Source organism: Hibiscus syriacus, unplaced genomic scaffold, assembly GCF_006381635.1.
Source record: "Hibiscus syriacus cultivar Baekdansim isolate YM2019G1 unplaced genomic scaffold, ASM638163v2 tig00111007_pilon, whole genome shotgun sequence".
Classification (NCBI taxonomy): domain Eukaryota; kingdom Viridiplantae; phylum Streptophyta; class Magnoliopsida; order Malvales; family Malvaceae; genus Hibiscus; species Hibiscus syriacus.
The window spans coordinates 42,684-114,772 of record NW_024062950.1 but is presented as its reverse complement, the minus strand read 5'-3'; the positions used below and the strand labels follow the sequence as shown (position 1 = coordinate 114,772).

At 33.9% G+C, this 72,089-nt stretch overlaps 5 protein-coding genes, 1 long non-coding RNA gene and 4 pseudogenes across 7 annotated transcripts; 6 read left to right on the top strand and 4 right to left on the bottom strand.

Annotated features, from left to right (window-relative positions):
* Positions 1-18,583: 18,583 nt before the first annotated feature.
* On the bottom strand, positions 18,584-19,126 carry LOC120149555 (cysteine-rich repeat secretory protein 38-like). Its single transcript, XM_039162296.1, has one exon. The coding sequence runs from the start codon at positions 19,124-19,126 to the stop codon at positions 18,584-18,586; it is 543 nt and encodes a 180-aa protein (XP_039018227.1).
* A 3,652-nt stretch (positions 19,127-22,778) lies between these two features.
* Positions 22,779-22,897, bottom strand: LOC120149557 (annotated as a pseudogene).
* A 250-nt stretch (positions 22,898-23,147) lies between these two features.
* LOC120149549 (metalloendoproteinase 2-MMP-like) lies at positions 23,148-24,398 on the bottom strand. The gene has a single exon (XM_039162293.1). It carries the CDS (start codon positions 24,381-24,383, stop codon positions 23,265-23,267), a length of 1,119 nt encoding a protein of 372 aa, XP_039018224.1. The 5' UTR covers positions 24,384-24,398; the 3' UTR covers positions 23,148-23,264.
* Positions 24,399-27,145: 2,747 nt separating this feature from the next.
* Positions 27,146-29,491, top strand: LOC120149550 (annotated as a pseudogene).
* Positions 29,479-30,436, top strand: LOC120149554 (DEAD-box ATP-dependent RNA helicase 20-like). Its single transcript, XM_039162295.1, has 3 exons — positions 29,479-29,532; positions 29,667-29,910; positions 30,229-30,436. Exons 1-3 carry the CDS (start codon positions 29,479-29,481, stop codon positions 30,243-30,245), a joined length of 315 nt encoding a protein of 104 aa, XP_039018226.1. The 3' UTR covers positions 30,246-30,436.
* Positions 30,437-31,002: 566 nt separating this feature from the next.
* LOC120149551 lies at positions 31,003-32,859 on the top strand. The gene is made up of 3 exons (XM_039162294.1): positions 31,003-31,101; positions 31,202-31,387; positions 32,519-32,859. The coding sequence occupies exons 2-3, from the start codon at positions 31,282-31,284 to the stop codon at positions 32,824-32,826; spliced, it is 414 nt and encodes a 137-aa protein (XP_039018225.1). The 5' UTR covers positions 31,003-31,101; positions 31,202-31,281; the 3' UTR covers positions 32,827-32,859.
* A 1,355-nt stretch (positions 32,860-34,214) lies between these two features.
* Positions 34,215-41,069, top strand: LOC120149546 (protein FLX-like 3). Of its 2 annotated transcripts, XR_005518478.1 has the most exons (7): positions 34,215-34,337; positions 34,480-34,540; positions 35,145-35,685; positions 35,836-35,981; positions 36,745-36,821; positions 36,918-37,105; positions 40,936-41,069. XR_005518478.1 is itself a non-coding variant. In XM_039162292.1 (6 exons), exons 3-6 carry the CDS (start codon positions 35,156-35,158, stop codon positions 36,990-36,992), a joined length of 828 nt encoding a protein of 275 aa, XP_039018223.1. In that variant the 5' UTR covers positions 34,215-34,337; positions 34,480-34,540; positions 35,145-35,155; the 3' UTR covers positions 36,993-37,238. The 2 variants fall into 2 exon arrangements, 1 of the variants encoding a protein (XP_039018223.1); XM_039162292.1 differs by lacking the exon at positions 40,936-41,069 and having other exon boundaries at positions 36,918-37,238.
* Positions 41,070-42,478: 1,409 nt separating this feature from the next.
* LOC120149553 lies at positions 42,479-43,234 on the top strand (annotated as a pseudogene).
* Positions 43,235-44,241: 1,007 nt separating this feature from the next.
* Positions 44,242-44,496, top strand: LOC120149552. The gene is made up of 2 exons (XR_005518479.1): positions 44,242-44,346; positions 44,437-44,496. It is a non-coding gene; the product is annotated as an uncharacterized LOC120149552 (long non-coding RNA).
* A 777-nt stretch (positions 44,497-45,273) lies between these two features.
* Positions 45,274-50,017, bottom strand: LOC120149556 (annotated as a pseudogene).
* Positions 50,018-72,089: the final 22,072 nt, after the last annotated feature.

Below are 72,089 nucleotides of genomic sequence, written 5' to 3'. Positions count from 1 at the left end.
AGGTGGTTTGCAGCTGCATTTAAACAGTGAAGAACCTGGGGGATTGAAAATGAAATGTGGGGGACCCTTTCTGATTGGCCTTTTGGCGCGGGGAGCTTCAGTTTCAATCCATTGAAGCTAAAGGCAATGTGCCATACATATCTAATGATTTCTCACCCTCCGTCCATATTCTTTGAAATTTTATTATTTAAAATATATGTGATAAATAAAGCTTTTTTGTTCGGCTCTACGTGTAAATGTTTATCGTTTTCTTTCTTCGCCATTTCTGTATTTTCTTTTTTCCTAAGATTCTGTACATAATCACACTGAGAGTCGGTTCCTAATCGATGAACTATGAAAGCTTATATTTTTCTTCTTTAACCTCATTTCCACTCGCTGTCATAAAAAAATATACGTTATTAAAAAATAAATTACCTAATATATCTACTTTGTTTTTCTTAATTGCCCTTTACTAATAAATACACTCAAAACAAATTCTAAAATAATAAAATCTTTTAATTAAAATGCTAATATATGAATATAAAATATTGTAAAGATGTAATAAAATATATAAATTATGATATAAATATATAATATTTTAATTTAATATAATATTAGGAACCCAGTAGTGACTATTCACTGACCTGTTAGGTCAGCCATTGAGCCTTTTAAGGTTCATTAATTAGTTTAGTTTGCATCATGGGCACACGTAAATAATTGAAAATTATACCATTAGTAATTAAGTTGGGCATTCTCTCATTTTAATCATTTAACTATAAAAAATTAATTATAACATTAAAATTTTTAAATTGATTTTATTTAATCACTGTATTGTTGTTTTTTTAACATAATTAGACTTGTTATTATCTTCCCTTTCAAAAATTAATAGTTAATCGGAATAAAATTGATATCAAAAGGTTTTTATTTTCCTTTCCTTTCTTTTTCTCAATTATTTTTTTCAAAATCGATAAAAAAAACTATACAATGATATCTTTTAAAATTTTAATCTTTACCGACGATCATTCAATAGGATTAATTTTGAGATATGGTGTTTGAGATTTTTTCATGATGCCTATCACCATTCGAATTTTTAGATAAATTCTTCAAATCTCTCAAATTCGACAAAGTCCTAAACCATTTTGGGTGTTTTTTATGTTAACTTCTGTAATTCAAGTGACCTAAACAATACAGTGCTTAACGTTTGGTGACTAATACTGTCGTTTATCCTAAATAATTATTGACAGTTGGATGCACGTCCACCACATGCGCGTGCACGAACATCATTTGATCTTTGGTAAGCACAATAAATAATTTGGTTGGAAAAAGAAACAAAGGGTGTGAGTGTTACTATTTGTCACGGGAAATATTTAAATAACAATAATAATTTATTTACTCAATATTTTTAATTTGGTTCATTAGATTGAATTTTCATTTTATTATTTAATATTATTTAAAAAATTATGATAATGATTAAAATAAATAAATTTATCAATTAAATGATAAAATAACCTCACTTCGGATGTATAAAATCAATATTGTTAGTGTGTTAATGAAATTATATATTTTTTAACTTATTAAATCTGTTTGATAAAATAAAATGTTATTATTACATTATTATTTAATATATATTTAAAAATTATATTTTTTATTATTTTATTTATTTTCTCCTATTGATTAGATTTAATTTTATTATAATTTTCAACGTACTTTTTGAAAATCCCCTCATGGATTTTATTAGAAGGGCAGCCTAATTAACTAAATCAACCTAACCTTTACTTGGTAATAAAAATAAGGCTAACTACCTATTCGGTCACCCACCTATCACTTAGTTTATGTTTTGGTCATTCAATTAGTAATTTTTTTTCATACCATGCGTTACATTTTGATTTTGTTTTGAAAACCCATCATTAAAAAATCAACGATGATGCTAACGTGTCAGCATGGAAAATGATAAAAAAAACCTCCAAATAAGTATCATCGTTGATTTTACGAGAAATCAAAACATAATAGGTGGGTGATCAAATGAGTAGTTTACCCTAAAAATAATTATTAGTTAACGAAGAAACAAGGATTTTGTCGTGTAAATCAGGTCTAGTATAGAAATGGAACCAACGTGCCAAACAAAATTAAATTATAATTAACTTCTTTTTTATTTGCATGAACCAACCATTTCTCAAAAACGATCCATTATTCACTTTAGAAAATATATTTTATCTATATACAATAATGCAAAGTTTTAAAATTTGGGAGCTTATAATATAATATAAGATATATTATTATGTATTTTTAAATATATAATTCGACAAATCAAAATCTATTTTTAAATATATAATTATGTACCATTTTCTACAAATCTGTATGAAACTTCTCTAATGGGTCCAAAATTTGGTACGAGTCGTTAGAATAATTGATTTGGGAAATCGGTGAGGAAAAAGAAACACCTAATTACAATGTGTATTATACTTTTATGATCTAAATTTATAATATTCCATTCAAAATATTTATGATATAATCCACTTATTAAAAAATTAAAATAAATAAAAAAATTATAATGATAAATACAGATCTGGTTGAATATATTAAATTCCTACGAGATTACATTTTTATTATTATACGTTGATTAAAAGTAAAAAAATCAATTCGAATAGATTTTATTATATGCCAATTTTATTTGCAATCAAGGTACTATCTTTGCAAATAATCATTATGAATTATTTATTTATTTTTAATAGTATGTTGTGATTATACGTAGGGCTGTAAATGAGACGAGACAGATCGCGAGCTACTCGAAATCGACTCGATCAATGCTAGATAAATACTCGGATCGAATGGACTCGACTCGAGCTCGAACTCGAGTTCTTAACGAGCCGAAACGAGCTACTTGATATTCGACTCGAAAATCTCATGAGCAGCTCTAAAATATATAATATATTAAGATTTTATTTTTTAAATAAATTATTAATAATATTAATATTTATGTATTGATTTTTTTATAAAACACAATAAGATTTTTATGTATTTAAAGTTCGAGTTTGAGGCTTCAATCAAGTTAAGTTTAAGAATTTTTTGTTGCATTTCGAGCCTTTTCGAGCTGCTCACGAGCTTCATTTCATGATTTCGAGTTTGAGTCGAGCTTGAAAATTTCAAGCTCACAAGTTTTCGAGTCGAGCTCCATTTCAGAGTTTTCGAGTCGAGTCGAGCTCAGCAATACTCGAGCTCGACTCGGCTCGTTTACACCCCTAATTATACGATAGTATTTGTTCAAAATTTTTCTAAATCAGTAACATCGCAAACACACCCTATAGATACAGTTACTCAAACTCGGACCATTTAAAGATGGACTTATTAAAAATACTGAGCAAATCTTAAAAGTCGCGCATAGCAATGTATTTTCTTTTATAATAGTGAAATTTCACCTTATTTGTTCGTGGGTTTTCTTGTTTAATTTTTTTATATATAAGATATTGATGTATTTTATTTTGTAATAATTTATATTAATATTATATTTAAATTGTTAAAAATTATAGAAGTAGAAAAATGAAAATTGTAAAAAAATCATTATTATTTTGTGATAGATGCATCTTGCATGACATTACCTATTGTTTTAGATTCTAATAACATTAATTTCTTTAATTTTCTTTGCCAAACCTATTTGGAGCTTATCTTTCTCGGCATCCAAACAAAGCCTAAAGTTTAAACCCATATCTCGTATCAACCACTCCATTTCCAGCACTGATTACTTCAAAATTCGTCGCCGAAAGCAGTTTCCGTCACTATTTGCTTAAACTTTACAATGTTATTTACTCATTTTTGGAAGGAATAAAAAGGAACGTTGTAGACACTAATTTCCGTCCATATTTTTTATTTTATACATATATGCACATATATATTATACAGTTTGCAAATTGTTTTTGAAAATACATATATAGTATATAGTTTAAAACATTTTTGAAAATATGTATATTATATAGTTTTTAAAATATTTTTGAAAATTATAATATATAGTTTTTGAAAACGTTTTAAAATATATATAATATACTTTTGAAAACGTTATGAAAACATTTATATAATATATAATTTTTAAAAACCATTTTGAAAATATATTTTTTGAAAATTATATAATATATAGTTTTTGAAAACATTTTTAAAATATATATAATATATACTTTTGAAAACGTTATGAAAACATTTATATAATATATAAAAACCATTTTGAAAATATATATAATATATAGTTTTTTTTAAAAAAAACATTTTAAAAATTTATATATTATATGTTTTTGAAAACGTTTATATATATATATTATTATTATTTATTTTCATTTTTAATTAATTTATTTTTCATTTATTTTTGTGCAGGGTCCATGTCCAATAACAGTCCAAGTCTAGTCCACCGAACGGGCCTGACCCAGCCCGGATTCCACGCTAGGGTTTCCAACGTATGTTCAAACAGGCGCCGCGTAAGCCAAGGAGGTCAAGGGTCAGTCACACCGGCCGCCGAGATTTCCGGCCGAGGAGATCGGGACTGACCCATCCCGAAATCCCCGGCCAACTAACCACGAGCACGTTACCGTTATCATCGGAGCAGACCCCCGGTGGGGTGGGTATAAATATCCCACCACGGCCATCGGGGGAGGATGGGAGAACCCAGAACCGAGGAGAACCCACGAGGGATCAGAACCAAAAACGGAGAACACAGTGAAATAGACCATCACAGTAAACAAACAACCATCACAGTGAGATACAACCACGATACCAATAGAGAACCATCACCACAAACAGAGACCATCGATCGAGAACCACGAAACCCACGAGTAAACTAAAAAAACCAACAGAATCAACGATACACCAAACAACAACAGATATCAACAGAAAAGTACAACCAAAGACACATATCACAACAACAAAAAAGAGCATGAGCGAAGCAGAAAACTTCACAACCGGTCGGAGGTCAGAAAGTCACTGACGGAAAAGGTAAAAACCGAGGTTTGCATATTAGATCTACGGTTATTGGGGTCGATTTTGAGGGTTTGGTGGCTAGTTTTGGGTTTACGGAGTTGAGAGCAACGCGAGGGGCATTTTTGTTTTTCCCGGCCACCACAGTGGTGGCCGATGGTGACGTCTGACGGTGGTCGGGAATCGCCTGAGGGGAGGAGCTTGAGAGGTTTGAGAGAGTTATCAGAGAGAGCACGGGCGAAAATGAGAGAAATGAAGAAATAGAACCATATTTTCGGCTTTAAATACGAAATTCAAAACGGCGTCGTTTTACGAAGGATTGATCTGCAAATAGAAGATTTTTAAATCCTCTCCGCAGTCCCTGGTATTTTGGATCGGTTTTCATTTTGGTCACTATTTGTAATTTTGACCCCGAATTTGCAATTTAATCATTTGGTCCCTATTTATATATATTTTTTTTGAATATTCTGTGAATTGGTCCCCTAACTTTTTATTTGTTCTTTTGCAGTTCATTTACTAATTCATTAAGCTCAATTTGTTCCAATTTGATCATAAGTTTTATCTTTATTTTTTTTATTTTACTTTTAAATATTTTTTTTAACCTAACTTTTTATTATTGTTTTTTATTATTTCTTTCTTTCATTATTATTATTATTTTTTATATTTATTAACATCTTGTTTTCGCTTTTTATCTAACATATTTTGTTTCAGTCGCGATTTCAGCCGATCAAATGGTAAGTAATTCGGATCGAATAATTTTAATTTTAATTTAAATTCTAATTTTCGCAATTAAAGACAACCGATAAATTAATTGGTACCAAAGGGCGGTTCAAGGGTGCTAATCCTTCCTTGACCGTAATCGACTCCCGAACCCGACATGTTTTTGGTACAACGCAGATCAGGTAAGATGGTGTCCGATCCACCTAAATTCGTTTTAAAGTGGTCGGTGGCGACTCCCAATTTGTTTAATTCAAGTCGAAGCCCAATTCCGGGTCCAATCGGAAAGACGGTTGCGACAGCTTGGCGACTCCGCTGGGGACAGGTAAGTGAGTCAGGCCAGAATTAATTTTCGGTTGTCTTTTTATGCGAAAATTGTAAATTTAAATTTAAATTTATTTATTCGATTCCAGTTATTTACCTTTGATTATTTTTGAAATAAATAGTTGTACTAACATTTTTTTCAATGATTTCAGATTTTTGAAAAGTTTCCATCTCTGGCTCTATACCCGAGCTCCGAACCCTTTTAAGTGGGGGTGAAAGCGACGCCTTCGTGTGAATTTATTCACCGTGCGGGCCTAGCAAGTAGCCTTCGGGATTCATATACCTTATGCCTTCGTGTGAATTTATTCTCCGTATGGGCATAAGGGAATGTGTCCTCTCGAGTTTAACTTAGTCCACACAAGCCTGTGATGGGTTTAGGACTAAGGGTCTGGCAAGCCCAAGGGGGCACCGGCAAGGAGAACTCGAGTACCGTTTTTTAGAACCTAAACCGGGAGAGTACAGGGAATTAGAGCCCGCCCCAAAACCTCATTCCAAACCCTAGGATATTTTATTTCCTACTTTATTTTCTGTTCAAAGCATGCGAACTAGACAAATATGCGGTTAGGATTTGTTTGAAATTAGCATACGGGATAGAGATCATGTCCGGATAGGAATTAAAGCATGTGGGGTAGATATCATGTGGGGTAGGATTTTTTCATTTTTGTTTTGATTTACCTCACTAACTCTTTTTATTTTTGTTTTCTTTTATTTTATTTTCATCATTCGCATCATTTAAAACGGGATGTTGATCCACCAAAAATATGTTTGTTAAACATGAATAATCAATATTAATGGACAAAGGGGTTACAATACAAAGAGATAAAAAGCTCAGAAGTCCAGCCGTGGTCAGAGAATACTCAAAGGCAAAGTTGCAGGGGCAATACGAGGAAAAGGTCACTGACCCGGTCGCTCCTTTTAAAAAAACTACAAGAACAAGATGGTGAAACCCTAACTGAGCGGGATGCCATTGCTGATGAATTCAAGAAGCAAGCTTTGGATAGTTTCTCTCGCTCCAATGGCATTTTTAGAAACAAGCTCGACAGATAGTGAGAGCCGGAGATGCAGTCCTTCGAGACCTTTTGGGGGCAAGCATCTCATTATTTGCACATTTTAGCCAAAGGAGCCGAGATGGTTCGGCAGGATATTCAACTAGTGGAAAAGACGAATCAACTTGTCAGAAGCTGTACAGGATTCGTACCATCAAAAAAGAGTTTTTTGTCTCTTCAGACGTAGCACTTTTGTCACCAATAAGGGTTATTCAGAATAACAGGCACATTTTTTGGATCAATGCCTCAGACATTTCATGCATCACATATTTAGACATTTTGCATTTCTTATTTCTTGTGCATTTTGTTTGCATTCACATTAACTAATATATACATGTCTCATCAAAAGGAGTAAATACTGGATACACCGCCTCAAGTACTGGACACACCCCATCCACATAACACTCGTTTGAAGAAGAAGAGGATGGAAGCCAGAATTACACAAATCGAGGAGAATATGTTAAAACTACAAAAGGAACTAGAAGACAAAATAAACCAGAACAGTCGAAATACTCTGGAAACAATCACAAAGAACCAAGAGTCCTTGGTTGATCAGATCGTTGCCAAGTTAGTTGGCTTACAACAGACCAGTGCGCCTGGGGCAGGTTCATCGGAAGGGGTAACTATACAACCTACCCCACAGGTGGTTATCTCACCTGAAATCTTACCAGAACTTCGAGGGGACTCATCTGCTGCAAAAGCAAAGCCCTCGTCCTCTGTATTCAACCCTAAGAACAATCCGGGTTATTACCATGTACCGGATTTGGACGAAGAGGAAAAAGCGAGGAAGATGGAGGAAAAAATCAAACAATTGGAGGACCAAATGAATATAGTCAAAGGAGACCGTGACTACCATGAAATCGATGCAGCGGAACTTAGTCTAGTCCCGGACTTGGTTCTTCCCCCGAAATTTAAGTCCCCGGAGTTCGAGAAGTTTGACGGGAATAGTTGCCCATCCACTCACATCACCATGTTCTGCCGAAAGATGACAGGATATGGAGGAAACGACCAACTTCTGATCCACTGCTTTCAGGATAGTCTGTCGGGCTCAGCCATTCGGTGGTACAACCAGCTAAGCCGATCAAATATCAAGACCTGGAAGGACCTGGCCAAGTCATTTCTGGAACAATACAAGCATAACAATGACATAAGGCCAGATCGAGTTATGCTACAAAACATGGAAAAGAAGCATAACGAGAGTTTCAGGCAGTACGCACAAAAATGGAGGGACTTGGCTGTGCAAGTTCATCCACCGTTAGATGAAAAGGAAACCCGGAAACTTTTCGTGCAGACTCTGAAGGCTCCATACTTCGGGCACCTGGTGGCGATCACATCAGGAAGCTTTTCAGACTTGGTTATGGCCGGAGAAATGATTGAGTCGGCCATAAAGCAAGGCAAGATTAAGGATGGGGAAGCCAGTAAGAAGCCTCCTATGAGGGAGAGGGATGGAGAGGTTAACAACATCAAACACTCCAGCAAAGGTGTTACAATCTCCAGCCCAAAATCAACTGCAGCTGTACCGTTAGGTACTTCTAAACAAGATTCCAGGAGGGAAAGGGAACATTTCGACCCTATTCCCATGACCTACAAAGAGCTTTACCAGCAACTTCTTGACACCCATGTGGTGTCACCATATCCAGTAGAACCCATGAAGCCCCCATACCCCAAATGGTATGACGAGAATGCGTATTGTGAATATCACGGCGGAGTCCCAGGGCACACAATTGAGAACTGTTACGCATTTAAGAGGGTTGTACAAAAGATGCGTAACCAGAACTGGATCGACTTCAACAACTTGGGGGCATCCAAGTGAGGAATATCATTTCATCATTTGAGGCATTCTGTTTGACTTTGTTTTTCTTCCATTTTTTTTCTCAAGTTTTTGTAAAGACATTTTAATCAAATTTATGTTACTTTAAAAGATGTCAAGCAACGGATCATATTTGCAAATTTGTAATTCTTTGCATATCATTTGAATTAAGAAACTCTGTAAACGATTCAAAGTTATGAATCTTTGACGAAGTAACATGATTTAATAACAATGACTTTGACCTTATCCAGAATATACACTCAAACACCGTACCATGCTCTTGCAATTAACCAACGTAACTTTTTCCTTTTATAAGGTGCGAACAACATGGGGCATCATTTTCATATGACCATTACTATGCTTTTTATTTAGGACGTTCCTTGACGATGATGATCTTTACAAATGAAAGAGTCGAGTAGGTGAATCCAGTTTAGGTCAGTTGCTTGAAAATTGAACTCTAAAGATGAGATTCCTTGAAGTTCAAAAACACCTAGACTATAACAGGTTCTTCTTGACAATCTTAAGAAATTAAATCCGTAAAACTGAGCTATTCCGCTAAGGCAATTGGTTATAGAGGAAACTTGAAAGCCCTGGCCTTATGAGTAGATTACGTTCAAACCATGACATTGCTCGGACACTTGGCAATTCGGTGTTTGCTCCACTGCTCTTGTCAGGTTGAAGACTCTGTGATGAGATGAACCCTTCAGTTGACTTGATAAGAGTGATTATAATGTTAAGTTGTCCCTCTAAGGCAATTGGTTAAATGCCCCGGCTTTATGGATTCAGCTAGCCAGATAATGACAAATTAAATCAAATTTATCTAAGAAATTTTCGGTAAAATGGACTAAGGGAGTTAAGGAACACCTGTTATAGTCAACTACACACGAGCACTCAAGAATTTCATTTTTAGACCGATATTTTTTGCACTGCCTTTGTTGGAAGAGCCTACAAAGCTTGAACAAATGGAAGATTTCAGAGGACTGAGATAAAAGGTCTAGTAATTGATCATGCTAGTTGCGTCATTTTGTCCTCACCCAATTAAAGTGCCAAAGCATGTTGCGATATTTAAAAAAATGACATTTTTTACCAAAAACCTTAGAAAGGAGGCCAACCTAAAGCCGACTCGTCCCTTTGAACATTTGTCAAAGATTTGTAACTCTGAAAGCATTAAAAGAGCTCTTGATTCCTTTGATATTTTTTGAACTCACATTTACAATTTGATTCAATTGCGAACAATACTTTACAACATTTTTATCATTTCTCTCTCCTAAAACAAGAAAAAGGAGAAAAACGTTTTCAAACAGAACAATCTCAGATATGAAATGTCTGTAAAACCCAAGCTCGAGAAGCAAATGGGGCACGATCGATTCCAAGGACCAGATTGGCAGACAAAGCACGAGACTCCATCCAAGAAATAAATCATTCATGATTGCATGCATCTTAGACATACCTAGGTGCATCACATCCATCATTTTAGCATGCATAATTTTCCAGCTTTCAGAGTCAAGCTTCGACTTCAGGATGAAGGCTACTCGACTTGCAGGCACCTTTAAAGAACAATGGTGTAACTCAGCAGCAAGAAGCTACACCTCAATCGACTTTACATATATACAGATCTCAAAACCAATTTCAGATGGGTTCGAGAACCAATTCAGATCAAATTCAGTTCAGCTCAACTCAACAATGAGCAACATCTTTTCAGTTAACACTTTCAAGCCAGATTTCAATTCCACGACGGAAGATATCCGGCTGTCAGAATTTATCAGTAGGTTTTCCCAGACCAGCTTAGGGGAACCACCTGAAGAATCATGATCGTTTTCGACCCGTAAAGGGAAGCCATTTTTTAAACAAACTATTTGCAGCTTAGCTCAAGGCCAGAAGGGCTATCTGCCCACCAAGACCTTCGAGTTCGACTACGTTCAGCTTCGAAGGCACATCATTTGCAGTATAACTTAAGTCAAGAAGGGTTATCTGCCAACTAAAGACCCTTAAGTTCGATTACACTCAGCTTCAAGGGCATATCATTTACAGCATAACTCAAGGCTAGAAGGGTTATCTGTCACCAAAGACCTTTGAGTTCGACTACGCTCAGCTCCAAGGCACATCATTTGCAGAATAGCTTAAGTCGAGAAGGGCTATCTGCCAAAGACCCTCGAGTTCGACTACGTTCAGCTTCGAAGGCACATCATTTGCAGTATAACTTAAGTCAAGAAGGGTTATCTGCCAACTAAAGACCCTCGAGTTCGACTACGTTTAGCTTCGAAGGCACATCATTTGCAGTATAACTTAAGTCAAGAAGGGTTATCTGCCAACTAAAGACCCTTAAGTTCGATTACACTCAGCTTCAAGGGCATATCATTTACAGCATAACTCAAGGCTAGAAGGGTTATCTGTCACCAAAGACCTTTGAGTTCGACTACGCTCAGCTCCAAGGCACATCATTTGCAGAATAGCTTAAGTCGAGAAGGGCTATCTGCCAAGACCCTCGAGTTCGACTACGTTCAGCTTCGAAGGCACATCATTTGCAGTATAACTTAAGTCAAGAAGGGTTATCTGCCAACTAAAGACCCTTAAGTTCGATTACACTCAGCTTCAAGGGCATATCATTTACAGCATAACTCAAGGCTAGAAGGGTTATCTGCTACCAAAGACCTTTGAGTTCGACTACGCTCAGCTCCAAGGCACATCATTTGCAGAATAGCTTAAGTCGAGAAGGGCTATCTGCCAAAGACCCTCGAGTTCGACTACGTTCAGCTTCGAAGGCACATCATTTGCAACATAGCTTAAGTCGAGAAAAGCTATTTGTCAACTAAGACTTTTCGAGTTCGATTTTATTCAGCTCGAGGGCTTGTCAAACCAGATGGTGAAGTCAAAGAAATACTTTCCAGCCGAATTTTTAACCAAGGTCCTTAAACTGAGGAAAAGACCGAGGTTGACTACAATTGGGCAACAAGAAGTCGCATTCCGATTCAATTCCATATCATGTCAAGATTGACTTGACTTCACGACGGAGGGGTCATCCGCAGCTCAATCCGACAGGGGGTTTTTCTTCAACCCCACTGAACGAAAATTTGTGTCTTTTTATCTTTGTCCTATTTTTCGTTCCACGAAAAAGGACAAAGAGGGGCAGCTGTAGACACTAATTTCCGTCCATATTTTTTATTTTATACATATATGCACATATATATTATACAGTTTGCAAATTGTTTTTGAAAATACATATATAGTATATAGTTTAAAACATTTTTGAAAATATGTATATTATATAGTTTTTAAAATATTTTTGAAAATTATATAATATATAGTTTTTGAAAACGTTTTTAAAATATATATAATATATACTTTTGAAAACGTTATGAAAACATTTATATAATATATAATTTTTAAAAACCATTTTGAAAATATATTTTTTGAAAATTATATAATATATAGTTTTTGAAAACATTTTTAAAATATATATAATATATACTTTTGAAAACGTTATGAAAACATTTATATAATATATAAAAACCATTTTGAAAATATATATAATATATAGTTTTTTTTAAAAAAAACATTTTAAAAATTTATATATTATATGTTTTTGAAAACGTTTATATATATATATTATTATTATTTATTTTCATTTTTAATTAATTTATTTTTCATTTATTTTTGTGCAGGGTCCATGTCCAATAACAGTCCAAGTCTAGTCCACCGAACGGGCCTGACCCAGCCCGGATTCCACGCTAGGGTTTCCAACGTATGTTCAAACAGGCGCCGCGTAAGCCAAGGAGGTCAAGGGTCAGTCACACCGGCCGCCGAGATTTCCGGCCGAGGAGATCGGGACTGACCCATCCCGAAATCCCCGGCCAACTAACCACGAGCACGTTACCGTTATCATCGGAGCAGACCCCCGGTGGGGTGGGTATAAATATCCCACCACGACCATCGGGGAGGAGGATGGGAGAACCCAGAACCGAGGGAGAACCCACGAGGGATCAGAACCAAAAACGGAGAACACAGTGAAATAGACCATCACAGTAAACAAACAACCATCACAGTGAGATACAACCACGATACCAATAGAGAACCATCAGCCACAAACAGAGACCATCGATCGAGAACCACGAAACCCACGAGTAAACTAAAAAAACCAACAGAATCAACGAGTACACCAAACAACAACAGAGATATCAACAGAAAAGTACAACCAAAGACACATATCACAACAACAAAAAAGAGCAGTGAGCGAAGCAGAAAACTTCAACAACCGGGTCGGAGGTCAGAAAGTCACTGACGGAAAAGGTAAAAACCGAGGTTTGCATATTAGATCTACGGTTATTGGGGTCGATTTTGAGGGTTTGGTGGCTAGTTTTGGGTTTACGGAGTTGAGAGCAACGCGTGAGGGGCATTTTTGTTTTTCCCGGCCACCACCAGTGGTGGCCGATGGTGACGTCTGACGGTGGTCGGGAATCGCCTGAGGGGAGGAGCTTGAGAGGTTTGAGAGAGTTATCAGAGAGAGCACGGGCGAAAATGAGAGAAATGAAGAAATAGAACCATATTTTCGGCTTTAAATACGAAATTCAAAACGGCGTCGTTTTACGAAGGATTGATCTGCAAATAGAAGATTTTTAAATCCTCTCCGCAGTCCCTGGTATTTTGGATCGGTTTTCATTTTGGTCACTATTTGTAATTTTGACCCCGAATTTGCAATTTAATCAATTTGGTCCCTATTTATATATATTTTTTTTGAATATTCTGTGAATTGGTCCCCTAACTTTTTATTTGTTCTTTTGCAGTTCATTTACTAATTCATTAAGCTCAATTTGTTCCAATTTGATCATAAGTTTTATCTTTATTTTTTTTATTTTACTTTTAAATATTTTTTTTTTAACCTAACTTTTTATTATTGTTTTTTATTATTTCTTTCTTTCATTATTATTATTATTTTTTATATTTATTAACATCTTGTTTTCGCTTTTTATCTAACATATTTTGTTTCAGTCGCGATTTCAGCCGATCAAATGGTAAGTAATTCGGATCGAATAATTTTAATTTTAATTTAAATTCTAATTTTCGCAATTAAAGACAACCGATAAATTAATTGGTACCAAAAGGGCGGTTCAAGGGTGCTAATCCTTCCTTGACCGTAATCGACTCCCGAACCCGACATGTTTTTGGTACAACGCAGATCAGGTAAGATGGTGTCCGATCCACCTAAATTCGTTTTAAAGTGGTCGGTGGCGACTCCCAATTTGTTTAATTCAAGTCGAAGCCCAATTCCGGGTCCAATCGGAAAGACGGTTGCGACAAACGTTTGATAGGTTGTTCCAATATTTAGAGCAAAATATCTTTGGGTATTCAACAATAGGTATGTAGGCCATTGGTATGGCAAAATAATGATAAATTAGGACCTACTTCACTTGAGAATGTCAAAAGAAATCAATGTTAATTAGAATAGAGATCCTATTTTTTTAAGGCCGATTCGAATTCAAACCTTTTAATAAATATATCTGAAATCGATCTAATTTTAATTTTTTTAATAAAAAAATTTAAATTTATTTTAATTTTAATTCTAACTAAATCAAATCCGATCAAAATTTATCCCTACTAAGAAGTATGGATGAGTATGGCAGCTCCACACATTTTTAAGCTAAGCATTGAAGTCTACATCTTTACTCTTTTGTAGGGCATTGGGGGATTTTGGTGGGTCAATTTCAGTTTATTTAAACACTGATTTTATCTTTGTGTGGGCCAAAAAGTGTAAATATGTAGGCCATAAAAGTGCATGTTAAGTTGTTAACCATATTTTCCGGACTTCTTGTCTATTAGGCTTTTAAATATTGTATGAAATTACTGTGCAGTTATTTTTATGGGTAATCTACCGTATTCATCACTAAATTTTACTCTCTCTTCTATTTTAATCACTATACTTTTAATTTTTTTGATTTACTCACTGAACTTTTGAGTTGCTATTTTTCTTATCATTTTGAATTATTTTGTTATTTATTTTAGTATGAAGTGACTTTTTTATTATTATTTAATATAAAAATAATTTAAAATATAAAACCAGACGATGGTCGTCCACTGCTCGTCGTCATTGGATGCCATCGTCGACGACCGTAGATGATGGTCGTTCGGTCCCAGATTTCATCGACCGCTTCGTCTCGACCCCGTAAGTATGAATTCGACCTCCATTTTATCATAACATGATCCAACTCCGATCAAAAGTGAAGAAACTGAAACACCGATAGTCGTAGATGGTGGTCATTCGATCCTAGATTTCATTGGTCTCTTCGCGTTAACTCCCTGAGTCCGAATATTTGTCGAAACATGATTTGAAGTCCACGATTTAGCGATCAAAAGTGAGGAAACTGAAATATTTCAATCGAGAACTATGGGTTTTGGGATATTTTCTGGTGAAACAACCACCATATTCGAACTCAACGCGTCAAAGCTAATCTCTTGATATAATTTGGGATCAAACAACTACTAATTTTGACAGGGTTTTGTTTTCAAAGCGAGACAAAGTATCAATTTCAACTTTATCAAAGCGAGTCTCTTGATACATTGGTCTCTCAGTTGGTATTTCAACTTTATCAAAGCGAGTCTCTTGATACATTGGTCTCTCAGTTGGTTGTCAAAGGCTGTGCAAGGTTTTGTTTCTCTTCATGTCAGTAGTTCCTACCGTCCTTGTGATGCTTCTCATTCCTGTTCATTTTGGGGATTGTATTTCGTTTGTGGCAGTGTCTCCTTGGTTTGTTGTTTGTGTTGACTATAGTTGTTATCGTTGTTATGGTGGTATTGATGAATAAAATTTTCGAGCACTCTTTTCCTTTCGATTGAGTTTGTCTCTCAATTGGGTTATGAGGGGTTTTTTAACGGGGCTTGTTTTTCCTTTAAAAAAAACTATATGTATATACTAATCACATCATATGTTAATAAAATTGTTAGGCCAAGCAATATTACTATATGTTTGAAAAAAATAGAATTTAGGTTAAAGTATAGTTAAACTAATTACATATTTGGATGAAAATGGGAGACTTAAAAGTTAGGGGATCAGTTTAGAATGAGGGTCATAATTTGGGAATGAAAATGGAATGTCCAAAATTTTAAGAAAAAATTAGAATAAGAGTCACAGTCTAAGAATGAAAATGAAATATTCACAAGTTTAAGGATCAATTTAAATTAAGGATCATAATTTAGGGACATGTGGTGTAATTAACTCTTAAACTTTTTTTAAAAAAATATTATTAATTTAGAGTAAGTATAAAATAGTATATGTTCAATATAACTATCAATCTTTTGACATTAAACGCTCATACCCCTAGTATTCTTAGTGCTTGAACCCAATACTTCAAAGAATGACAACAATTCCTTTACCACCGAGGACCGATGTTTCGTGCTAAACTTTTAAACTCGTGTTTATATGAATCGTATATAAATTTTTTTGACTTTATTATCAAATTTTGAATATCTATATCTTCAAAAATGTTATTTTAAAGAGTAATTATATGTAATAATTTAATCAATTTTTGTGTGTATACATAGATTAAGTCATAAACGGTAAACATGATGATGTTTGCCACATTGTTATCATAGATGATTTGGTTTGCAGCAAATTGGAAAAAGGAAATGTTAATGGAAAATTATATTCTAATTGCACTATTATCATCAAAGGGGTCAATTCAGACTTCTGCCTAAATCAGTGTGTATTTCTTTTTAAAGTTCTTTATTATAAATTATCATTTAATTATCATATTTATCAACTTTGCTTAGGATAATTGTCTGTTCTTGTCGTCACTATGATCATAATGACATGTATGAGCACATAAAACATGTTAACGATGGTAAAAGTACACGACACTTTGATCTATATGGTTTGTCAGCTTATTTATTGATGGCTAACATTTCTGTATACGTAGTGTTTAGATTCGAAACCTCAGTAAATAATAATATCTTAACTATTAAAATTATTTGAGTCATGATTTAAATGATAATAATTTGTAAAATATCTAATTTGATTTAATTAATTAATAAATAATTATAAAAGAGAATTGAAGAAATAATAATTGATTGATAACTTCAATTTCTTCCCTTTTTTTAATCATCTATGGACGTGAAATGTCTTAATCTCGTAGTAATGACATCCCACCAAAAGAAATATCAATCATCTTTGTTTAATTAAAATATAAGTTTGGTCCAATCATATTCTAAATCAGTGGAATTGGGTACCCAATTCTTTTGATTTATTTTACTCCATGGGGTCTATCTAAACTCCGATTAAAAGCAATGATTCGACTAGTGCTTGTATGGAAACAGCCATTAAATTTGACCCGTGAGAACAAAATAATTAATTTGCTCAACCACTAATCTCTACGAATTAGAAATATATCTAATTTAATGGTATTTTAAATTTTTGTCAATTTAAACTTCTGTTTAATCACATTATATTTTTTTTTAATTTTAGAGATTAATTTTGATGATAATTCGTGACAAACGCATTATGAGATTGAGTGAGAGAGAACGTCGTGTCTTGAAGAGGTAGGAGACATTAATTCTATATTATAAAAGAAAATGATGTTACACATCTTATCATACATGTCTTCTATGAAGATTATAATATTTTCGTGATGAGTCATTGCTCAAATATCAACCGACACCGATTTGTTTTGAATCTTTCATGATTGGAATGTAAATAAATCAAATCCATGTGCATTTGCGTAATGCCATAGCCATCGTTCATTAAGGTCAAGAGCTTTAACCATTCAAAAACCCCACATGAAATATATCCTTTCCTACTGCCCTAAGCTTTAATACAAAGTGGAAATGGGTGGTTGAGCCCCAAAGCCATGAATGTGACTTTGGAAACAAAAAGGGTCCGATACCCTTCCCTTTTACGCCTTGAACCCCCGCCCCCTCCCACCGAATGGGTCCATTCCCCCCCACGGTTACTAAGCAACCTGATGTACCTATCAAGCTTGAAAGAGACGCCAGCTAATGAGAAAAATTCAGAGGGAAAAGGGTTGTGATCCATTGTAAGCAAGTTATTATTGAAAGATTGAAACAAGTTGAGGTGATTGCTACATACTATGAACAATAAATTGAATTTAAGATGATGGGAAATGCCAGCTCAAATATCTTATCTTCGTTTTTGTTTGTGCTATCTGTTTGTACACGGCATTGCATTTGTATCCCACAAATGCAGCTGCCTTATCTCTGACATTTTGTCTGAGCTAACGTTGTTTGAGGATGCAAATGGGGTTATCACCTAAGAGCTTCTGCCAACCAGAAATCTCCTCATTAACATATCCCTTCTCTTATCTCTCCTTCTCTCCCTTCATAAAATGGATTGGATTAGTTCGTCCACCAAATAAAACCAATGCTCATTCCTTCATAACATGGCCTCTTATTGGTTTATAGGTTAGATCAGACTTGAATTTGTCCACACTCTGATCTCATGTCCTACTGGGCTGCAGGACCCATGGATATGTTAGTGCATAACACATGCTCGGGTCATTCAAGTTCCACGTGTAGAATCTATTTCGGTTATCAATCTAGTCCAAGAACTCTACATTCGAATTTGCTCTGAAATTATTGTCTGAAATTATTCAAAATATTGTTTTCTTGGATATATATAATACACAGTACTCGAACACTTAAGATTAAGAAACAAGCACAATATTGACCTACTACTTAATTTATTTAACTATGTTTTTTGTTTTTATTTTTAGACGTAATGGCTTTATCTTTGTGAAATTATCTAAAGTTAAAACTGCCAACAATGGCTCGGCAGCCCCTTGGTCTTCTCATTGAATGAATCAGATTCACTCACCTTATCCGAGTTCGATTCATAAATCTCATGTAAATTATCGATCCGACCGCGGAATGGTGCGTTCGAAAATCTTAGAAGACAATTATTATACCGGATGATTGCAGCGCCGTAGTCCGGGCAGCGCTTCCGTATGAAACAACCTGTTTTAAGAATACATGTTTTACAATCGTCCTCAGAGAAATCGCGTCTGCAAAGTGCAAGACCGTAGACTCTGTCTGGTGTTTCACCGAAGGCACCGAGGGCAAACCGTGTCGGAGGAGCATGAGTAGAGAGGTGCATGATCAGCTGATTTAAATTGTCTAAGAATTTATAGGAAGATGCATTCCTATAGTTAGAACAACCAAAGGAAATAACATTAGCATCAGCTCCGTAAGAGTCGGAGCAACCAAAGTAAACAGCATTAGTTCCGACAGCCGTTTTGAGAAGACAAATAAAAATTATGAGATAAATAAAAAAGACGAATCTTGAAGATGACATTGTTGTTTATAATTATATTTGAATCTTGGGATCAAAAATTTATTATTTATAGGGACGAAAATGAATTAATTGATTATTGGAATTGGTTAAACATGCATGATGCATGTATGACTATTGAGTGCTAAAATTCATAGGTTTTCAATTAAAAAAAGTTTTGAACGTTACGTGCGGGTGATTAACTGAACACTTTTAACATGGGGGTATTACTTGCCAATTGCCATGGTATGCGCTTGGACCACGGGCGGACCCGATCCGAGTTGTACCTCTTCTATTCGGTTTATTTCCATATTTAGTTCTTTTATTTTTGCATGTTCTTCAATTTAGTTCTATTTTGCATGATTAATTTTTGTCTCGGTCCTAAATATTGGATTTTTTTCAGTTCAGTCCTGCCATGCTATAGGTTTTGCATTTAGTTCTAACTTAGTATTTTAATAAAATTTCGGCCCTAACATGTTTAGAATCTTATGAACATGTCATTAATTTAAGATTAGTTAATGATTTTTACATTAGACTTCTAATTAATTTCAACGTTGATTTTGTTTTAGCACTTAATAAAACTTTAGTCCTTGTAGTTTTTATATTTCTCAATTTAGCTCGTAAGCATGTTTTCTATTTCTTTCTTATTTTTATTTTTTGAAAGAGGGTATTTTGTATTAAGAATAACAAAGTACACCACCTCAAGGACCTCATTAAAAAACCTCCCTAACCCTAAATGGAGGAAAAAGAGTGTACCTTAAGGTGGTAATGAACAACATACACATAAAACTCTACATGATACAAGCCGTACCCCGGCTTACCGCAAACCCCAAGCTGACACATAATAACTAACACATACAAGCCGACAATATGAATATAAAACACACTAATCATTAAACACAAACAACAAGCCATTGGTAATAATCAAAGAGCACTCCTAAGTAACCAGATCAAACCCCACTAAACTAAACTTGGGACGAACCGTTATTAAAAGCATTGCTTTTTGCTAAAAGATGGAGCACCACCCTTGTCTCCCACGTTATCACCACCACCAAGCAAACTCCACCCATGTTCCAACTACTCACCACACCCTGCTCCACTCTAACGCCCATACCATATTGATCCAAAACCAATGAAAAACAAAAACTTGAAACTCGAAATAGAGTTAACAGACACCCAACAACCACCATAAGGAGCAACGAGCGGCTTTTAAAGCTGAGAAAGCAACGCCCAGAACCTCACCCACATGAACCGTTGCCCACACTTCAATAATTCTAGCTCCGTTTGGACATCAACAAACTCCTGATCAGGCTGGTGGGATTGCGCCAATTCCACCAAGCAAGATTTTACGGAAATTCCTCACTCACTGCTCTATTTAACGCCAGAGGCCCACCACGTGCATCATCGCCCCTGATTTTATGACCAGCAAAATCAAAAAATGGAATAACGAGCATATTCACATTCAGCAACAACCCTCATTTCCACCTCACTTTCCACTAGCCCCATACTAGTTGTCTCCAAGAAAGAAGGGCTAATGACCTCTCTCAAACTCAGCCAAAAACTCACTTGCAGAACTTCCACAGGAAACAACTCCCAAATCATAGAATCTGCCAATAATCTCAGACCAGGACAAAAGCGGCCCATCATCGACTCTATGGGCACGTTAATTAAACTATTACCAACAGCCACCTCCATCCCCACAACAAGAACTGCATGCGGAATCCAGGTTTTTAGGGCACACTCTTCACTTTTCTTTTTAGAGATTCAGTGAAACTTTCAAACTTGACCTCGAAACCAGCATATACAGCAGAACCCTCCAGATTCGTCGCTCCACCGTCGTCCGGAATGTCGACAATGAACACACAATGCACTACACAAACTACAGGAAAGGCCAATGGACAACACCTAAAAATCACACCAGAGAATATATATCTAGACAAGCTCACACATTCTAACACGGCATATCACCAAAGCACAAGAAAAGCTAAAGAAGGCCCGACTGAAATTCTTTATGAGCTGCTGAACGATATGAACACATCAGACTCTTCTCCATACAATTGAAAACATCCTTAAGACTTGTCGAATGATTTCTGTTACTAACGCTATTGACAAAAACGGGCCAACACTTAGGAACCGAAGAAGGACATACCACAACTCATTTTCTTCCTAACGCTCACACCAAGGATTTAGACATACAGAAATAATATAAGAAAGAAAAGAAGCAAAGTTGGACAACCCATACAATATGATAAACCAACAACAAAACCAAGCCTTAATCTTCTTCAGTAATAACAACAACCCCGATACTAACAACCCCCTCACTCAAAACAAGCTAAACCCCATGGTCTACCAACAACACAGAAATAATTCAGGAAAAAGGTAAGCTTCAGCAGAAAGAAATACCATTAAAATGAAGGAAAGGTAATGTCTGCGACAACCAGCAATGGACAATAAATTTCAAACCTTGCTTCTCTGAACCCGATTCCCAAAAACCCCCAAAATAATTTTGGGTTTAAAGTTAAGATTCCAACCTTTCAGGCAAAACCACTCACCCAAATCAAGCTAAGAAGCGAAAAAGAGGAAACAACGGCGACAAACAACGAAACACTTCTTCAAAAATAGCAAACTTGAGAACGAGAACCACTACACATAGTCAAGAGACATACCGCTGAACAGTCAACCTCTTACGAATACGGAAACAACCTCTTTCGCAAGGCGGGTGCCCGCCTCCACCACCATCCTAGTAGCTTACAGACAGCTAATGAAAGGTAAACTAACAAAAGAAAGAAGAGAGGAGAAAAAGAAGGATCGGCGGCCAGCAACCAGCCTTGAGGGCTTGTGCCTCTTTCTTTTTTATTATTAAAGGGTCAGTTGAATAATTTTATTGATGAGGGAGATAAGCAGACAAAAATGGCTCCCAATGCTTGGACAAGTGTTCATTTTGTCTTATATTTTTTTGAAATATTTTAATGTTCAAAGTTTTAATTTTCGTCAAAATAATTTATATTGGATGGAAATCGTTAGTTTATAAACGATCAACATATATTACTATATTACTGACATAACATTTTCACATGTGATTAATTAATGATGTGATATATTTATTTTTTTGTCATTTATCATATCACTCAAAGTGATAATAGGTCATTCGTTATGTCACCTAAAATGATGACATTGTGCATGTCACATCATTCAAAGTGATGACGTTTCATGTTGCATGTCATCCAAAGAGATAATGTCTCACGTGACACGTCTTCAAATTAATGACATGATACATAATACATCACTAATTAAACAAGTGTAAAAATATCACATCAACAATATGTATTAATTGTTAGTTAACTAATTATTTTCATTCAACATAGACTAATTGGACCAATAATTAAAATATTAAGAGTTAAAATACTCTCGAAAAAACATAATTATAAAATAATAATATGTGCAAATACTAAAAAAAATAATTTTATCATTATGATTTGTTCAAGAAAATATATGATGTGGATAAAAGTATTAAATAAATGGCTTGTCCAACCTTATGGCACTATAGTAAAATAGAAAACCTAGGTATTGTTACACAAACCCTGATCTAACTTAAAGTTTGCTCTGACATCTCATACGCAACAAGAACATTAAGGTAAACTTCCAACTTTTTTTTTTTTTTGAAACTTTAAAACGAGGAGTGGAACACGAGGATTTTTCAGGAGGTCAATCATCCCAGTATTACTCTTGCCCAAATACATTTAACTGCGGAGTTCTGATGGGATCTAATGCATTAGTGTTGGTATGATTGCACCCGTAAACTTCCAACTTAGAATGTCAAAATCAGGAATGAAATGAAGGATCGATAGACTAATTGATTTCTTAAAATTTTTAAATTTTCATATAATTTTTTTTAAATTTTATTAATAATATGTTTTTGTACTTCTAAAATTTTATAAATTCTTACATTCTAAAATTTTATAAATATTTGTATCTCTTAACATAACATTTTATGTTATTTACTCGTCAAAACCTTTTACAAATCAAATTTTAATGCACGTCTAAGTGAAAATATAGATTTGTATAAATGAACTGAAACACTATGATTTAAATTAATTTAATGATACATGAAACTATTGAAAAAACAATGTAATATAAACAATGTGTTTAATCTACGAGTAATTTACAGAAGTAACATCTGAACCCCAATGGCAAACAATCCGGCGAGAGTCCAGCGTGAAGCCAAATAAGGTATTTCACCGTCACTACTTTCCCTGTCCCCCGTAGTGGCGGTCGGCGTGGTGGAGCCATTATAGTTTGGATTACTGCCGTACAACGATTGAATCCCTTGTATATCATCATCTTCCAGCTCCACTTTCCTCGTTCCCGAAGTGATCGTCGGGTACATAATCGCATCTTCCACTGACGAATGCCCCAGCCCCAACAAATGCCCGATCTCGTGGACCGCCACCGTCTCCAAATCCACAGCAGATGGAATCGACGACCTCGTAACGTCGCCGGAAACGACCCAGTTCTCGTCCGCATCCAAATGGAACCTCCCGCTCGTAGGAGAAAACGCGTGAGCCAACGTCCCTAAAACCCCATCGAACGGTTCTCCGTCTCCGTGGTCTCCGCTGTAAAAACCAATCGTGATATCGGCGGTGGAGTACGAATCAGTTTCCGTGAACGTCAGCGGCGTAACAGCGGACCATTTCTGGAAAGCGCTGGTGAACACGGCCTTCACCTCATCCGTCAATTCGTTTCCGGGTAAGAAAGCATACGTTAAGTCCCTCCTGTTAACAGGCCAACGCGGCGTTCCCGGGAAGAAAGTGTAATGACCCGTCGTGTGGAAGTGTCCGACGGTTTGGAAAGACGACGATTTACTGGAGTTCATGGAAGAGGTTCCATTGACAATATCGGCGTTACCGCACCTGGGTCGTACGATCTGTTCAAGAGTCCGATCATCGAGTTGACCCGTAACATTAAGGTTGAAATTCTGCTGGTATGCCTTCAAGGCCTTTTCAAGCTCGTCATCGAAATCGTCGGTAAAATTAGACGACGGAGAGTTGGGAATATAACCGAAGTTGCTGAAGTATTGTTTGAGCTTAGACAAACCATCTCGCGTTTCTCCCGAGTGGCAGCCGGCGAACTTCGTGAAGGCGTCCCATGCGGCGGCGAAGGAGGTGGCGTTCGGGTGTTGCTGCCATGGCGGAATAGCCGTTATGTTGGGCAATAATGTAGCCGAGATTGAAGCAAAAGAGAGCGAGATCAACAAGGTAAGCATAAAAACTCGATGTTCCATCTTCTTCTGCTTCTGTGCGGTTGACAATGGAAGATTAATGGGAGATTCATAGGAATGGAAATCGAAAAGTCTTGTGGGAAGCCTGCGTTGAATGTCAATTAGTCAAACATCATATAAAAAATTAGGAGATCATACGTTAAGGTTTTAAATAAGAGCCACGTTTCGTTTCATTCCTTCTTTCCTACACGTTTCCACCATCCACCCTAATTCTTTCCCATTACCTAATATCGTGAAAATTCTATTATCAAATTTATGTCCATCACAGTGTAAATTTTCTAAATTAGCCGCGGTCACACTGTGTTAATGGTCTCGACTAGTCCGGAGTAGGTATTGTAGGGGCAAGGACGACTCTTCCAACCTAGTAATCTCCTCAAATCTCAATCAAAACTAGAAGTTAGAATTTTTTAATCCACCATTGTCAACCATCAAATTAGCTTAAAATCGAACTATGTTAACCTTCTTACGAAAAGTATCCTTTCCATTATTGGGATATGATCGGCGATTGCTCCGCTTATCGGAAAATTGACCTCCTCTTTGAATACAAATTTGGATTCTTAGATTGTTTTGGAAGAATACTTTAATGTGCCATGTCATCATTTGGTGGTTAAAGTGAAAACGAATTAAAAATTTTGTGAATGTAATACAAGTTTTGAAAATTTTGGTGACTACAGTGAAATCATCCTAAAAGTTCAATGACTACAAATGTATTTTATCCATACTTTTATTATTATAAATTTTATAATTTTCAAAGGACTAAAAGATAGTTTTACCGAGAGGCGACCTAACCTTTGCGCCGCCTGCGCCTCTGTCGTATCCGAATGCATCCAAGTATTCAAGGACATTCAAGGGCCTACACAAAATGAAAGCGACATTCGTTTTAAAATATAGTTTTTTTATTAGAAAAAATAATATATAATAATTATATATCATGATAAAAAGAAAAGAGAACGAACGGTCTAAGATTGAACCTGAAAATTAACATCAATAGAAACTTCAATTCAACAAATTTCTTTTATTTATTATAAGTTTTTTCAATAAAATAATATATAGAATTCATCATGACAACGACATACCAAAATCATGTATGTATTACTATTGGTTGGTCAACCACATAACTTATAGGAGTTGTTAACCTATCATGTAGCTAGGGACGTGGTCAAATATACTTATGAATCAAGTTGGGTCCATTAATCCAAATTTTAGATAGTGACGCTTTTAGAAATAAGGTTTTGAAAATTTGATTATTAATTCACGATGCCACGACAATAGTCGTTTTATTTCATTATCATAAAAAAAATTTCTAATACGAACATCAGCATATGGAAGAACGAGCAACAGATTTCTTGAATTCGTATGAAATTATTAATATTTTAATTCGGATTGACCCGCGTCGCACACTTGATTTTGACGGGTGAATTTTTTAGTAGGAATTTTTTGTATACACAATGATTCGAACTTGAGACTATGTTTAAACGATATCAAGCTGCTTATCAATTGAACCAACCCTCATAATTAATAATCATTCTTTTTTAGTTAACATTGGTGATTTTTTTATTATAGAATGAATTTTTTAAGGAGTGAGAATATTATGAGAATAAGAGTAAAATTAATTATTTTAGATAAGAAAATGAAGTTATTTTTAAAGGATGAAACATTAGTTGGCTTGCTAATAATATTCATGGGACAACATTTATAGGTGTAGATATTTTATTAAAAAATGACCGATTATTAATTATATTTTCAATACATCTTAAAACGGAATTTTTAGCCCAATAATCCAGACGAGTGAATTATTTGGCCCAATAGGACAACAAGAAATTTATTTTGGGATCTACGGCAAATGTTATAGTGCCCATGGAACTCGTTATGCCGGCGTGACGAGTTCCATGAGATATATTTTTTAATAGGCCGTGTCACGTGGGTCTCACAACCCGAATTAATTTAATATATCTTAAGGGCATGACGAGTCCCAATAAAAATAATTTTTTTTTAAATTAAAAGCATTGAAAAAATATTTTAATGTTGATGGAACTGTCATGGCGGAGTGACGAGTTCCAACAGGTATAATTTTGAATTTGTTGACCGTTGAGTTGACTGTTATTGAACGAACAATTTAAAAAAAAAAAAATCAATGGAACTCGTCACACCGGAGTGACGAGTTCCAACGGTTAAAAATTTAACATTCATAACACACTACTCTCATCTCTTACACACACAAAACACTCATTTGATTTTCAATCTCTTACAACAACAAAATCTTTTCTTCTAACCAGAACATTATAAAATCTTGTAAAGATTCAAAGGCAATATGAGGTTTCTTGTAAAGATGTTTAAGACAGTATATTTGCAGGTTATATAATCTTTCCATTTGCTTTTTGTATGTACCAGAACATTGACTTTGTCTTTGTGAAGTTCAGAGTCATCATAAACCTTCAGTTTACTTCTATCTTTGTTGATATGCTCTTGTTGCTTCTAGATGTTAAATCATTGATATTTTACTGCTTCCATGTTATGAATTGTTAAGTAGTCTAAGAGTCTTTTCCTGTTGTGCAAAAGCTTTTGTGCATACATTTAATATTAGAGTAAGAACTAAGAAGAATATCCTTTTGATGGTTAGGTTGGTTGTTAGCTTTACAGTGGTTTGGGTATTTCTTAGCTATACAGAATTTTATAATAGCATTTGAAAACTATTGTGTTTGTAAGTGTTTTGGATTTTTCTTTTCTCTTTATAGATTCTTCTGTTATAATTGATATTCCTTTCTTATTCCAGACTACGTGTTGCAAGAGATTACAAAAGCAGGGTTTGTTGAACCAACAGCCATCCAATCTCAAGGCTGGCCAATGGCTTTGAAGGGCCGTGATCTCATTGGCATTGCTGAAACTGGATCGGGGAAGACTCTTGCCTATTTATCGCCTGCAATTGTTCATGTAAACGCACAGCCAATTTTAGGTAAAAATTTCACTTGTTATCATGATTTAATTTTCTCGGTATGTTTTTAATAACTGGGAGGGAATAACTCTTGGCTTCTTTGTATATGTTTTCAGCTCCCGGAGATGGTCCAATTGTATTAGTATTAGCTCCAACACGGGAACTTGCGGTTCAGATACAGCAAGAGGCTGCTAAGTTTGGAGCATCGTCAAGGATTAAAAATACATGCATATATGCGGGGTTCCAAAGGGACCTCAAGTGCGTGATCTCCAGAAAGGTATGCGGTAATATGCTTGGCTTGACTGTTACTCTGTATTTTGTTGTTCTTGAACTGCTTGTGCTCTCATACACACAGGTCTTGATTTAAGATGCTTTCTGACATGTTTATTGTTAGTTTAAAGTAATTGGTTATCTTTTAGTTTGTAATTGCTTAAACTTGTTGGCAGTAAAGGTGTTAATATTGTTTGTTGGATCAGGTGTTGAGATTGTTATTGCTACACCAGGAAGGTTGATAGATATGTTGGACTCACATCACACAAATTTGCGAAGAGTTATTTAGTTTTGGATGAGGCAGATAGGATGTTAGATATGGGGTTTGAGCCTCAGATACGAAAAATTGTTTCTCAGGTCTTTGTTCTTATCTTTCTCTTTCATTATGTTCTTCCCCTCAACCCCCTCAACTTTGCCCATGACAAGTTACTGCTTATGTATGAGGACAGTTCATTGTGAGCATAATGGATTCCCATGAAATTTACATTTCTTTAACTCGAGAATCACACTTCAAAAAAAAAATGAGATGCCAGACTTCGCTAGTTGTCTTGTTGCTTAATTTATCCTAGTGATATGGTGGAACTCAACACTTTAGGATGATGATAATGTTGACTTCAGAAGTATACACTAGTGCTATCAGTGTTCATGAAAAAAAAAATAGATTCATTGTTTTAGTTTACAGTACAATGCAGCCGTGCAACTATCTGAAGAAAAGTGACTTAAAAACTATAGGTGTTACTCTCCAAATTTCTATTTAGTAAAAAATATGTGATTGTGTAAGATCTCTATTTTTTATATAAGCAATCTCATTAATTAGCTTCGCCCTCCGCCTCACTCTCTCTTTCTCTAAGTGGTACTTATATTTTATGCAGATCCGTCCAGATCGACAAACTTTATACTGGAGTGCAACATGGCCAAAGGAGGTTGAACAATTGGCAAGGCAGTTTCTTTACAATCCATACAAAGTAAGATGCTTCACAATTTTAGCAATTTTTGCTAATTAGCTTCTCCTGTGAGGAAATGTGATCAATTGCCTTTTGTTTTGACATTTGATTTTCTATCTAATTCTTTTGCAATCTCCATTTATTATCTCATTTGTTTTCTCTATGTTATTTTATAACATGAAAATTTTTAGTCTTTCCAAATACAACTCTTGGCTTCTCAAATGTGCTAAATCTGATCTTAAGGCAAAAGTAGGATTTTGGCATGTGACTTTGTTGTTTATGATGTCTGTTATTTACTTAAACTTATTTTTCCATTTGTCTTTTGTACAGGTTATAATTGGATCTGCTGATTTAAAAGCTAACCATGCAATTCGCCAACATGTTGACATTGTTTCGGAGAGTCAGAAATATAACAAGTACAGAACAGAGTTTACTTTGTTTGAATGGGTTTTTGTTTAAGGTAAAAATAAGTGCTCAAACTATACCTAAAGAATTTTTCATTAAAAATAAGTTTCTAACGTTTCCAACGTTACACTTTAGGTGCCTGGACTGTTAATACCGTTAAATTCGACTGTTAAGTGATACGTTTCAGGCATATATAATTTCAAAATTTTTAAATAATTTTTTTAAATTTTTTAAGCCTAACATGTGTCACTTAACGGCCGAATTTAATGGCACACCTAAAAGTATAACGTTGGAAATGTTAGACACCTATTTTTAACAAAAAAATTCTTTAGGCACCTAAAGTTAACTTTGGGTATAGTTTAGTAACTTATTTTTGCATTAAGCCTTGTTTTTTTACCACTTAGTCTGTGTTGGTGTTTTAGATTAGTGAAGCTGCTGGAGGATATCATGGATGGCAGCAGAATTTTGATTTTCATGGATACCAAGAAAGGTTGTGACCAAATCACCAGGCAACTTCGCATGGATGGTTGGCCTGCTCTCTAGATTCATGGAGATAAAAGTCAAGCTGAAAGGGATTGGGTCCTTTCAGAGTTTAAAGCTGGCAAGAGCCCTATAATGACTGCAACAGATGTTGCGGCTCGTGGCTTAGGAATGTATATTAGTTAGTATGGGACCAGGGGGCTTACATTTCTAACTTGGCCCGGCCTCGTCATCTGGATTATTTATTAAATTTAGTTGGTGGCAGATGTGAAAGACGTGAAATACGTAATCAATTACGACTTCCCGGGATCTCTTGAGGATTACGTCCATCGCATTGGTCGAACAGGAAGGGCGGGGGCAAAAGGAACTGCCTACACTTTCTTCACAGCTGCAAATGCCAGATTCGCAAAAGACCTTATTGTCGTACTTAAGGAAGCTGGACAAAAGGTCAGTCCTGAATTGGCAGCGATGGGACGTGGTGCACCTCCTCTTCCATCAGGTTAGCTTACTGTTTTCCTTTTGGAACACGCAGGTGCAAGCAAATTCAATGAAATCGAATAATTTTAGTTAGTTCTCGTAGCATTTGCACGTTTAGATACTTGCTTTGTGGTGTTAAAGAAAACACTGGCGCATTGCCACACATTATGGAGATCATTGCTCTGGCTCTTCAATCCAATAGAAGTGAACCGGTTGAATTGCCAGATATATTACCTTCGACTTTTATGCATGAATAAGAATCTCCATAGCATGTTGTAAACAGGTTCTAAAAGCTTGATACATAATCTCAACTACTAATTTTGTTCATTTGACAAAGCAGGTCATGGTGGTTTCTGAGACCGAGGTAAGGGCTACGGTGGCGGCCGCCCTTGGAACTGATCAAGGAAAAGAGACCTCCATAAAGGGGTCTAAATTGTGTTTGTTAATTTGTTTTGACTACCACCTTTTGTTTTTGTGGGTTCAATTGTTATTACCTGTAAGACTAGCAGGAAGAACAAGCATAGATGTAAACTTGTAAATTAATTGTCTATTTTCAAGATTAACCATTTCCCCCCACTATATTTGACTTGCCTTTGTTTCCACTCAAATCCAATATTGCATTGTAAATATTATGGTTTGCATTTTAAACTTAGTCTAATTTATCTTTTTAAAGATAATTGTACGAATCAGTGACATTAACAAACGAAAAAAATATTTTTTATATTTAATTTTCCTAAGCATAACCTATATTATATATTTAATTTTTAGTATATTTTAATTTTATTTTAGTATCAACTCTCATGAAAGATAAAATGATGCAATTTAAGAGAACTAAAATTAAATTGATATAATCTTTAAATATGAAAGTTAAATTAGAATTAAATTAATAAAGTTTACAAATTTTAAGAATTAAAATTATTTTGTATCATATTTTAGTACAAATTTTTCTTATTTTGAACGAAAAAAATGACTTAATTATAATAAATTTTTAATTAATTAATTAGATTATAATATTTAAATTTGATAATTTACCACTAAATTAAGTGGAATGAAGTGTGTTTAACCCTTAAACTAAAATGTTTGGTGGCTAATCAAATCAAATAAGCAAGGGAGCAAGCAACGTGAGTGAGAGCAGAGAAAATCGAAGCTTTGCTGGAAAAGGATTCCCAAAATGCGCGAAAGTCCAAGCTCTACGATCACAAACCCAACAAAGGTATAACAAAACGAATTCTCTTCCCTAAACCATTTTTATATTTCTCAAACAATTCTCAAATAGCAGAGGTATTTGGTTGTTTGAAATTCGATTACTGCAGCTCAATTGAAGCAATTTCAGCAGCAACATAAAGGAAAGGATTTTCCTTCAACATCATCAGGTGCAGCAGCATCATATACAATGGGTCAGCCCCCGCCGCCGCCACCTCAGCCTCCAAGGGAGTCGTTTGCAAGACGTTACAAGTTCATTTGGCCCCTTCTTTTGGCTGTCAACTTTACTGTAGGAGGTGATTTCCTTTCTTTATGCATTTTTATTGTAGTTCTTGATTCTGTTTGTGATGGGTATTGTTGTTTGAAGTTTGAATAGATGAAGATGCATCATGACTACGATTTCTCTTGTTAGTTCATATCCCAAACATAGCTGGCCAGCCTGAATCCCCAGGAACTCTGATTATTTCACTCAACTGACCCAAAATATTTAGTTGAGCTGATGAGGAGAAAAAAAAAGAGCTGATTTTTCTGGTATTCAACCAAAAGAGGTGTTTTGATTATATAGATATATGTAAACGAGTAATCCCTAACTTTAGTACATTCACAACCTAAAAGTGCATCGAACTGATGGGGTTGAATGGTTGTAGTAAACATATTTACATCCGAACACTGTGCTATGGTATTCTCATAAATTCATTGTTACTAAACTTATGCACCGAGCATCATGGAGTGATTATCTCCATAATCGTTGAGACTTATAACAATGATGATGAGTGACTTGATTGCTTATTTGTTTCCTGTTTACCGATTGAAAGCTGCTTCATTGATTTTCTTTCCACATCAACATTTCGATGATAAGTTGCAAACTGGATTAGCCGTAAGTTATAACTGATGCAAGATTACAGAGGAGCAGATATTGAATAATAGCCATGGCATTCATATAGCCATTTCCTTCAGATCAAAGTTGGATTTCTAGTCCTCAAATCAGTGAAGTTTTTATTTTCATGTTTGTTTCGGTTTACTTTCTAGTGTTTTTCTTTTATCCGGTAATTACCGATAAAGAACCCGAATCATGTTCAAATGAGAGTAGCATGAGTAGTTGCTCATCGGTAAGAAAATGTCTTGATGTGTTGTATGGACTTCTAACAATTTCAGGTTCTGATAATTAATCGTAGATCAGGGAAGAGAATTAGCTATTGTTTGCAAGTGAATAGCATCTTTTTTCTACACATGTTGTTCACTTGAGGAGCACGTCTTGATTGATTTTCTTTGTTGGGCCGTAATAATTAGCATTAACCATCTCACTTCTATAATCGTTTAACCGATTTGTGGTTCACCCTCACCGGTTTATGCCGCTTTCCTGGTCGAACTCGACTTTTTAACATAAGTTTGTATTTGTCTGATAAAAATCTGTATGATTAATGCAGCTTATCTTTTCATGAGAACGAAGAGAAAGGACACGAGCATGACCGAAGCAGATGTTGATTTGAGCCCTCCTATTTCAACTGCTGCTCCTCCGGTTACCGAAACCCCATTACGTGCACCACCTATCGCACTGTATTTGAAGGTGATTGAACCGATTCCGAAGAACCAGCAGCATGAACTTTTTAAATATATATTGGAAGAGAAAAGGAAAGTCAAACCGAAAGACCCCGAGGAGAAGAAGAGGCTCGATGAAGAGAAAGCTCTACTTAAACAATTCATCCGAACGAAATCCACCTCAGTTATGACTTGATAATACATTGCTGAAACTTGGATCTTTTATCTTTCTTTCAAATTTTGGAAGTTGTGGAAGTTGTCGCCATGTTATTGCATATTTTGCTGTTCCAACCCATAATTTTTAGCCAATTTTTACTTTACAATGATAAACATGTCAATTAAATTAAGGTTCAATGGACAAATCAATGTTATCTTTTACGTTGCACATTTTGGCATGATAAGATCAAACATCTCTCCGTAGGATAACATACTTAATCTTTCGTTCTTGAATTTGCATGACGATAATGCCAACGGAAATTAAATTTAAGGGTAAACTACATCATTCTTGATTGAATTATACTCTCTTTCATATTTATTCACTGTACTTTTAATTTTTCTAATTTTTTCACATAACTTTTGAATTATTCATATTTTGATCGCTCTGAATTATTTTATTATTATTTTGTATGATGTGACCTTTTTATTATTATTAATATATAATAATTAAAAATACAAAATAAAAACATATGGTGGTTGAACGCCATCGCTGACCACCGTTGATCGTCGTAGATGGTGGTTGTTCGGTCCCAAATTCACGACTCGCTTTGTCTCAATATCGTGAGTCCGAATCTACCCTCCATTTTGTCAGAACTTGCTCTGAAGTCCATGAATTGAAGATTGAAAGTGAGGAAGTCGAAACGTTTCAGTCGAGATTCATGTGTTATGGTACATTTTCTAGTGAAACAACACCAGATTCGGACTCAAGGGGTTAAGACGAACTGACCTGTGAAATTTAGGACCTAACGACCACTATCTGCGACGATCGATGGTGGTCGAAGCCGACGGTGGCGTTCGACCACCTTCTGTTTTTATTTATATTAAATAATAGTAATAAAAAGTCACATCATACAAAAATAATAAAAAAATAATTCGAAGTGATCAAAACATGAGCAATTCGAAAGTTCGATGAGTAAATTAAAAAAATTAAAAGTGCGGTAAGTAAAATAGGAGATAGAGAATACGTCAGTGAGAAATAGTATATTTTAACCTAAATATAAAAACAACCATTTTACCATTAATTCTTCTTTTAAACTAACTCGACCCAAAAGTGAATTAAAAAATTAATATTACAGTGTCTAGTTGGAATTCATCAAATTCGATTCAAATTGTTTCCCTAGATATACGTGACGCTAACAACAACATGAATAAATAACGAGTTAAGGTTTCATTTTACAGAAAAAAAATTTTTTTCTAATATTATATTGTTTAATATAAATGTGTATATTGGTTAACGGTCCAACGATTAAGTTGTAACAAATCAATAATATAAGTGATTAAACCATAATAATTGAAAGTTAAGTGATCAAAATAAGATGAAAAATAAACACGAGTGACATCGGGTCTAGTTTACCCAAGTTATATTCTTTTTGGGGTCTGGCCGACTCAAAGCTAGCTGTTTCGCTCTATTCATCTCAAGGAAAAATGGTTTTATACCATTTCAATCAAGTCGCTTCTCACAAACCCTAATCGTACATTTTATATTCTCAGGTTTCAATTTATCTTCCTTTTTCCCTTTTCATTATTCTTCCAGTAACATTAACAGAAACTTAGGACTCAGATATTTCTAAAAGAATTTTCTTCTTCTTGAGCTGTTAGTTTTTTTTTCTTAATTCACTGTTTGGTTGTGCAGGCAAAGCGGATTTGGATCAAAGAGAAGAAGTGAGATCCCCCCCGGCGCTCAATTTGTTCAAGTACGAAGAAATAATATTTTCTTTCACTGTTTTACATTGGGAATTCAGGATTTTTTAAATGCATGGTTTTGATCTTCTAACTTCTTCCTTGCATCTATTTGTTTTTGTTAATTTATATATATTTTAGAAGAGAACTTAATATTGCAAAATCGGAAATAGATGATTAGAAATTTCAAGTTGGTCCAATGGAATTTGGTTTCTAATGTTTCAGAGATGGATATTTTATAGAACCAAAGGGATTTCAGTTTTTTGTTTCTTTCCTTTTGTTCTCCTGGTTTGGTGGGGTCCAATCAATAGAATGTTAATGTATCCTTTTCCCCTTGGTGGTTCTGATTTTCAATTTAGCTCTTTTTGTTCTGGTTATCAAATATGGAACATCTTTGGATCCTGTTGCCACTTACTATATGGTTAATGTATCTCTTTCGTCTTGGACGTAGACTACATAAATTTCATGAAGGTTTTGATTAACAGTTTTTATGTGAAAATGATGCAAGTATATACTATTTCTTTCATCGGTACTGTTCTCGTAAATGCTGATTTAAAAATAATTCAAATATTCATAAAAGCTGACTAAAGATTATTTTATTGTGTTATATTTTCCCAGTATAATTTAAAATGGCTGGGAGAAACCGCATTCCTCGCGAGGCCTTCAATGAGCGGCGTGGATTTCCTCCTGAAAGACCTTTCCACCGTGGTCCTCCTCTGCCACAGCGACCTCCTCATCCTGCGATATTGGAGGAAGAGCTTGAAATGCAACATGCAGAAATTCGGAGGCTTTTGAGTGATAACAGCAGGCTAGCAGAAGATCGAATGGCTATACAACAAGAGCTTGGTGCTGCAAAAGATGAAATTCACCATTTGAATCTTGTTATTGGTGACATTCGTGCTGAGCAAGAACTGCACTCGAGGGCACTTATTGACAGAGGCTTAAAGATGGAGGCAGATCTCCGTGCAACTGAGCCACTGAAGAAGGAGGCTGGGCAACTCCGTGCAGAAGTTCAAAAATTGAATAATGTTAAGCAAGAACTAACTGGCCAAGTTCAGACTCTCAAGCAAGATGTGGCCAGGATGCAAGCAGATAATCAACAGATATCTGTTCTAAGAGCAGAAATTGATGGCCTGCACCAGGAGTTGATGCGTGCAAGGTACATTCCCGAATCCTTTTTCACCTTTTTTTTTTCTTTTTTAAAAAATCCAAACAATTGAAAGTTTCTGTTGAGAGTTTAACTTGCAGTGCTAATAATTCATATATCCAATTATATATTTAAATGCTAAATTAAAATTTTATTTCGTAGAAATGCCATTGATTATGAAAAGAAGGCAAATATTGAGCTGATGGAGCAGAGACAGGCAATGGAGAAGAACATGGTTTCCATGGCACGTGAAGTTGAAAAGCTACGTGCAGAACTTTCCGTTGTGGATGGTAGACCTTGGGCTGCTGGTATGATCTATCTTAATTATTATCTGGCTGGTTACGTTCCACACTGTGTTTCCAAGATTTCTATACCATCTGACTAAATTTTCTAATATTTCCTACCAAGACCAGTAGAATGTAATGAAGTTCATTCTCCTTCCCCCTCTGTTACGATCTTATTATTTCATCTCATGTTTTTATATATTTTTTAAATTCAGCTCGTCGGAGGGAGACTGAAACTTCAGGAATCCTTAGAAGAGAGAACAATATCTTTATATATTTTTTAAATTCGGACTTAGGGCTTTATTATTTCATATGTCCCTTTAAATAAGGACCAGTTTCATTACATTAGAGGAAACCTATTGTTAAAAGAAAAATAAATAAACTGAAATAAAAAGCATAATCAAGAACCTAAGGAAGTAAATAAAATCACAACCTAAGCCTTAAATAGAGAATCAAACTTATATAATGGCCTTTCCTTCAATAGATGTGGTCCATAACACCATCCTTCATCTTCTTAAAATTACAAGTTTTAGATCTTGGGACCTTCTTGTGAAAAGTCTGAAGTTCAAATGGTCAGGTGCATTTTTTGGATTCCATTAAACCTGCATTGACGATTCCTGTTTTTTGCCTCGCACTTTTGGTCTGCTCAATTGAATGATAGTATATTTTTCTCTCTTCTTGTCTAGAGTTCATAAATAACGGTTTAGTTTATATCATGTATTCACTGTAGAGCATCGTTGTTTTATGTTGCTTCTAATCTCAATGTCTTGATAATTGGTGGCTCAAGGTGGACCATATGGAATGAAATTCAACAGTTCAGAGGGGGCTTTTCCTGCATCATATGAAGGATATGGGGCTCATCTGGTATCTTTGCTCGTGTCTTGTTTAATTTATTTGTTTGACCATAAATCTAATACATTGGGATTTTTTTCCCAATTAACACTTGTTTTTACTTAACAGGCTGCTCCTGATAAGGGTCCTTTTCATGGTCCTCATCCTGGGACTTGGGAGAAGCCTCGCACTACACGTCGCTAGGAGCCTAGGAGAGTTTTTGCTTGACGGAAGAAAGGCGAAATTGTTGCTCCATTTTGGAAATGCAAAATATTGGACAACATGGAGTTCATCCTCTATGTTTGCCTGCCAAATCAGTAATTTTTATCTAATACGTCATTAGTCATGTTAAGCTTCTTATATAAGATTCTGTGTTGCTTTCTTTTCATTGGTAGTGGAAGTGGTACTCCTTATATATACACGAAACCATAATATGATATTTTTAACTTCTGTTGGGTCAAATCTTCATCATCATTTTTTATTGTTGTTTGTTTTATTTTATTAACTGTGTTGTTTGAATATAACTAATGCTACTTTAGGTAGAAATTCTGCCCCTCAATAATAGTTAATCTTGGGTCCATTTGAAGTTTACGGCCCACGAATGAAGTTTTTGGTTACTACCTACATGTTAACATACATCTACCCTTTTGACCTATTCGGCAAAATTCCTGGAACCATCTGTCTTTGATAGTAGATCGTAGAAGGCTGCAATTATGTTTTATCTTGTTGCAGAACGATAATGTAGCTAATGCTACTTTAGGTAAAAATGCTGCCCCCTAAATAAGGTAGTTAATCTGGGGTCAATTTGAAGTTTACAACCCATGAATGAAGCTTTTGGTTATTACCTACATGTTAATATACATGATACCTTTTTGACCTATTCGGCAAATTTCCTGGAACCATCTGTCTTGATAGATCATAGAAGGCTGCAATTACGTTTTATCTTGTTGGAGAAACATAATGCAGTTTCCAATCGGACACAAACTGTATGTCGTAGTAAATTATTTTATTTACTAGGTTCTCATGCAACACTTGAATACTAGAATTTTTGTTGGAGGGCATTTTTCTCTTGAAAATTGGAAGTTATCACTTAGTGAATATCATCAGGGGGGGATATGTTAGTCTTGAGTGTATTATTTTCTATGTGAAATAAATGGGATATCATTTGCCATGTTATATTTTGGTTCTGGATATATGCATTTCGAGTATTTGACCTGGGAGCAGAAGTCTGTGGGTGGATATGGTTCGACTAGCTTCTAACAGTCACTTTATGGACATTGTTGGGAGTTGAATTAAATTTCGAATGCATGCTATTCCTTCAAAGTTGTGCAGGTTTTGCATGTAATTCAGGGCGTTATAATAAGTTGGAGTTTTGTCAGGAAAAGAAATCTGTGTAAATGGATTCTTCTCTCAAATGATATAGACATTTAATTGGATAATGAGAATGGCCTCATGCTCTAGAAGCATATTGTTTAAAGCATTCAGGTGCTGCCCTTTTTTGTGCTTTTATTAGCACTTATTTCTTGATTTCTGCTGTTGTGGCGTATGATGTATGGTTGCTGCAAAATTAGAGGACGTGCTTTTAGGTTTTTGGTGCTCTTCTTGCTAGCAACACTTAAGAGGAGAATCATTTGTCTTAAATTTACTCGAAGTTTCCTTTCGCATCCACTGACATATGGTGGTGTACTATTTGAAGCTTGGAGACCAAATGTTTTAGGGAATAATATAAAGTTGGTATGGTGCGTGTGCGAATGAGGACCTATTTAGATATCTTTCTTGGAATTTGGTTCCTATTTTATTGTTCGATTTTGGAAAATATTACTTGGAAAACTGATGAAAGAGTATTTATTTCCATATATTCTTATGGTCTGTTGAGAATTTGCTGAAGAGTTAGACCATAATTGGTTTTGACTTCTCGTGGATTTTGACTTGAGGCATCTTGGATGGAGGAAGTGTTTATCTCGGCATTGTTTGTAGAAGTTGGTAAAACTACTTATAATTTCCTATGATGATGGAAGTTTTAGAAAAAGATTTTACCAGCTAAGAAGAGTGAGCCAAATGTACACATTTGTGTCTGCAGTAGCAGTATTCATCTTGAGTCGTTAACATTTTCTCCCACTCTTACCAGAATTAAAAGAAAGTTTAGTGATAGGGATTGATAGCATTTTCTTTGATTGAGGGAATTCTAGTATAAAGCTTATACAGCAGGTGGCATATGTGATGGAATATGTTCTACACATAGAAAAGGATCTGGATTTTGGAAATATTCAGTTATTGAATCTGTTTGCATATATGGTCCAGTTCTGTGGGTACATCCTTTCAGAACACATGGTGCTCGGAGACAAAACTCACTGCCCCTTGACTGAATGAAGTTTGCTGTTCATCCTTTGATTAAATTCATATCCATCATCTGCAGTATTATACCCTGTCCGTAGAATCATCTGCAATTCTGCAGTTTGTTCTGGTGCAAGTCTACAGCTCTGCTGTCTTTTTTTGTACTGCAAAGTTACTCAGTGGACAACGTATTCCAGCCACCTACATAATTACAAGTAGTTCCGTTATTCAATGACATGAAAATATATCTGAAAGTTGATGGGAAGCCATGTGGAAGATGCTGACTACTGATCGGTACTTTCATAGGCAAGTTTTCTGTCTTTTCTGTGTGTTCCATGGATCTTCAATTTCTTTTTAAGTAGAACTTCCCTGACACTCTATCTTTGATTTCGTTCTCTTAATTTGGCATTTCATGCTGTATATAGTTAGACCTATCTGTAAGTTAATTTGGCATTTCATGCTTTATATAGTTAGACCTATCTGTAAGGTGGTTAACTCTAATAATGTTGTCGTGATGGAGAATATCATAATCTTTCATACTCCTTGCTAACTTCTTTAGATTTATACCTTGCTCTGGTTAAATTAGATTCCCAGTTAGTCAATTTATAGTTATATTAGTTAGTGGATATGCATTTGTCATTTGCCAAGGATTTGTACGAGGATAAGGTTTTGCAGACAAAAAGTCAGAGAGTTATCATGCTATCAGGCACTTGTTTGTACCAATTTGTGGTGAGATATTCCATTGGTTGTGCCGGAACTAGTACTCTTGGATTGGAAGTTGAAACATTTAATTCCAAGTGCTCAAGGATGATAGAAGATAACAGTTCTATTTGGAACATTTGGTTGGATGCTTCTAGATTGATCGATTCACTTGAAAATACATACAATTAAGATATTCATTAAAGTTGGTTTAGAATTTATATATCTTGTACAAGAATTACAAATGGTGTCACTGCTGAGGATTGTTGTTTTTCTTCCCCATTTAATTGGAAAGGAGCTGGCCAAGCAACAGTCTACGAAGATATCTAAGAACAACTTTAGTGGCTTCTTTAACTAGATAGAGAAAATCTGTTGGATTGATTAATCACACGTACAAGCTAAACTTGTTTTCCTGCTCTGATATTTTGATGCTAGGCTATTGGAAGAAGTGAAAAATTTGTATCTCTGACTACATATTGCAATATCTTTATTCTTAATGGGATCAAAGTCTGAATCATTCTGTTTCTATAGCTGGAGCACTGTATTATAGGATAAGTAGTAGTAGTTTTATCCTACACATGGAGTCTGTGAAAGGTGGAATTGGCTGGATGCAAACCTCATCTGAGAACAGTTTCCTTGTTTTCAGAATTATGTTTTACTGCATCATGCTAACAATGTGAAGGAAAATAGATCTATTTTCTTCGAAGATGTTCCCTTGATCATGGACAGTTGGATGAACATTATTAGACAGACGCTATTTGCTTGCTGTCCTTCACATAACCAAAAGATATATGGAAAATACGACTAGCAGTTCTGAAGAGTTGTTGGCCTGAAATTGTTAGTTACGAATGTCATGTTAATGATATGTTTACGTGATTGTAGAAATGGAGCAGGAATAGATGTGATTCGTGGATTGATGCATTGCTTGCAAGTTCTTTTACACCAGTTAATATATAATTTTGCAGTTTCCTTAGATCATTTTGGTGGTTAAATAGAATTGTTGCCTGTTTACCACTCACCTGAAGATTCTTTTTATTAGTCAACTTCCCCTACAATGAAAATTGATATTTCAGTTTCTGGATTCTTCCTAATTTTATGTTTTTAATGTTTGCAGATGAGAACCTGCATGCATCATGCAATAAGGTGAAGAAAGAAGATCATGTATATATCTTACATGAGATTGAGGAAATATAAATGAATGAGGTAAAGTTGCATACATGCATGTTCTAGACAAAACATGGAAGAAAATGGAAAAAAAGGATCTTTCTGAATGTGAGTTTATTGGCATACATGCATGTCAATATTAACCATCTCTTTCTGTTGCCAGTCATTCTCAGATATCCCGGAATCTCCAGTAATGGCATGATTCTATCGCAATTCCCTTGCATGATCATTGATCAACCATTTAGGTTTTCATATAAACTCGTTTCAGTTAATCTAACATTTTCATGAAATGTTTTACTGTCTTATCAATCAAAAGAGGTTTATACTTTGCATGAATATCCTTATCTGAAAAAAACATTTTCTTTGATATCACAAATTGACCTACATGATTAGCTTGCATGCATGACAGAAAAAGTAGACCTAAATAATTTGATATTCTATGAAAAGCCAATCCTCCAAATTACAACGCGCACACACACACATACATACATACATAACATCGTCAAAAACAACTGGCATACACAAAAGTTATATTATTACAGCCTCATGCATTGCTTGTTTATGATCTGTAGTATCTTTGCTTCACATGCCATTTCCTATTGGCCATGCCCACTTCTTTCTGTTTTGAATCCAACCATTATTGCTGACCCTACGTCTTGGTGTAGTCTTTTCTCCAACTTATCCTTCTTTTGAATGGAATGGGTAGTTTGGACTTTAAACATCTCGGGCGTATTAATATAAATATTATAATAAAAATAAAGATTATTGCTGAAGTTTATGTAATTAAAGTCGAGGTTTTTTTTTGGTCTAATTTTCTATTTGAAGGTAATCAAAGTCAAGTTTTGAGATTTCAAATATATTTACAAAAATCAAGATTTTTTCTTACAATAATACTATAATTTACATTAACAAATTTACAATTCTACATTAGAGATTCAAGTCGTAGTCAAAGACAAAAAAAAATAATAGTATTAAAACTCTTGGTTAATTTTATGTTTAGATTTCATAGGTATTCGTGAAATTTGTGTGAAAAAATATCAAAATTAAAATAATAAAGTACTATTAAAAATACTAAGAATTTAATTAGAATAATTAAGTTGGAGTGAGAGTAATTAAAAATGATATTAGATTTTTTTAATTGTAAATTTAAAGTATTTATCCCATAACATTTGGGCGAATGTCATTTGAGAGGAATTAATTTGTTAATTTCAAAATTGACAAAGACATAAATGACGTCAAAACTAAAATGTTTAAGTAAATTAATTATGATTTCAGCATTTTGAATTAAAAACATTTGTTTCTTTGAAATGTATAAAGATTATTATTTTTATTTTTTTTAGTAGACGGATTAAAATAATATTTAAAAAAAAAAAGAAACTGAAATACATGTCATCTTTAAAGACATCGTCCCGCTCCCTTCATAAACGCTTTATTGCTTAACCCCTACCTCCACATTTCTCCTATCCTTTCTTGCCCAAGAACAAAGCCTTCGAGACTTTGTTTTGTCCATGACAACCTATGGCACGATCCCCGACTTCCTCATTGCCCTCGGCAAACATTGAGTACCTATCTCGAGCAAAAGACCGTATCAAAGAGGGCCTCGGAGCTCGACGTCCGTGGAAACTCATGTTCGACATCCACTCCATCAACTTCCCTCGAACTCTTTCTGAAGCCATTTCCAGGTTCAAAACTAACGCATGCTACTTCCGCATGAACTATGCCATAATCGTGCTCATCATCCTTTTCCTCAGCCTACTATGGCATCCCATCTCCCTCATAGTCCTTGTTATCATGATGACCCTTTGGTTGTTCTTGTACTTCCTACGGGACGAACCCTTGGTTGTTTTTAACAGCACGATTGATGACCGTGTGATGCTAGTTGCGCTGGGGGTTTCGACCTTTGTGTTCTTGCTGTTGACTGATGCCACTGGCAACATTTTGGCTTCGGTTTTGATCGGTGCAGTTGTCGTCTTGTTGCACGCTGCATTGAGGAAGATCGATGATTTGTACGATGAAGAAAATACTGGCTTGATTTCTGGACCTTCACCATCTTCATGACTCTGGGTTTCTTTGTCTCTTTCTATTCACATGCCTTACAAAACTAGCCATTGTTTAAGTGAATAGTTGATGATAATTGGCTGAGTAAACTGTATGTTGAAAGAGTCTGGTTATGGTTCTTGTTCTTGACGATCGATTTGTATTTTTCTCTGTTTTTTCTGTTATAACATAGCCTTTCGCTTTCAGTTTCACACCGATTCCTTGGCTTGCAAGTTACTTTTTCAGACATTAGCGTCGGATACAAGTGTCGGTCTATTTGTATTCATATTGCTGTTTAAATATGCGTCAAATATAAATGTCAAATACGAAAATGTGCAAGATAGATGTGTGGTTGTTAGGGATGGACTGGGGTCAGACTATTACATCTTTCTACTCGTCACTCAATTTGATTCGATTTGAATTTAAAGAGATTTTATTCGATCCGAAAATCGACATGATTTTTGGATAAAATCTTGTAACCAATCAGATAATACACAAATATATATTTTTATATATAATTCATTTTATTAGATAAAATAGAAACAGTCTTATAAAATCGGGTCAGAATCGTCTGGTTCGGAAATGCCCATCCCTAGTGATCGTGGCCATAATGATAGAACTCATATGGGGCGTATAGCTTGATGGCAAAAAGAAAAGGTTAAAGAAGGCAAAGTAAAAGGCCTTTTGACATGTGATTTGAAGTTTGAAGCCATTACATATGCAAGAGCCGAATCCTGTTTTGTAAATTAATGTTTGGGATAATCTGATGCTAATGTTTGGCTTGTCCTACATTGGATGTCCGGTTATGCCTTTTGCTATGGTTCATGTGTTTTGGTTCTGAAATTCAAACAGGATATTTTGTTGGAAATCCATTTAATTCAATTAATGATGATTAGTAATATGATTAATGGAATATATGCAAAAACGAGCTTGATCGATACCATTTATTAACGTTTCTTTCACATTTATTATATTACACACGCTCGTATCGTGTCACTGATATGTGTTCTAGCAAATAACCAACAAAGATAACAGCAGGCTTCTCTTGAAATTGAAAATGGATCATTCATTTTTATGGAACTGGCTTTGCTAACCAAAATCCAAGCATCCTGAGCTCTTTTACATGCTTCTTTAGTGGTTTGATCACTTACACCAGTTGGTTGGTTATTCAGCCTGCAATATGTTGGTTCCACGGTCACCATTTGAACAATTTACAGCATCCGACTGTCTTCACATCACCGGAAATAGAACAAGCCACGAAAGTGATGACGGATCTTCAGAGCAGCCTGTTGCCTTTATCGGACCGAGGCGGCATGCACATGGAGTATATATAACTGCCTTTGCCAATTTTAAATACGATTATCTGGTAGACTCATTTGATTACCCCAAATGACACGACTTACTGGATTTGTAGGTATGCAAGGGCTAGGATGAGGAAGCACTAGGAAAAAGGGAATGAAGTTGGCAATTTACATGAAGGTCAGGTCCAAAAGGGAGGCATCCCAGTGCCCGGTTGTATTATGTAAGCACAGTTTCGTGTCCCTATTTTGAAGGGCTGACTTAATTTTCTAACATTGTAAAGGCAGATTTCAGTGCATTTATGAAATGGATTATTCACCTGGTAAACTGTTCACTTTTTGCATGGATGGTCAGTTTTTGCTTATGCTAAATACCCGAAGCTAACGAGTTACTTGATCCTATAGAGTTAGAATTTTTATTGAAATTCGAGTTGAGTCGGATTTAGGGTAAAAAAAATTCACCCAACCCAAATAATTATTATAATACCCCAACCAATTCATCATATTTGTTTTCTGGAAATAGGGTTTTAGGTATAACCACACTGAATTTTATGAAACGGCTGAGTTTTCATACAGAAAAATACATGATTGTTCAAAACCTGACCAAAGAACACAAGAGGAGAAATCAATGTTACAGACAACAAAACAACCAACCCCATTGGCTTCACTTGTGTCAGAGCACCCCATTAAAAACAGGGTAAGAAAAAATTGAACCTTCTGGTATGACCCATCTTTCTGCAACTTTCAGCCTTGTGTCATCGTGAGAGAAACATGCAATGGCCGGGTAAATTTCATGTTATGGAAAAAGAAACGAGCTTTTTTACTGGTAAAATGATAAGGATGTTTCACCATCTGTTTGAATAAATGACTTCAAAATCCCACGACTTCAAAGCCCCGAGTTTTGTTTGTTTCTTCATGCAAAGACAAAATTGCAGACCAATTCTTTTGTCGGCTTTGCCTGTTTCAGTCTAAAACAAAACAATGGGGAAAGCAAAACCAGTCTTTTACCATGAACTGAAAAAGATACATTTTTTACTTACTGCTCAACAATAAAAGATTCAAAGCAACTGCTCCCTCCCCTGCCTTTGCACTGTCAAACAAAATCCCATGCCCATAGACATGTGAAAGAAGGTTATATAGTATGATCAAAAATCTGTCAGCATTCTTACAGTCCAACTTCGGGGTACGTGACTATCCTTCCCAACCGAGGTTCAAACTCAGATTCTCTCCTTAGGAGTACAATGTGCCTACGATTGCACCAATATCGAATCACATAAAGATTGAATTACTTGAATTTATAGTACAAAGCATGCAAAAAGAGGGGGAATGAAGCAAATTTCTCAAGCTGATTCATTGACTTAATTAGAAGTTGCATATTCACCATAGCTTTTGAAAATGGGCATTTCCAAAAAGAAATACAAAAACCCTACTAAAATCCTTGCTTCCAAAACTACTACTGTACAAAAGCAAAATCTAAACACTAAAAGAAAATACCACGGAAAGGCGACATGTGTAACACATGTATATAGCTTACCGTGTGTTGAGAAGCCCAGTAAGCAAGCCTTTTACAAATGATCTTCACATGAAGTCAAGGGAGATCTTTCCGCTGAACCTGTCTAATGAATCACTCGTGAGTGGTCCGCTGTAATGCCATTGCTGCTCTCCCCATAACCGACCACTACGGTTGCCAACATCATAACCTGGCGATGAGTAATTTGCGTTCATGAGCACATCACCTTCCAATATGCGGAGCACCTGTTGCGAAAGAGCATTCAAGCAATCATCAACCAGCATATTCAATTTGACTTCAAAATTCATGATTTGACAAAGAAGAGATTTCCGTAAACCCGAAGGCATTGGTTCCAAATACATTACATTCTAAGCAACATAATCTGATATCTAACCATACATGTCTTCCATTCTGTATTCGAAATCGGAAAATATACAGCTAGAAAAATAACAACCAGAGACGACTGTTTATTCGAAAAACACTTCAACACAACTTCAATAGTGAATCTATGTTTCTGTTGAGTTTGCATTGGTTTTAAGGCCACAAAGATCGTATATAAAAATAACACTAAGAAAATAATATATTGCAATAAAGTATAAAATTTCTGAGTACCTGTGACATGCGAGGCCTAGAATGAGGATCCCGCCTTAAGCATAATGATGCAGCATGAAGCATGCAATAGGCCTCGTGTTCAGAATAACGATCCTCCAATCTGGGGTCAACCAATTCATCTATAGCATATTCTTCCAAAAGTGGACGTGCCTATTCAAGATTATAATATAAGCAATAAGTAATCTTGTTTTGGACCTTCATTCTTATGACAGATGGCACCATGTATTATAAAAATTAAGTTACACACGAGTAAAGACTAGTCTCTTGCAGCAAGATATACAAGCAGAGTTTCAAAATTACCCATTCAGTAAGACATTGCTGGCCCTTTGGCCTATTAAGGTCCACAGCTTTCCGTCCAGTAACTAGTTCAATTAACACCACTCCGAAGGAATAAACATCGGCTTTTTCTGTGATTTGGCCACTTTGAGCAGATTCTGGTGCCAAATACCTATATCACAGCATAAACGATTATTGAAATCTTCAATGGCATATAGGGAAGGTAAATTATAAAAGGGTAAAAAAAAGTCTTCGAAGACTACCCAAATGTTCCAATAACTCTGGTTTCCACTCCAGTATCACCGTCAGGTTGCCATCTTGCAAGGCCAAAATCACCAACCTATTAAAACCAAAACTGAATGAACACCTGAGTTTGGAAGTAATACTAATGCGTATGTTGGGAAAATTAAATGCCAACTGAGTGAAACCCTTTAAAATTTGAACACCAAAAAAAAATATTTTCATAGTTTTCGCATCAAAGATATTTTACTAGAACCAAAAAGATAATAATAATTAAGGATTCTCCTTAATGTCAAGGCAAGAAATAAAGAATTCTTTCAGCTTGTAAATACCAAATTCAAAACGATGCAGAGTTAGAAAGTCTGCATACCAAAGGTTCAAAATCATGGGTGATGAGGATGTTGTTCGGCCGCATGTCACGGTGCACAATGCAGCCAACTCTGCATTCTTCATGTAGGTATCTCAGACCTCTAGCAGCTCCTACTGCAATCTTTTGCCGAGCAGACCATTCTAGAGGTTCCCGATGACGCCCTGAAAGACATGAAATTTATGGTATAGTTAAAATGATGGTTTCTAGATATATAAAATTAAAATAAAAAGAAAAAATAAGTATGACCGACCAGTCATTTTCTTTTTTTCCTACAAACTTGATTCTGATTATGTTAACCTAACTGCAAGTAACTTCAGCTATCAATAGTTTTCGAGTTCTGCATTTCTTTTCCTTACAGAATGTTGGGAGGCAAGTCAGGCTAGAGGGTAAGGTGGTTGGAGAAACTTCTAATTCAATTGCATTAGAACAACATGAAAAGTTTACTGATTTATTCTACTTCAACAAAAAGAAATACCATATAGATGAGAATCCAGGGATCCATTGCATATGTACTCATAAACAAGCAAGCGCCTTCTATCCTCGATGCAGAATCCAATCAGCATAACAACATTCCTATGCTGAGCACAGCTCAGGACTTCCACCTCTGAGCAGAACTCAACATCTTCTTGAGAACTAGCCAATTTGTGTTGCTTGACTGCAATCGCCTGACCATCAGGGAGTAGCCCTCTATGAACAGATCCGAACCCACCCTCAGCCAAGAAATTAGCTTGTGAAAACCCACCAGTTGCAAGCTCCAATTCAGCATAGGTAAACCACCTTGGTGGTTTTCCAAATACAGGTGCCTTATGCTGACATATTGAACACAATGAAGGAGGGCCAGGAGGGGCATTTCTCGATAATGAAACTGCATCCCTCACGTTTCCACTAAATTCAGTATCACTCCTAAAACTTGATATTCCAATGCCAGCCTCTCTATCAAATTCTGAAAATTTCTCCAGCAAGCTTTAGTTGTTGAAGCTTGGGCCCCATCATGAACCCTTCCCGAAGTTTCTTCAAGGTGTCGTGAGGATTGATGATGAGAAGTAAGATACTCTGTTATCCATGGTTGGAACCAAAAACTCGTTGAAGCTAAGGATAAATTTTCACTCTCTGAGTCGGAACCACATTCATCAAGATCCTCAATTTCTTTAATGACCAATGATTCCTCCTTCTTCAGGTCTCCATTCCCTTCTGAGTTGAAAAAAAGGAGAAGTGCCTGGATCGGAGCTCGATACTGAAGAAGTTCCTGCTTCAGTAGTGGTAAATGGTGTCCCAAGCTCTGGACTACTAGTTGGAGTGGCAACTGGCCCTTGAATAGAACCAGATGATGCATCTTTGTTTTGGGGATACTTTTCAGATGCTTCATCTCCCCCAGAATTTAATAGACAAGAAGCTTCAGCTTCCTTCTCAGGTGATCCAACCAAATTTAAGCGGAGAACTTTTGCCTGTGAATTCTTCATAACCACAATGTGGCATTGCAACTCCTCAATGCATCGTTTTTCCTCGTGCTTGAGCTGCCTAGAAAATCCAAGAAACGAAGTCAAAAGGATGGGGAAATTCAAAGAGTAAGTATCTACCCTTTTGGATCAAACACAAAAGAAAAAGGGGAAAGGAAACTAAAGGAAGAAGAAATAGAGGAAACAGGATGTTACTTGTCCAATACAACCCAACTAGCTAGGGCTCGCTTGGCCTCGGCAGCCACAGCTCCAGATGGTGATCCAGAAACAATTTTTATCTTGACATTGATCTGTTCAGTTAGGTTGGGAAACAAAACATTACCAGGCCATGACATTTAGATAAAATAGTAATCTAGTCGAGAGCAAGTTATTTACCTTGTTTGGATCATAAACATCATGAAGCTGGAGAATCATCTGTGAGCAGGAATCAGAGATATCAGATTTTTTCTCTGAATTTGATCCTGAGTGAGACTTCCTACTGGCGCAGTCCCCGGCAAATCTTGGAAAACTCCATTTTCTACCTGCAGGAGTACAGCATTTAACCAAACCACAATCATTCCTAATTATGACTCTTTCAAGTTTTGATCACATTTCTCTGTGCCACGACATAACTTAACATGCTCGTGGAAACAAAAAACACTAACTTCTTCAGACAGAAACGCTAATTATGGTACACGGTATAACCAAACCACTTGGACAGTGGGGTTCAAAAGTTACCATGTGCAGTAATCAATGTTTCAAAAGCTTAATAAAAAAACATATATCACTATTAACATGTGAAATAGTCCAATACAGAAAATGCCGCACGTAGAATCAAAACCCATATAAAACAAGAAAATATTACCTGAGCCAGGTGAAGGAACAACAACAAGAAATGTAATGCAATCTCCAGGTTGAACAACATGAGTCAAAGCCCACGCTAAAGCAGTCTTGGGAATTTCTTTGGACGCCTTAACAGCAACGACAACTTTCTCTGCTGCATTCGAGCCACTTTTTTCCTGTTTCCCCTTCTGTTCTTGACTCATTTAGCACCAAAAATTTCTACAGAACTTTCCTCACTTAACATATTCAACTCTCAGAAACCAATGATCATTGTAGAAGCCAAAACAACAAGTCTTAAAAAGACACAAACAAAACAAACATTTGCATTATTGATCTGACCCCACCATATTGGCTTCTAGGACATGTACTACCGACATGGCTATCTATTCCATTCCAGATAAATAGATAATCTGCAGAGATACAGAGAGATACCAGAAACGAGGACGGGACCCTTTTCACTTGTTCACATTAACTCCTCAGAATAAGTCACCCTCCAATGAAAAAGAAAAACATTTTCCTAATTGCAAAATTGAAGAAGATATAGCTAGCCTTTTGTCTCTGAAAATAGGAAACTAAGTTCTTTAGCTTGAATTAGGCACTGCATTGAGAACAAAACCATTGTTTGACTGCAAAACGACAGCAACCCCTAAAAGTGAACTTCAATAAGTCTAATCAACACAACTAGCTGTGCTTCTTTTTTCTTGGAAAGGGTTCAAATTTCGGGGTCAATAATAAAAGCTAACAAGAATAATGAACCGTGTGAAATTTGGATCCAGAGATCAGTTTTCCCACCCTTTTTTTCTTGTTCAATGATTTATAGAAACAGAACAAAAATCCAACTGTTAGATTCTTTTGTGTATGAGTCCATACAAAGATGATCAAACCACAATGATTGTCAGGTAACAGATTTCTTGCAGGTGGATTTGACTGCCGAATTTTCACCACTAGCAAATAGCCTCCATTCGAAACCGTAACAAGTCAAAAGGAAGCACCCTTTTTAAGCCTCAAAATTCAAGCCACAACCCAAGTTTAAATCCTGCAAAAATTTGTGCAAAAAATATATAGAGATCAGTACTTTAAAATTTTGAACAAACATTCAAACCCTGCTTGTTTGGCTAGAAAATGCAAGAAAAAAACAAGAATTATCAAACTAACAACATGGTTTTCCCCCCTTCTTCTCTTTTCAATAAACAAAACCCATAACGACAAACCAGCAAAATCTTAAAAAAGAGTAAGAAAACAAGACCAGATCCCTTGCAACTCCTTGAAGCAGAACAATAATAATAATAATAAAGATACTCTAAGCCCAAACGTGCCCTTGATTTTAATATTCAAGGTTCATCAATATTCTCATTAACTAAACAACAAAGTAAACAAAACAAGAGACGTAGAAAAACATTTTAAAATACAAAAGAAGACGAAGATATACGAAACCAAACATTACCAGCTAACTTCCTTTAACAATTCAAACCCCATAAATTTGTTTTTAAACAAAAACTCAGACGCCCGTTGACAAAAAGGAAGCCACTTTCATTTGAAAAAAATAAGAAGAAGAAGAAGAAAGGATTACTTTGTTGAAGAAAATATATACAGAAAAAGGTGGGAAACAAAAGATTTCGTACCCAGACACGAAAGAGTTACACATCCGTTTTCATTTCAATTTTATTTATTTATTTTACCTCATACTATGGTTTTAAATGAGACGTTAGAGATCGCAAGTTACTCGAGGTTGATTCGATCAAGACTCGATAAATATTCGGATCGATTGGACTCGACTCGAGTTCTTAACGAGCCGAAACGAACTAATTGATATTCGATTCGAAAAGCTCGTAAGCAGCTCAAAAATATAATATATTAATATTTTATTTTTTAAAAAATAAATTATTAATAATATTATTATTTATGTATTAATTTTTTTAATACAGTAAGATTTTCATATATTTAAGATTTAGGTTTGAGTTCGAGTTTGAAGCTTCAATCGAGTTAAGTTTAAGATTTTTTTCATTTCGAGCATTTTCGAGCTGCTCACGATCTTCGGTTCAGGATTTCGAGTTCGAGTCGAGTTTGGAAATTTTAAACTCGCGAGTTTTGGAGTCGAGTCGAGCTCCATTTCAGAGTTTTTAAGTCAAGTCGAGCTCAATAATACTCGAACTCGAATCGACTCGTTTACACCCCTACACACTTCTATTTTCTTCTTTCAGATCATCTGAGCAACAATAAAAGAAAAAGAAAGCAAAGCTTAAAGAACTAATGCGGATAAATATTTGTTTGTACCGTATCTTCTTTTCATTTAAAAACAAGGAAGACGAGATTGTTATTATAAAGATTTGGGAAAACTATGTAGTAGTCGCCTGAGTATGGGTACTTTCATTTTACATCCTCTAAATATAAAATGTTATAAAATAATCACTAAAGTTAACATAAGTTACAAGTTGATCCTTTGTCATCATTATATGACGTTTAATAAAATTAGTATAATAATAAATTTAACCATTAACCTTCATAAATTATTATATTTTGGTCTTAAAACCCAAATTTTATTACTCAACATTTAAATGTGACACCAATTTAATTTTTCTTCTGACCCATTTTCTATTTCTTCTCATTATTGTCTTCCTTCACCATTCAACCTGACATCATCTATTTAATTCAACTTAATTCCCCTCTTTCATTCCCCTAACTCAGTAAAACTATTTTCTAAAAAAAATAAGAGACTATATATATAATTTACCCTACTGATTTTTGAAAATGTCTGATTTGTAATTATGTTAACTTGAGTGATTATTTTGCAACTTTCCATAATTAATAGATCCAATTAAAAAGCATCTTATAATTGGAGGACTATACATGTAGTTTATCCTAAAGATTTTAAAGCACAATCTTTTGCCACTATAAGCTGTGTGAGTAATCTTGCTTGAGAGAATAAGGGTTTATTTACCATTAATCAAAGAAAAAATTCTATATGGTTAGTGTTAATGATAAGTATCATTAAATTAATTTATAAAACATTAAATTATAAATTATTAAACATATAATTATAAACTATTTAAAAATATAAATGTAATTTAATTAAAATATAATATTTATAAAACATTAGTTTTTAGGGTAAACTATACTATTGACCACCAACTATTTACCCCTTTTACTTTAACCACCGATTTTTCAATTTTATCAATCAGATCAAGTAACTATTTAAATCTTGTCCATCAGGCCACATGTCGTTAAATATTAACGGATGAGATGACGTGACATTTAATAAATTTTGTATAATTATATATTTAGTCTTCATTACTTACACATTCTATTAATTTGGTCCTAACTTTTAATTAATTCAATAAATTTAATCTCCAATCAGATGGTGACATGGGTCACTATACGATTTTTACATCCAATCAAATGGTGTCACGTGTCACCAATTAAATGAATAGAAAATAAATTGAATAAATAACCATTGTTGGTGAGGTTTGAACCCAAGACATAAGAAGAGGAAGCAAATGCCCCAACTACTAGGATGCACCATTCAAATGATAAACCTATCACGACATAATATATATAGTTAATGACAATAAAAAAAGGGAAAATGACCTAATAAGAACTCCAACATTAAATAATTGAATAATACGATAATATGATATATATATATATATATATATACATAAATATTATAATTGATTAATATGTGAATGTATTTTATCTATATTTTAAATAATTTTAATGAAAAATAAAAATAATTTTAATATATTATAATTGTAATATAATGAAGAGGTTTGTTGACTTGTAATTTTCCCGATAGTTGAAGGCTTATCGTATTAAGCATTTTAATTTATGCATTGACTTGTTTATATCCATGTTATAGTAAAAAAATTATATTTTATTATTTATTATGGAAACTTTATTTTAGGGTTATAATATTTTTTATATATATTTTATATTTTCATGCTATTCAATTATTTCAGGTTTGAGTCCTTATACGATCATTTATTACCATTAACTATATTATAAATTATATAGATTATGTTTTGTATACTATGTAAATTTAGTGGTCTAGCTTAGTTGTTAGGTTGTTCAATTTTTTGGCTTGCGTCCCAGGTTCAAACCCTACCAGCAGTGATTATTGATTTAATTTATTTTCATTCATTCAATTGGTGACACGTGACACAATTTGATTAGATGAAAATTTTATTAAAAAATATTAAAAATCCAATCACACAGTGACACATGTCATCATCGGATCGAGGATTAAAATTATTGAATTAAATAAAATTTAGACAAATTAATAGAATATGTAAGTAATGAGGACTAAATGTATAATTATGAAAAATTTATTAACTGACACATCATCTCCTCCGTTAATATTTAATGTCAGGTGGCTTGATTGACAAAATTTAAATAGTTAGGTGACTCCATTGATAAAATTGAAAAATTGATGGTTAAATTAAAAGGGGTAAATAGTTAGGTGGTCAATGACATAGTTTACCCTAAAAAATTAATGTTTTATAAATATTGTATTTTAATTAAATTACATTTAGATTTGTAACTAATTTATAATTATACGTTTAGTACTTTATAAATTAACGTTTTATAAATTAATTTAATAGTGTTCATCATTAACAGTGTTCATTTGTGCTCAGCGTGACAACATCATCATTAATCAAATTTGTACAACAATTGATGTCAAAAATGACATGTTTTATACATTAAATTTTAGGTGTGTATCAATTTTGTTATTGAATATTTAAACAATTTTTTTTTTGTATTGTACTTTTCATTTGCTATCGATAATCAATCATCTCCCGTCATCGGTCATATTTTGTGACAAGATTAGTATTAAAATATTCGTGTTTTACTCCTATTTCGTTTTTTAGGATTGATTTTCTGTGAAGCCTACTTAAAATCAAAGAAAATTAATTTAAAAGTAGTATTAATACTTTGGTCTATTTCAATGATCATATGATGAAGTTAGTTTTGAGATATATTGTTTGTCTCCTCGAAATAATCTTTCGTACCGTTCTATTTTTCGAACAAACACCAAATTCCGTAAATTTAAAAATGTCTCCAAACATCTAAACATAATATATATATATATATATATATATTTGTTTAATTTCATTGATTTTGAGTGAGTTTCATGGAAAACTAATCTTACGAGAATAATGAAAATTAAAATGCGAACATTTTTTATCGACTTTTTTGCGAAAGATGATCAATGACGGGTAATAATTGGTTGTTGATGGGTGTCGAAAAGTGTAATGCCAAAAGAATAAACTATTTAAAAGTTAGTGATAAAACTGGTATACTCCTAAAGTTCAATGTATAAAATAATGTCATTTTAGGCACCAGAAACATAAGAACAAAAATGACGTAGTTTTGGTGTGGCAAACCACATCAACAGTTGTTAGTCATTTTATTGTCTCGTCAGTGACTTAATGTAAAGTGACATAATTGAATGTAAAATAAAAATTGATATTATAATTGATAAAATTAAATATTTAATGGTATAAATGAATCATTGAGTAAATTTCAATGCTATCTGACGTAATTTACCCTAAATTAAAAAAGTCGGATTTTTAAGATGAATGAAATCGGCGTAAAAATATGGATTTGATTTGATTTATGTTGGAAATTCTTAAATGATTGGTTATCGGCGCCTGGAATTGTTGAGTTGTTGATTGCGGAAATGGTGAAAATTAGGCGGCGGAGGCGCAATCAGAGGTTAAATCAGCTTCCCCAGCTGCCTGCCACCCTTCGCCTCATCGCACTCACACGTTGATGGACACTACACTGGACCACTTCATCGGCCTCTTTCAACTTTTTACCATTTTTCAACTATTAATTTCGCATTTTTCTTTTCACTGTGGCCTTTCGATTTCACGGTGCCTCTGTCACCGTCATCTCACAGTACACTTTCCCATATGGGCCAACGTTCCTCCCGTTTCCCTCAGCGGGGCACGTCACCGTCAACCTCCACCCGACCCTACCGACACTAAGGCCCCAACTGTCCAAACTTTGTATCGACAGCCGTTGGATATTAAAATTTTCGGAACAATCGATAATAAATAACAATAATAAATGTCCAAAGCGGTGACCGAGGCTGTCGTTTTAAAAGCTCCTGACGTGGACTTTGCGCCACGTGCCACGGATCGTGTCTCCCGAACCTCATTTTCACCCTTTGGCTTCTTGTGCCTTGGAACCTACTAATTATTTTTCGTTAAGAAATAATGCAATGTTTAATGAAAAATAATTAAATATTAATTAGTGAAAAGGACAAAATTGATTTGGTGGATTAAATGACAGTGACAACTTGATTAATTGTCTAAAAATTTTGGTATTAATTTACTCATTAATCCTCGTTCTATATTAAAAGAATACACTATGTCTTGTTTTGTTGTGGACAAACATTAGGAATTTCTTGTTCCTTTAATAATATATTTTTCTAAGGACATTGCACTCTGTTTTTTTAATATTATATATAGGGTAAATTATACTGTTTTAGTATTTAAATTTTAATTTGTTCAAATCATAACTAATGTTTAGTTTAAGTTTTAGTTTGATATAATGTCATTAAAAAATTAGCATAACTATTGATATGTTATTTTTTTTCAATAATGACGTAACACGTTAATATCATCGTTATATATTTAATGATAGATATCAGAATGAAACTTAAATTAATCGTTATGTATAATTAAAAAAATTAAGTATCAAAACAAAATAAAAAGTAATATTTTAAGTAGGGTAAAATATGCATTTAGTACCTACATTATTAGTTTTGGTCTGTTTTAATATTTAGACTTTCAATTTTTCCAAAATCATACCTAACGTTTAGTTTTTGTTTTATTTTAGTACAATGTCGTTAAAAACTTAACTGACGAGCTCGTCAACCACCGCGTCTAAACAGTCATCGACCATGACATCCATCGGCCGATGAAATCCAAACTTTCAAGCCCGCACCTTTTCAACCCCTTTAACGCGATTTCGGTGTCTGTTTCACTAGGAAACTCTTAATCTCCCCAAATCGATGATGAACTTTTCGATTTCTTCATCCTCTGATATCTGTTGTCAACCGTCTGATGGGCCTGAAAGTGGACTATGTTGGTCGACTCATCATTCTCTCATGGTCAACGGTTCGGATTGGTCATCCCGTCCACCGGAGCTATGCCCGTCAATCCGTCCACTAAGTTTTTAATGGCAGTGTACTAAAATGAAACAAAAATCAAACATTAATATAATTTTAAAAAAAATTGAAAATTTATGTACTAAAACGGATCAAACTTGGTAGTTTAGATACTAAATGCATAGTTTACCCTTTTAAGTAATGAACGTGTAATTTACCCTTATATATCTTGATTTGGCATGCGCACACATCGAAAGATTGTCGTTTCCCTTAAAGTTTCAGGTTTCAAATAAATAAGTTACATGCCCTAGCTATTTTATTTATCATTTTTGGGGAGAGACATTGACCCTTGGTTTGATGCTATCCCAAACCGACGATATTACCAGTTTATCATAACATGAATTTAAATTTAAAATATAAATATATAAGAATAAATGTAAATAAATAATAATACCTAATTTAGACTAGACAGCATTCATTCCTTTCCTCTGTTTAAATAAATCAGGTAAAAATTTAAAAATTATTAAATGAAATTAACTTATTAACTAATCTATGTACTAAATAATTTAGGTGATGTGATTCATTGGGTTTTCCATAAAATTTAATTAATGCATTAAATGTATTTTTTCAAAATAACAGTTGATTATTTTTAATTAATAATCATGAATATAGATTTTTTGAATAGAATGGAATAATTATAAGGTAGTATTTGTTTATAATTTTATTGATCATTGATAACACACACATCATGCAGATGCAACAGTTTGAACCTATAGCCTCTAAGGGGGCATTTGGATGGGGGAATGTGGGATTCCTATGGGAATGGAAGCTACATTCCCCCGTTTGGTTACCCTGGAAATCTCATTCTCGGTAATATAAGATTACCAATAGTGGATTTTTTGGGTATATTATCGGGAATGTCATTACTTCCCTTTCTTTATGTATTGTTGAATTACTGGCGTTTTGGACTAAAATGCCCTTAATTTTTTTTTCAAAAATATCATTATTCTGTCATTGAATAATAAAAATCCTACGAAGGTTAAATTACAAATTTATCCTTAAACTATTTTAGATTTACAAAAAAAGTCTATAATTAAAATTTTATATGAAATTCAGGGGTTAAAATAAAATTTTACCCTTTCATTAAACCTTTTTATATTTTCAATTTTGTAAACAAATTATATAAATTTTATGAATTTAAATTTTTTAAAGAAAATATATAAATATTTTTCAACTTGTTAAAAAAATAAATATATAATAAGGACAATTTGGTCAAATATACATTCCAGTAATCTTTTATTCATTTAACCAAACACAGTAATCTTACATTCCTGTTAAGCCAACCAAACACAAAATACAACATTCTCAGTAATCGTATTCCCTGATAATCTTACATTTTCACTGGTAATCTTACATCCTGTGAACCAAACGCACCCTAAGGGTGGGTTTGGTTGGGGGAATGTGAGATTCCCATAGAAATCGAATCCACATTCTCCCGTTTGGTTGGTCGGGAATGTCATTCCCGGTAATCTTACATTACCAATAGTGGATTTTTTGGGGTATATTACCGGGAATGTAATTACCTCCCTTTCTTTAGGTATTGTTGGATTACCAACATTTTAGACTAAAATGCCCTTAATTTTTTTTCAAAAATATCTTTATTCTGTCATTGAATAATAAAAATTCTACGAATGTTAAATTATAAATTTATCCTTAAACTATTTTAGATTTATAAAAAAATATATAATTAAAATTTTATATGAAGTTCAGGGGTTAAAATAAAATTTTACCCTTTCCTTAAACCTTTTTATATTTTCAATTTTGTAAAAAAAATTATATAAATTTTATGAATTTAATTTTTTTAAAGAAAATATATAAATATTTTCCAACTTGTTAAAAAAAATAAATATATAATAAGGACAATTTGGTCAAATATACATTCCAATAATTTTTTATTCCTTTAATCAAACACGGTAATCTTACATTCCTGCCAAACCAACCAAACACAAAATACAATATTCTCAGTAATCCTATTCCCTGGTAATCTTTTATTCCTACTGATAATCTTACATTCCGTGAACTAAACGCACCTTTAGGATAACAACTCTACCTTTTACCTCTAAGCTACTTGGATTATTTACTTTTTAATTTAATATGTTTTAATTGTTTATTTATATAGAATAAGCTACACATTTAGTCATCCACATATTACTTTGGTTCCATTTTAGTTACTCGGTTATTTTTTTAAAATCATCACTAGCGATATGTTTTTGCCACACGTTGTTAAAAAACAGAATTACTGACATGATGATTTTTTTTATTTTTTAATAATGACGTGATACTATGTTATGATGACATATCAACTTCACCCATTAATTTTCTAAGAGAGAGTAACCAAAATGAAACTAAAGTGATAGTTGGATGACTAAATATTAATTTACCCATATATATATATATATAAAGAGGTATGTCCCTACATCACCTACCATGTGTTTCTTTTATCCTAGTTTAAGGTCATTAATGTTGTGGGTCTCTTGATTGCATCAATATCGGGATTGTCTCAGGAAAGACGGGTTAATATACGGTTAATATACGGTAGTACCGGATACATTAAAATGTATTTAATAAATTCGGTTTAGCGGTACCTATTATGTTGACAACTAATAATGTTTTAGGTAGAAAATATGAAAAACTATTAAAAAATTTGGTAACCGGTAAACTTTGGTTATCGGTAAGTATCTATCCTTTTTATAAAAGTGTCCATACTTTTAACATATCAAGTAAATTTTACCGGTTTTGTCATAATGAATATGGTTTTGTCATATTTTTACCTGTTATATTGTAAAGTATATATCCTTTTTATAAAAGTGTCCATACTTATTTCACTGTGAAAATATATTTATTATTATCTTTGGTTAATATTGTTAAATTTAAATTCTAAATAATATTTTATAAAATATCAAAACAATCAAATAATTTTGTGTGTAAATGAAATTATTAAATTAATATTGTAGGTGGAAAACATGAAACACTATTAAAAAATTTTGAAACATAAATTACATAACTTTAAAAAAAGTATATATCATTTTTATAAAAGTGTCTATACTTATTTCACTGTGGAAAACATATTTATTATTATATTTGGTTAATATTGTTAAATTTAAATTCTAAATAATATTTTATAAAATATCAAATAATCAAATAATTTTTTGTGTAAATGAAATTATTAAATTAATATTGTAGGTGGAAAACATGAAACACTATTAAAAAAATTGAAACATAAATTACATAACTTTAAAAAAAGTATATATCATTTTTATAAAAGTGTCCATACGTATAAAAGTAGGTCTAAGTCATGAAGAAATATTAAAAAATTATGCTACCGGTTCGTGTCGATCCAAATAAAAAATGTGTCGATCCAAAACGATATAACAGGTAAAACTATGACAAAACCGGTATAGAAATGATAAAACCGGTAAAGTGCTACCGGATGCATTTAAAGTGTCGGTACTTTAATATAAGGATCGACACTTCGTGAATTTAAAAGAGAAGCAGTTTTAAATCCTATAAAGTGTCGATACTTTTAAAAAATGTATCGATCCAAAACGATATACCATGTAAAAATATGATAAAGCCGGTAAAACGTTACCAGATATATTGAAAGTGTCGATACTTTATATAAGGATCGACACTTTGTGAATTTAAAAGAGAAGCAGTTTTACCGCCTATAATGTGTCGATACTTTAAAAAAATATATCGATCCACAACGATATAACATGTAAAAATATGATAAAACCGGTATCAAAATGATAAAACCGGTAAAATGATACCGGATATATTGAAAGTGTCGATACTTTCGTAAGTACGTGTAATAAATTATCGATACTTTTGAAAGGATACTTTCAAAGAAATAGGTAATTATCCTTTCGAAAGTATCGACACCTGACATAAAAGTATCGACACTTTTGTATTTGTATCGATTAAATATAAATAACATATCCGATCAAAATATAAGCTAAATCTCCTCTGAAAATAGATAGAACGGACGAGTTTTTGAAATTGAAGCGTAATTGTTGCTGCATTTCAGAAGGCGTTTCTAAAGCGAAGTTTGTTTGTTTGTTGCTGCAGTCTAATCGAAAAGTATGTTGTCGAAACTCTAATTTTTTATTATTATAGTAATCGCGATAGGTTTTTTATGTGTTGTTTGGGGTTTTGGAGTAAAGAAGCATTTGGGAACGATTGTAGGGTAGAAAGTGATATTCAAGGAAAAATATAAATATCGATACTTTTATTAAATATTATAGGTAGAAAATGATATTATAGGTTGTATAAATGTGCCGACACATTTTGGTGTGGCCATTCAAATTCTTTTGAAGAAAACCGTTTTACCACAAGAGTAGTTATCTATATTTGTATATTGAATAAAGTGTATGTAACAAAATAATTTGATTTGCGTAAACTGATATATGAAGGAAAAATGGAGTCAATGGGTTGGAAAATTGTTGGTGGAGCAGATGACTTTGAAATTGAGGCCGAGACTCGAAAGCAACCCAAGGGTGGATATATGTACTTCTAGTAAGTATCAATGTCTTTTTGTTATTATTGTTGAAATGGTAATTGGATTAAAGTATCGATAAACTTTAAATTGATTACAAATTTTAAATGTTGACAGTATGGTCGAATGCAAAAGGATGAAGGAAGATGGCACACAGAGCGGTTCGGTATGTAAAATGAATTTGACATTGAGTAGTATTTAGTGTTAATGTATTGATTAAGAAATATTTATGTTTTATTTTAGGTGACAAAAGATGTGAGGTCCAAATGGAATTCAATGAGTGATGCTGAAAAGGAACCTTACATCACACAGTCAAGGAATGATAGTAAAGAATACAAAGAACGGAGGAAAGCACATGAAAATAAGATATTCATTAAACTTGTAAATACGTTGATACAAAATATATAAGAACTATAACATTATATATTGTTAAAAAATATAGGAAGTGTCGACAAGATGCAGCATTAAAAGGGTGAATTTATTAATTAAACACCTTAAGGAGAAGGGTCAGTTGAATGTGCTGGGAGAAATAGGTTTTGGATCGTTGGTAGGAGTAAGGGATCGACCTATTCGGAGGGAATTGTGTCGATCCTTGATGGCGCAATTTGATGTCAGGCAATGTATTGCTAAATATGGTGATTTTTCATTTCCTCTCGGGATCCCATGTGCTGCAGCCGTATTGGGGGTAGAAAATGAAGGCAAAAGTGTTGTAGAAGTCTGTCAGAGTAAGGACTGGAAAGCACTTGCCTCCAAATATGGTTTGAAGCATAAGGTGACATATGCTGAAATTGAAGAGGAAATAAAAAGTGGATCTTACGTTGGGGATGAGCTGAAGGCCAGAGTTCTATTATACCTTGTCGGTATCTTTCTTTGTCCAACGGGTAATACGTCAACGAACAAGGAACATATGAAGCTCATTTGTGATGAAGGCTTGAAGGGTGAATTCAATTGGGCTGAATATATCCATTCGAGATTGATTGAATCAATAATCACCTTTAAAAAGGGCAGCCAGAGATACCTCAAAGGGTGCATAGCAATCTTAGAGGTAAATGAGTTGAATAACTTTTTTGTGTTTTTATATAAAAATATAAATTTTATTATAAATGCAGGTTGCACTGTTCGATTTTTGGTCGGGCTGTGAGGCAGTGCCGGCTTATGAAAGAACCGGAGTGGCACATATCCGTGCATGGGGGAAGGAAGAGGTGGTTAGAGTGATGGTGAAGTTGAAGTTTGATAGAGCGAAGAAGCAAGAAAGGGTAATAAATGTAATTAAATAATATTAAGAATATAATCAATATCTTAATATTGTAATTTAATTTTGAAGGTTATTGGCAAGGATGTAGAGGAGGCAGTGGAGGCAGAGGAGAAGAAAAGAGGGATGGTTGTATTGGGGGATGACGGTGAGTGGGACGACAGTGAAGGAAAACGTAGTAACTTCGACATTTTGATGTCTGAATTGGCTAATATCAAAAAAATCCAATTTGAAATCATGCAAAGACAATCAAGAGTCGAAGAGAAACTTGAGAGAGTCGAAGATATACTTGAGAGGCATAAGGGGGTAGTGGAAGGAAAAATAGATGGAGTGGTGAAAGAAGTAGAGGTGTTGAGGGGTGAAGTGGTGAAAGAAGTTGGGGTGTTAAGGGGTGATATTAAGATGGTGACGGGTGAAAAATTTGAGGGAGTGGTGAAGGAGGTTGTGGAATTGAGGAGTGAACTTACGGGGGTGAAGGGGGTGGTTGATAAATACTTGGATGAAGGAGATCAATTGAAGGGTGAAATAAAAGAGATGAAGAACTATGTAGAAAAAAAATACGATGAACTGAAAAAATATGAAGAAGAAAAGAGGGAGGAGGAAGAAGAAGAGATGGAAGAAATGAGGAGGAAGGAAGTCAATGTCATTTATACACCGGAGAGTGTTATAGCAGCAGATTTGGATTCGGAATGTCCTGCACCCCAGAAGAAGAAGCAGAAGGTAAGTTGAATAAAAGAAAACTTAATTTGATTTTTATTATGTTGTTGTGACAAAAATTTGTATGCAAAATTGTAGGTTGAAAAAGCGGATATTCCAAGCGGAATTGATGACATCGAAGCTGCAATTTGTGATTATTTATGGAATAGCGAGTTAGAATCGGAGTAAGTGAAATATATTGTTTTGTGAGTGATATTTAAATATTTCATGACAACATATTAATCTTAATGATTCATACAGATATTCTGTAATCTCAATGGGAAATCAATTCGCTACTGTATACGACGTTGCAACGTTGAAGCCTACAGAATGGGTTGGCGGTGTGGTAAGTACAAAGTAGAAAATGTTAAAACTTATTGAATATGTTCTGATTGTGTAATTAATTTTGTTAGGTTATCGACGGTAAATTAATAATGTTGAAAAGTAGTGTTATAGACGATAAATTAATAATGTTTGTTGCGTAATTACAGCAACAGGCGTTGGATGCCAACAACAAAGAAAGTGTTGAGAGTATTTCTACCTTCTGGGGTCTCATATTGGATAACTATGTGAAATTCACCGACTGTGAGAAGGTAAGACACCATACCAATTGCAAATGATGTTTTCGGATATAGAATGTTGAATTTTGTCAAATTGGGTGTGAAATTTATTGCAGATCATGATCACAATAAACTACCATAATTCACATTGGTATCTGTTGGTGTTGGATATGGTAGATCGTGTTGCAACAATATATGATAGTATGTTTACAACTGAAGCAGCTAAACAGAGAGTGAAGGATGCTAAGAGATTGGTATGTATGTATGTATGAAAGGACATTATGTAAATTATAATGCATAATTTTTTTGGTGCATAACTTCTTCTATTTTAATGCAGATTAAAATATGCGTTTCTTATAATAAGAAACGCATTTGGGTTGAATCCTGTGGATCTCTAGGAAAGTATCCCTTGAAAAATTTCAAATTTGTGGAGCATAAGAAGAATAAGCAATTGAATGGGTATGAGATGTTATCACAAATAGAAAGCTTAATTTATGCAGTATTCATCATAATTGACATGTGTGGTTTTCAAATTTTGTAACAGACATGATTGCGGCATGTATGTGATGATGTGGATGGAATCGATCGGTTCTACAGGGGCAACTGGTGATTTTGTAAGTGGATAGAAAAATTCGTTTGTGGTAAAATTGTTAAAAGTCGTAGATTGAATGTTGTAGTTGACAATACTTAACGTTCTGACAATTTGAATATAGGTTGTTGGAGACTGGATCGATCGCGAATATTAAACGATCTCGTAAGCCACAATCAAAATGAACGAAGACAGGAGATAACAAAAGCTGCCATATTACATAATAATAACAAAAGGATGCAATGATGTAAATAGGGTTAATTTTGTATAAGATTTATAATTTTGTATACGATTTATATTTTTGTATGTGTATATAATTATGAATGAGATGAGAAAAGTTAGCAGTATGTTGTTGTACATATTTCTTATACACATTAAGGGTCATGTTGATACTTTGAAGTAAAAGGCAAATTTACAATATGGCCAACAGGGTGCAACCATAAAGTGTCGATCCATATATAAAAAGTGTCGATCCCAAAAACATCGAAAACCAAAAGTATAATGTAATATGTAATTTTTCAATCTAACCGGTACAAGTATACCGGTTTTATGAGAGAATATGTCTAAATAATGTGTCGACACTATTTTAGTTTGTGTCGATATTTTTGTTCCAGAATGAATGGAAAACAGGGTGCAACCATAAAGTGTCGATTCATATATAAAAAGTGTCGATCCCAAAAACATCGAACCCAAAAGTATAATGTAATATGTAATTTTTCAATCTAACCGGTACAAGTATACCGGTTTTATGAGAGAATATGTCTAAATAATGTGTCGATACTATTTTAGTTTGTGTCGATATTTTTGTTCCAGAATGAATGGAAAACAGGGTGCAACCATAAAGTGTCGATCCATATATAAAAAGTGTCGATCCCAAAAACATCGAACCCAAAAGTATAATGTAATATGTAATTTTTCAATCTAACCGGTACAAGTATACCGGTTTTATGAGAGAATATGTCTAACTAATGTGTCGACACTTTTTAGTTGGTGTCGATATTTTTGGTCCAGAATGAATGGAAAACAGGGTGCACCCATAAAGTGTCGATCCATATATAAAAAGTGTCGATCCCAAAAACATCGAACCCAAAAGTATAATGTAATATGTAATTTTTCAATCTAACCGGTACAAGTATACCGGTTTTATGAGAGAATATGTCTAAATAATGTGTCGACACTTTTTAGTTTGTGTCGATACTAATTTAAATATCAAGTGTTTTTCCACCGTTCACTATATATAGTACTCTTAATCGAGAAACCCTAAACATAAAGGCAAGCAGGCAGAAGATAACTCTTCCTCTTTCTTCTACTGTTATCATAAGTGACGATCAGATATTCAGGTAAATTTATCGATATTTTATGGGTTTGATTGATTTCTATATTGGAGTTTTTTTCCTGAATGTGTTTGTGTTCTATTGTAATAGCATCCAACCAAAATGGCTCCAAAACATCAGCGTCAGAAGCGAGGTCTTTCTCAAAGCTCTTCTCAACCCAGTTCTTCTCAACCACAACCTCCTTCTGTAACAAACAATTCTTCTGAGGAAATCAGGTCCTTCGAAACTCTGAACTTTAGATCCGATATGGAGAAACAAAGATGGCAGACGAGTTTTAAAGTAAGGAAGATTCGTCCCGAACGTGTCATTGACCTGGGTTTCTTGTTTGATGATAAATATGCATTTAGTTTTAAATCCACATTTACATCTTGGGGTTGGCTTGAATTCCTTGGTGTAGAACCAAGATATTATCCCAACCTAGTTAGAGTCTTCTACAACAATGCTTCCTTACAGCACGAGCCTAATAAGACTAATATAATAGGAATTAATACACATGTCATGGGGAAGGATATATATATATCTCCAGAAACTATTGCGGAGGGTTTAGGTGTAGTGAATACAGGGGATTCAGATGAAAATGGTGTAGATTGGTCTACAATTAAACGGGTTGCTAGAAATAGCCCAATTTACCTCGATGTAGAGTCGAGAGTGTTTCACAAAATGCTCACATGGTATATCCGGCCTAGTGGGGGAAAACATTCAACGCTTCGAGACAGGGATTATTGGTGGATAGCAAAGTATAAATCCAAAATGGCTCCAAACATTGCAAAACTCATATTTAATACAATTGTATATATGGTCACAAAGGGAGCAACAATTTCAACTACACTACCATATGGATGTGTCATCACCCATCTGTTGAAGAAGAAGGAAGTTGATTTTTCGCATGACGCCCCTGTTCGATTAACCCGCAAGATTGACATGGTATTTATTAAAAAAGCGGGATATGATTTTGTTGAAAAACTCGGTTGGAAGCGTGTCAAGGAGGTCGGATTAGATCAATAGAGGGAGGAAATGGACCCCGTTGGCCATAAAGAAGAGCAACCAAGTGGAGACACAATGATGGAAGAAGCTCCAGTTGCAGAGGATGTCACAATTAAGACCGTGATGGAATACATGGTCAATTTTCGGGAGCATATTGATTCCCTTGTGAGTGGAATGCGATCCGATATTTCATCATTGCAACGTGAAGTCTCCGTGTTGCGTAACGAATTACGTCAACGACATCAAACGAGTTAAGTAATTCATTATCTATGTTTCTTAACATTTACACGTTCTGAACTTTATTTTATTTTCTTTTAACAGATGTGGACAACCAAGCGGTCGCAGAAGATGAAGCTGACGATGAAGATGATGACGATGATGATGATGATGATGATGAAGATGAAGATCCAAACAAGTATATCGTGTCTGCAACGCCGCCTTCAAGAAAACTTTTAATTTTTGATCTCAATGGTGTCCTTGCCTACATCCCAAGACTGCCTGCAGGTTTTAATTCTATTATTTTGTATCCATTATTTTAACATATAAGCGTAGAACTTTAATCTCATTTTCTTCATGTTGTAGATGTTGTCCTCAGAAGAGGATTATTTGAATTTATGCAATTTTGTGTCGATAATTTTGTTATTGCCCTTTGGCCTTCAAAGATGAGGTTAGAACATGTTTGAAGCAATTGAATTACTGTAGTCAAAATCGTTAATATACATTTGAATGTTAACATTCAAACTTGATTACAATCTCGGGCATAACGTCGACCGTGTACTTGAGAAACTACCTGTATTTTCCGAGCATTTTCTATTCGTGTGGGTAAGATGAATGTCATTACAGTTTGCTGACTTTTCGTTGTCTATGATTCCTATATATTTATGTTCGACTGTTTGTGAACAGGATCAAAAAAAATGCAAAACATACGATTCTGTTACCTACTGTAAAGATCTCAATGATGTTTGGAACGCGTGTCCAGATTTTAACGAGCTAAATACACTTTTGGTCGATGATTCAACGGAAAAAATGATTTATAATCGGTAAGTTACATTTATGCAATATGTTTTTCCAGTTGAACAGGTGTTCAGGCATTGATTATTTTAACAACTTATGTGTTTATATAGAAATACAATTACATATGTCCACATACCTTTGACGCTGCTTCCCATTCGAACGACAATGCTCTAGGTATGACACAAATTTATTCTTGCTTATGCGAATTTAGTTTATTGTTAGTAAAATTGCACCTCATTAGTTTGAGTATTGAAATTATTTATGTATGTCCTCAGAAAAAGGCGGAAACATACGAGAGTATTTGGAAAATTTGTTGAAGGCCTCTAATGTTTCGGACTTCGTTAGAAATAACCCTTTTTCATCGGATTAATTTTGTTTTTCGGTACATTATTTGAACATTCTTGTGTATTTATATTTTGGTGTGATTATATTGTGTGTATATTTTCATTAATTATTCCATATTTGCTTCTATGTGTACATATACATTTGAGGATTGTTGAAATATCAATACTAATGTATTTTACATCTGCTTGCAAATGTATCGAAACACATGACTATAGTATTGCTTTCGATGATATCCACAACAAAGTGTCGATTTAAAAAAGTGTCGACTGAAAAATGTAATAGACAATTTTGTAATATAACCGGTATAAATATACCGGTTTACTTATAAAATAGGTAAATATAAGCGCTACCTATTACATAACTTACATATTATTAAATTAAAAACAATACACATATATATTGCATATTTATTATTATCTTTGGTTAATGTTGTTAAATTTAAATTCTAAATATTATTTTATAAAATATCAAAACAATCAAATAATTTTTTGTGTAAATGAAATTATTAAATTAATATTGTAGGTGGAAAATATGAAACACTATTAAAAAAATTGAAACATAAATTATATAACTTTTAAAAAAAGTATCGATCCTTTTTATAAAAAGTATGGACACTTTCAATATAATAGGTAAAAATATGATGTAATAGGTAGCGCTTATATAATGTAATAGGTATCGTTTATATAATGTAATAGGTAGTGGTTATATTGTAAAGTATCTATCCTTTTTATAAAAGTGTCCATACTTTTTTCACTGTGGAAAATATTAATTTAAGGTTATCATTTGAGTGGGTTTTAAGATATTAATTTAGTAATTATAGGTGTCTAATGATTTATTTTTTACGTTACGATATATATTATTATTAAATTAAAAATTCTAAATAATATTTTATAAAATATCAAAACAATCAAATAATTTTTTGTGCAACTGAAATTATTAAATTAATATTATAGGTGGAAAACACGAAACGCTATTAAAAAAAATTGATACATAAATTACATAACTTTAAAAGAAGTATCGATCATTTTTATAAAAAGTATGGACACTTTCAATATAATAGGTAAAAATATGATGTAATAGGTAGCGCTTATATAATGTAATAGGTATCGTTTATATAATGTAATAGGTAGTGGTTATATTGTAAAATATCTATCATTTTTATAAAAGTGTCCATACTTTTTTCACTGTGGAAAACATTAATTTAAGGTTATCTTTTGAGTTAGTTTTAAGATATTAATTTAGTAATTATAGGCGTCTAATGATTTATTTTTTACGTTACGATATATATTATTATTAAATTAAAAATTCTAAATAATATTTTATAAAATATCAAAACAATCAAATAATTTTTTGTGCAAATGAAATTATTAAATTAATATTGTAGGTGGAAAACATGAAACACTTTTAAAAAAAATTGAAACATAAATTACATAACTTTAAAAGAAGTATCGATCCTTTTTATAAAAAGTATGGACACTTTCAATATAATAGGTAAAAATATGATGTAATAGGTAGCGCTTATATATTGTAATAGGTAGCGTTTATATAATGTAATAGGTAGTGCTTATATTGTAAAGTATCTATCCTTTTTATAAAAGTGTCCATACTTTTTTCACTGTGGAAAACATTAATTTAAGGTTATCTTTTGAGTGAGTTTTAAGATATTAATTTAGTAATTATAGGCGTCTAATGATTTATTTTTTACGTTACGATATATATTATTATTAAATTAAAAATTCTAAATATTATTTTATAAAATATCAAAACAATCAAATAATTTTTTGTGCAAATGAAATTATTAAATTAATATTGTAGGTGGAAAACATGAAACACTATTAAAAAATTGAAACATAAATTACATAACTTTAAATGAAGTATCGATCCTTTTTATAAAAAGTATGGACAGTTTCAATATAATATAATGTAATAGGTAAATTTGCAATGCTATCGGTATAAATATACCGGTTTACTTATAAAATAAGTAAATATAAGCGCTACCTATTACATTATATAAGCGCTACCTAGTATGTTATTGTACTTTATAATATTTCCGGTTAAATAATATAACATAACCGGTCTAAATTTTAACCGATCACGTTGTATATTAACCATTTTTTAGGCGCCGCACCGCAGAACTACCCATCAATACCATTAAGTACCTTCAAATCTCTATTATCTTGTTTTCATAACCACAATTACAAGGGTGTACTTTTACTGAATTTTAAGTTTCTTTTACTGTTTTTAACTAATTATATATATAACCAATCATGGTTTTTAAAACATGACCGATCAACGAACCGGCCATGTTATCGGTTCATTGGTTCAACCGATTGAACTTGTCAGATCCGTCGGAAGAATTGGACGACATCATAATTAATTAATTATTTAAAAAATTAAATAAAAATATAAAAAAACATTGAATAAAAAATAGTTTTTATATCATAAGTCATATTCAAAGCAATTTATAACATATATATAAGTTAAAAACCATAAAATCAAGTGAAACAAAATGTTTCAAATCAACTACAACATAATATTTAAGGTAAAACATATTAAATAATAAATATAATTATATAACTATAATAAAAAATAAATTTGGGGCTAAAATAACATAACAAACGATGTCGTTTGATTTAATTTTTTTTTAAAAAAAATTCACATGACTAAGAAACATAGAAGAACATCCTAACTGACTTCTATAAATAATAGAGGTAATTTGGCATTCAGAATCATGGAGCATTTCGGTGAGCACAGAGCGAACTATTCTTTCGCTTCAATCGAGCTCGAATTTCAGGCTTCAATCGAGCTTCTAATTTTTTTTGAGTTCGAGCCTTTTTGAGTTCAAGTTTCAATATTATATTTCGAGTTCGAGTTGAACTTAATAATTTTTAGTTCGTGAGTTTTTGAGTCGAGTTGAGCTTACTTTTAAAGTTTTCGAGTTCAAGTCGAGCTTAGCAATACTCGAGTTCGACTCGGCTCGTTTAACAAACGACGTCGTTTGATTTAATTTTTTTTAGAAAAAAAAATAGAACCGATTTTCAACAGGTTCACGATACGGTCCAGTTCGAACGGTTTACAGCCGGTTCAGTGATTCCTTCCGGTTCACTAGTAGTGGTTTAACCGGTGTAAAATGAACCGGACTAGGCATCGATTCCCAGTTAAATTGACCGGTCCAATCTGATTTTCAAAACACTGTAACCAATAGACACCGATTAAATGTTTTATTTAATTAGAAAAAGGAAAATATATTTAGTACAAATATTTTTGTCTGCATAAAATACTTTCGTCAACTGTCAGTTTTCCGTCAGTTAAGATCTTCGAAAAGATCTTTCTATTTACTGCAGCCTTCAAAGAACTTTTGTCATCTAAATCGACTAAAATGCATGGATAAGATATTTGACAGATCCACATGGTTTACAAGAGCTAAATTTAATATCTAACAACCATATCTATTTTAGCTCGTTAATTTATTAATAGTCTTAACGATTTTATGTATGACACCACCAACTAGGATAATTGTAAATACATCATAGCCACAACAGAGAAAATGATATTTTTTATTCTTCAATTGAATAATTCTCATCGATTTCTCTCTCGTTTATCCATATATTCTCCGTTATGTCCACCTTCTCAAAAATACAAGACCACCCGATGATCGTCTTTACATCAACAACGATTTTTCATCCTAATCATAAGAGATAAATCGTCAACGAGCGAGTAACTCATATATATATATATATATATATATAATAAAACTCATTAATTGGATATCGACTCAATTAATAATAAATTATATATTTTTTTCTTATTTATTTGTTTAAATTTAATTAAATATTTGTAGAATGTATGCATTTTTTCATTCATAATTAAAAATATTTGTTGGGATTTTCTCGTTTTTGATTGCTTAGATAGTTGTTCTCTTGCTTCTTCAAGTGTTCTTAGCTTGTAATTTATAGCTTGGAATGTGTTTGATGTTGTATATATTATTATTAAATTAAAAACAATAAACATATATATTACATATTTATTATTATCTTTG

Bases quoted from the DNA above. Each gene is read 5' to 3' on its own strand.
- LOC120149555 (XM_039162296.1), bottom strand. From the start codon at position 19,126: ATGTCATCTTCAAGATTCGTCTTTTTTATTTATCTCATAATTTTTATT.
- LOC120149546 (XM_039162292.1), top strand. From the start codon at position 35,156: ATGGCTGGGAGAAACCGCATTCCTCGCGAGGCCTTCAATGAGCGGCGT. The intron at 35,686-35,835 runs GTACATTCCCGA...TTTATTTCGTAG, and splicing joins CAGGAGTTGATGCGTGCAAG to AAATGCCATTGATTATGAAA. The intron at 36,822-36,917 runs GTATCTTTGCTC...TTTACTTAACAG, and splicing joins AAGGATATGGGGCTCATCTG to GCTGCTCCTGATAAGGGTCC.
- LOC120149554 (XM_039162295.1), top strand. From the start codon at position 29,479: ATGGAGATAAAAGTCAAGCTGAAAGGGATTGGGTCCTTTCAGAGTTTA. The intron at 29,533-29,666 runs GCAAGAGCCCTA...TATTAAATTTAG, and splicing joins CCTTTCAGAGTTTAAAGCTG to TTGGTGGCAGATGTGAAAGA.
- LOC120149549 (XM_039162293.1), bottom strand. From the start codon at position 24,383: ATGGAACATCGAGTTTTTATGCTTACCTTGTTGATCTCGCTCTCTTTT.
- LOC120149551 (XM_039162294.1), top strand. From the start codon at position 31,282: ATGGGTCAGCCCCCGCCGCCGCCACCTCAGCCTCCAAGGGAGTCGTTT. The intron at 31,388-32,518 runs GTGATTTCCTTT...TGATTAATGCAG, and splicing joins TGTCAACTTTACTGTAGGAG to CTTATCTTTTCATGAGAACG.